The 72,089-nt window shown below is 35.7% G+C and overlaps 5 protein-coding genes across 5 annotated transcripts; 1 reads left to right on the top strand and 4 right to left on the bottom strand.

Annotated features, from left to right (window-relative positions):
• Positions 1-3: 3 nt before the first annotated feature.
• Positions 4-2,724, bottom strand: LOC144563915 (uncharacterized). Its single transcript, XM_078313377.1, has one exon. The coding sequence runs from the start codon at positions 2,722-2,724 to the stop codon at positions 4-6; it is 2,721 nt and encodes a 906-aa protein (XP_078169503.1).
• Positions 2,725-16,477: 13,753 nt separating this feature from the next.
• On the bottom strand, positions 16,478-19,144 carry LOC144563914 (uncharacterized). Its single transcript, XM_078313376.1, has one exon. The coding sequence runs from the start codon at positions 19,142-19,144 to the stop codon at positions 16,478-16,480; it is 2,667 nt and encodes an 888-aa protein (XP_078169502.1).
• A 9,628-nt stretch (positions 19,145-28,772) lies between these two features.
• On the bottom strand, positions 28,773-31,457 carry LOC144563912 (uncharacterized). The gene has a single exon (XM_078313375.1). The coding sequence runs from the start codon at positions 31,455-31,457 to the stop codon at positions 28,773-28,775; it is 2,685 nt and encodes an 894-aa protein (XP_078169501.1).
• A 19,987-nt stretch (positions 31,458-51,444) lies between these two features.
• LOC144564712 (uncharacterized) lies at positions 51,445-52,488 on the top strand. The gene is made up of 2 exons (XM_078314308.1): positions 51,445-51,709; positions 51,843-52,488. The coding sequence occupies exons 1-2, from the start codon at positions 51,623-51,625 to the stop codon at positions 52,401-52,403; spliced, it is 648 nt and encodes a 215-aa protein (XP_078170434.1). The 5' UTR covers positions 51,445-51,622; the 3' UTR covers positions 52,404-52,488.
• Positions 52,489-53,732: 1,244 nt separating this feature from the next.
• Positions 53,733-56,659, bottom strand: LOC144564291 (uncharacterized). Its single transcript, XM_078313880.1, has one exon. The coding sequence runs from the start codon at positions 56,637-56,639 to the stop codon at positions 53,886-53,888; it is 2,754 nt and encodes a 917-aa protein (XP_078170006.1). The 5' UTR covers positions 56,640-56,659; the 3' UTR covers positions 53,733-53,885.
• Between the last annotated feature and the right edge of the window lie 15,430 nt (positions 56,660-72,089).

The raw sequence follows: 72,089 nt of genomic DNA, 5'->3' as shown, positions 1-72,089 counted from the left end.
CTTCTAAATATTAGAAACATAAACAAGCTCATAGCCGGCACCTTGTTTGAATCTCTTTGGAAGAAAGCATCTACCCCCAAACCTCTGTTGAAGGTACACAATAAGTGCAAACAACAGTCCTCCGAAAGGGATAATTACATCCAAAATTTTAGAATAATAATCCTCATCAGGATTGGCGTAAATGTAGGAAGAATTGAAGTTCACTGGGTACCACCATGCTCTGTATGCATTGTAGACGTGCGGTGCAGCACGGACGCCAGTTACTCCAAAATAAAAGAATGGATTTAGTACCTTCTCTTTGGATTGTGAGAACACACTGAAGATAATTTGAGGGAGCAGAAAGTTGTCAACCAACAACCCGACATAGCGCGCCAGACCATCGAAGATTGTACGGCGATTATAGAAGCTTGAACCGCGAAGTTCGGCGAAATGTGAGTGAGCAAACCATGCAACTAAAGCCCCTGTAGTATACAAAGGCAAGCAAAACATCAATGATTTCTTCTCAGCACTCCGGGAGATAGCTACCGTGATTTCTTCTTTCGTTCTTGAGCCCCATGCTAATTGAAGAAGACGAAAATTAATGAGTAGTGCGACAATGGTGATAAGCCTCGCGATTGTATTGACTGTGTCGATCCACCCTCCACTTTCTAGAAAAAACCCCCGATGACGTCGGTTATGAGCAGGAACAAGCATAGCCTCAGTGTTTAAAATGAGGGAAACCATACAGCCTAGAGTTAATACCACAAGCATTGTAATCGACATTAGAGGACGGATGGTACTATTCTTTCTTGCATGACAGAGCTGCACATATAAACATGCACATAGGAGGGTCAGGGAGATTATAACCATGATTATTTCTGCATCCATCCTATCGATTTGCATCGAATGGACTCGGTGCATGAGAGAAATTGAGACCTTAAGTGGTTTAAAGAACAATGGATCTGAGTCAGCCCTTGTGCTCGTGATCATGCCTTTTCCTTGTTCAATATTTGAATCGAGTGGAGGCAGCTGAAATTGAATGAAGAATTCACAATCTAAATTTCTGTCATCTATTCTCGCACTGCTGTTTAGAATTTCATCATTTTGTGTCTGCCGGAAGCTCGGTTGCCTACATCCGACCAAACAGAGTGTGCCCATTGTAGAGTTGTATATGCCCTCAGCAGAGATTTGCACTGAGTCGGTATAGTTCCCATCCCAAATTGTGTAACTAATTGCATAGCCGACTTTCCAAATTGTACGATTTTGATCTGCCAAACTCGAGCTTGATGGAATTGTCGTGCCTCCGGTGGTGTACATGCTATCCCCATTATCGAGACCTCCATATTGTTTCCCATGGTAAGTTTTACCAGTTGAAATCTGCTGTGCGTTTCCCCATATCTGTCTACCCTTTGTGTCTCGCACAGAGAAGTAAAACCTCATATCCATGTATGATTGTGCGTCAGGGAATTTCCCAGTCATCTTGGAATCAAAATTCTTAATATTACAGTATTTCCTAGCCCGATCTAGTTCTGTGTACTCATACTTCAGACCTGGAACATCGGTACTTGAATATATATCTGTGCTATGCACAGAAACCATCTTATTGCCATCATTTTTACTATTATCGGTCGTGTTCCACATACGACCAACCATGGTACTGCGTTGCTTCAGAGAAAAGGTGGTTGGAAACCAGAAGGTAAGACCAAGAGAGCAATCTCCGACAACAGAGGAATTGTACTCTTTACCAATTACACCACAAGCTAAAAGGCAAAGCTTACTGTTATGGGAGTCCCAAACCCCCTCTGCCACTAGCGACTTCTCTGGTAGGAGGGGTTGACCAAACGATGAGAAAGTTGTTTTGTTTGAGAGTGCCATGGACAGTTGCACTTTTCCATTATCTGAGCACACAAATTGGCCAACTGACAAGAATCTAAATCCTAGAAAATCAATAAGATCACTAGAAGTAAATGACTCGTACCGCGTGATTTTTATGAGGATGGAACAGATAGAAGTACTATCCGATCCTACTGGTTCCTCCTGAGAAAGATGAGGGCAAGACTCCTCTGCTTTCTCTGCCATGGTGTACTGGTATTTCCTTTGAGCATAGGCAAGAAGGGAGATGGGCTCGAAATAGGCCAGTGTGTTGTCTGTGTCTAAGCTCTCGATGGAGCCTTTGATTATACTCGTTGTTATTGTTGATTCCTTAGGAAATTCAAGTTTTAATACAACAGCGAGCTGGGAGGCAACCTGGTCTTGTTGTGAAGGATCGATTTCTCCGGTACCAACCATGCAAAGTTTTCCCTTTGCTTCTGACCAGAAACCTGAGAGCTTAAAAACAACCCTTCTACGCTTGTCAAAGTCACGAGTCCAGACAGGATTTTTGCTCATGTTCCATGGAACTCGTTCTCCAACAAGCACAAGAGTTCCTTCGAGTTGTCGAGTGCCATCGTCATTTGTGAGGTGAACTTGACCGGGCTGGAAATGAAAGATGCCCCGAGATTGGGAGCCATGGGTGGTGTTGTCGTTGGTGGTTGTTGACAGGGCAAGATAATTGTTGATAGGGCTTCCGGCAGAGAAGAAGCCATTAGAAATGCGGAAGGGATTGGAAGCGCCAAAAAGTGGTTTAGTTGGGGAGGATTCAGGTGCGATGGAGCCGCAATGTTGTGCATATGAGGGGGGAATGACAGCCTTAGCTAAAGAAGCATCAGGAGAGGCAAAGAGGAAAATGAGAAAAATTGGCAACATTTTACAGAGGAAGGAAATTGCTGAGTTCATATTTTTGTTATACAGTGACTGAGAGTGTAACCTGAAGCTTTTATAAATAGAAAGAGCAAATCATGTTCTTTGGTTGCGGTCAACCGTCAAAGTCTTCTAATAGGTCAAGTATAAAGTATTTGCCAAAAGAATGCAGTAGTGGACTAGTGGTCACAGCTGGCCGAATTCATTAACATGGAAAATTGTTGGAAATAATATTGCAACTTCCATTGCAATAAGTGGTGATTGAAAAATCAACAAGTGACTTTCCCCTTCCCGGTCAAGTTGCTAGTGCTTGGTGCTTGATTTTAAACAATTAAAGATATTAATTGTTTCGATCACGGATTAGTGAACAATCTAGTGGTAGTTTAATTCCCATCTGTATGTTTAGAAAAATGTTTTGAATTGCAAAGTAACACAAACTGAATTTCTGTGGGCAACCATCAAGACGTATCACTTAAGTTAGTATTCTTCCTGCTCTGTTGCTACACAAATTAGAAATTGGATTGCACAATTTAATATCTTTGAATTTACAGGGGTCAATTTGACTGATTATATTCATGGTGTGTGGATTTATGTATACCGCTGAAGAATATAGGATTTTAGTTGAATTAATAAGGAGAGTTGCGTTATAAACAATTTAACTAGTATTCAATAAAATGTTTTTACTGATAATAAATTATATCAATTAGGTCCATAGGTGTATGTAAAAGGATCTTTTTTATTTTTTATTTTTTTTTACACAGGCAAGTTATTTTCAAGAGGATATGGTTGACAGGGTCACCACGAAAAAGAGATTGAATTGCAAAAATTGTTTTATTTTTTCAGAAAAGGAGATAGAGGAGCTCGTCCCTCCGTCTGGACTAGGGGTGGCAACGAACCGAATCGAACCGAACTTATCTTAGGTTTGAGTTTGGTTTGAATTAATTTCGAATCGAACCTGGTTTGATTCATTTCGAACCGAACCCATTTCGAATTGAATTAATTGTGAACTACACATTTTCCGAATCGAATTACAAACTAAATTTTTTTTTAGCAGTCCTAGTTATACCGGTAGTTTATACATTAATTTTTTCTCGCGAGACAATTCACATGGCTTCCTTTTACCGGTATGAACTATGAAATGAGTGTTTAAGTTGAAAAATTGTTCATGAAAAAATACACCAGAGACGGCTTTCATGGTATAAACTTTGAGAGACGACCGAAGAGAGAGGAGAGACAGTCATCTAGGCTGGAGAGAGGAGTGACAGCCGGAGAGACAGCCAGTCGCCGAGAGCGTCGGCTAGATTTTAGAGCTAGAGGGAGAGTGAGTTAGGGAGAGGTGGAGAGAGAACTAGGTTATTGAGATTTGAGAGCGAGAGAGTATCGGCTAAGTTAAATTATGATTCTTTATCTTGGATTTTAATTTCATCAGTTAAATGGGCGGCCGATGTTATTATGAGATTCGAACCATAAAAATGATCGAACCCATTTTGATCGAACCAGGCTAGGTTTGGGTTTGGTTTGAATTAATTCCGAACCGAACCTGGTTTGGTTCATTTCAATTCGAACCCATTTCGAATCAAATTAAACTCGAATCAAACCCGAATCAAACCCGAATCGAATCACGAAACTCGAATTTTTTGGCCAGCCCTAGTCTGGACCAAGGATCTAATTTGTTATGTTGATTCAGAATATTTATGTTTCTTTATTTTAGTTTTTTTTAAGGGGGCAATATGTTTTGATTGGTGTTAAATGAAATCGATGATATTTCTCTCATTTGACTAAAAGGTATTATAACCATGAAATATCATAATAACAACTTCATTGAAAATTGGAACTTTTTTGTGCTATGTGTCAATTGCGAACATGTTCACATAATAAAACACAAGTTTTTGTTTTGCTACGGAAACCTCAGTAAATATTTTTTCTTTTGTTAGATGTAATACAAAATTTAAATTTTTAGTGAACTTGACAAGACCACACTATTTTTTCTTGTCCAATTAAAAAATGTTTATTTGCACAAAATTTTCTAGTCCATATCGACAGAAAATACCTTCAAGTCTTCTAGAAGGAAAGGGACATATTCAGATCGACATCCATTCGGCTTGGATAACATAATTAGTGATCTAAATTTTTTTATGGTACTAATTCTAAGAGATTTGAGAAACTTCAATTCATTATTTTTACAAATAAAATTTACATTTTTTTAAGTAAAAATGAAGATTAAGTTGATTGAGTTTCAGAATTTTGTACTATAAAATTGTAATAAAAGTGCTCAAAACAGTTGAGCTTCAAGAAATAAAATTCAAAATTTATCAGAAAACATACAAAAAAATATTAAATATAACCTAACTACCAATCCGTATTTTTATTATCTCTAAAATGTGAAGTACAATTTTATTATCAACACGCCATTAATTAAACCCAAAAAATTAAATAGAAAATGGTAAGGTGTACTCTGATAGAGGAGAAGCTATTTTTTTTTTATATATATTTCTTAGGCATGATGCTGAAGGTGCACCATAGTGGACAGGACTTGAGAGTCAATTTTGGCAGTCCAAGTCGATAAAATTATAAAGCATTTGATTGAAGAATTGAAGTCCGGCACAAATACCTCAAGTCGTCTCTCGTGCTTTCGTCTGATTTAAATCAGATTTCCTTGTGGCGAACCTAAATACAACGCTTTGTGTGGCATTTATGCGATAATGAGCATAGTCACAAGATTTGCAAATTAAATCAGAATAATTCATTCTTTTGGTGATGCCGACCCGAACGTTGAATTATTCTGTTGATCGAACTTTGACCGAATTAAACCCGAATAATTCACAAATTTTTTCTGAATTTTTTTGAAAACATTTTTTTTGCTCTTTTGCAGGACTGAGATCTCTGATCTGAATAATTCCGAATCATTTCCGAATTAAACCCGAATTATTCCCGAATCATGAAATTTGACCTCATCGAATCAAATCCAAATAATTCATTTGTCACTATGAATGAGAATCACAAGAAGCAAAGTTGTACATCATTGATAATGATTAATGAAAAACAGAAAAAAAAAAATGATTACGAAGGGACCCTCTCTGTCAGTTATACATCACAAAGTATCGCATTAGTGAACTGCCGCAAAGAAAATTATAGCAACTGCCTCAAAATTTTGGAATACTTTTGGCTTTTGTTTGGATTCTACCTGTGGTAGTGGAGTTCTTTGAGATAAGGGAGACAAATCCGTTGACCGTTGCTTTCTTACATGCATGGTATTGTGAATTTTCTTTTGTTGATTAGTTGGTAGAGATCGAATGTCTGCCTCTCTGGGACAGGAAATTTCTGCGCTCAGAGTCATTGTTGGTGAATTTTATTTTAAAAAGTAACAGTGACCGGCTTGATCTCACCCGCAGTGACTGAGGGGGTAGAATTTTTCTGCATCCCAGAGGATAGGTGATATGTTTCCTTGTTGGTACCATAAAATATGTTGCATTTATCTTCTTTTTCGTAATGAAGCTTTCCCTTGAAGGATCCAAATCGTCTGCCTCCCTGGGGGCAAGAAATTCCTGCCCCCAGAGTCACTGCAGAGTGGGTCCCCATATAACTCTAAATCCAAACCACTTTAATCCTAAATCCTTTAACAGTAACTGGGTTCACCCCGCAGTGACTCTGGAGACAGAAATTTTCTGCACTCCAGTGGGCAGGAGATCTGTTTCTCCCTTGAAAGAGATAAGAAGGGAGACAAATCTGTTGACCGTTGCTTTCTTACATGCATGCTATTGTGATTTTTCTTTGATTTGTTGATACATAAAATATGTTGCTTTTATTCTCTTTTTCGCAATGAAACTTCCCCTTGAAAGAGAGCTACGACTTATTTGAGGACCCACTTGGAGTCAACCATAAACTAATTAATTAATTAGCTGCGTGGAGAAACAAGAGTCACGTGTTATTGTGTAAAAGAACAATAAATATTGCAAATTGTTTTTGTATCGAATTGTATGCACAAGTTTTCCAATACAAGTCAACAAAACATCATTGTTATGGCATTCAAAGGAGACAATGACATATATTTCGCCGAACGAGCCCTTTGGTTAGGTGTAGATTTTAATAGAGAAATTTTAACTCAAAGCAGCGAAGAGATGAGAGAAGTTTTAAAAAAATCGTGCTTTGAATTTTGTCATATTTCTCTCTTCTTCGACCACTTGCTATTCAATTTTCAAATCGAAGGTACTCAATATAATCATTTTATTTTCAACGATACGTAACAAATTAAGGTCAGTGTGGACGGGACTTTTATTTTTAAGCAAATTTAAACAATAAAAAAAATATATTCTATGATATTTTAAGCGGACATCTGATTTTTTCACTTTATTTATTTACATTTTTTTTTTCTTTTGTTTAATATATGGGTATTGATGAGTCAGTAATTTCATTCGAAAGGCAAAAAATTTGAATTACTCAATTTTAAGTGCGAAAATCATGTAGATCTGCTCCATGGTGTTAGAGCATTTTACTCGAATAAAGGAAATACATTATTTATTTGTGGTTCAAAGCTAAAAAAATACGTGGTTTTACAATGTAATAAAAGTGGTAAATATCGTGATGCTCGAGTTATGTCTTTCGATGAAAGAGAAAAGACAATAAGAGCACGTTGGATCAATTATTAAATTGATCTTCGAAATAAAAATTTAAAAAATATATAAATGAAAAACTCGTTTGATAGAACTGATTCTTGAGAGAATATATAGTTCCTGATTAAGTATAAGACATACAGTTTAAAAGTTATTTTTAAAATTAACTTATTTGCTTTATGGTATGCCTATCTTCAATAAATAACTAATTATGTAGTCCACAAACAATAACTAATTATGTAGTCCACAAAATCAAATTGAAAAAAAAGTAACAAAACAGTGTCTAGTTCGAAATTTTAAATTTTACAAAAATTAAAGAGTGAGTCTATGGTACTATGCATATCACGGGTTGGTTCATAATACAGATCAATATTTCCGTTTTTAAAATTCTAACTGTCGACCCAAAACGTTTAACATGATTACCATATGAATATATACTTGCAGACCAAATTTTATATTTATTAAAAAAATTTAATATTTTTAAAAATAGATAAAAAATCACTTGATATGAAAATTCTGAATCATCCAAAAACAATAATTTTCTACTTATCTTAAGAAATAGTAAAATTTTTCTAAAAAATATAAAATTTGGTCTACAGGTACATATTAAAATCATTTGAACAGTTTGGATCGATTGTTAAAATTTTAAAAATAAAAATATTGATCTGTATTACTGACCAAATCGTGATATGCATAGTATCATATCATAGACTCACTCAAAATAAAAATAGAACTTCTAGTTATATGATGTTTACAAACAACAATGACAGGAAAACAAGATAAACAAAATTAAACTCAATATTTAATATAAAATGAATGGATCATCATTTTTGCAAAAAATAATGTCTGAATTTTTAACATTAAAACAAAATTAATACAACATTTCAAATTTCATCTAGTATATCTTTAAATTTATTTGAAGAAAATATTTCCATCATAAAGATAATACTCCATTAATGCAGTGTTACTTTATTAATTTTCTTTTTGAATTGTGGACATAATGGTCCAAATTAAAAGTTTCTCTCACATCTTCGCTGCCTCAGTGCCTTGACCTTTGGTTTGAACTTTGAATACATGCATGTGCTTATGGGGAATGAAATCCGGTGTTATTCTTCTCATGCTTTTCTCTCTATTTCTCTCCTCTTACTCTCTCTCTCATGTGATTTTCTTTCTCTCTTCTCTTCTTTGAAGAGAGAGATAGAGAGAAAATGAATATCAGGATGCTGCTATTCTCATTATAATAGCAGCAGATTGGGATCCGTAATTATGGATCGATTTTTCTCCCTTCAAAAAAAGAAAAGAAAAAGGAAAAAAAAATACATGCATGTTTGGAGCTATGAGCAGCTACCTCACACACGCACAAAGCACCAAGGAACACTAACCTCCACCCATTGTCAAACTAAAGATTCATATCAATCTTTCTTTATATTATGGAGAAAGATAATATGCAGCAGGATCTTCAGCAATCAAATCAAAACCTGATAGCGGATACACTCATGAATAGAATGGGATCAATTGATCTCAAATTTGGTTTTTCTCAAAATTTAAACTAAAATGCAGTTTTTCTTTACTATTTTTTATTTCAAATTGTGTAGGGCCTTAAAATTAACCCCTACACTATTTATATAAGTTACTCATTATCACACTCCATTTTTTCTAAAATTAATAAATAAAAATTGAAATTATAATATACAATATATATTTTTTTTCTCCTTCCCTGAAGCAGCTCCTTATTCTAACGGACAAGATCTTCCACCAACATAAGGCTATTAATTAAAGGATCCTGATAACAATCCCCGCAGTCTCAACTCCGCAAAAAACCCCGCACTAACTGTCAAAAAAGTTATGGGGGGACCGCTCAATCATTAATACTCTGCAGAAACTGTTAGTATTTAACTTGAAATATCAAAGTATTTATCCTGAATTTGCAAAGTATTAATCCATATGCAATGATCTTTATTTATGACTGAACAAATCAATCCATCAATTGTCCCCGCACAACTGGGGACTATTAAATAAACAATCCCCTCATAAATACTTATCAGTTATCCCCGCACAAAATTTTTTTTTTTTTTTTTGGATTGTCCCTGCACAACTAGGGACCATTAAATAAAAAATCCCCTCGCCCAATGAAAAATATTTCTCAGACATAATGATAAATACTTTATGCTACATGGATAAATACTTTATGTTATATGGATAAAAACTTTTTAGACATAATTGCAACTTTCAGTAAAACATCAATAATAAATACTTTTCAGACATAATGATAAATATTTTATGTTACATAGATAAATACTTCTCAGACATAATTGCAACTTACAATAAAATACTTCTCAGGTATAATGATAAATACTTTATGTTACATGGATAAATACGTCTCAGACATAATTGCAACTTACAGTAAAACGTCTGTGACAATGACAAATACTTCTCAGAACAATGATAAATACTTTCTTGAACTTTGTTCTTGAACTTGTCAATAAGTATTATTTAATCAAATCAAAGTATTAATATATCAGGGACAATGATAAATACTTCTCAGATATAAGGATAAAATACTTGTCAGAACAATGATAAATACTTTCTTGAACATCAATAAATAGATAAATAATTATTAGCGGGGTTGTTATTAAAGGAAAGTATAATTAAAGCGTGGATTGTTATTAGATGACAGTATAATTAATGCGGGGATTGTTAATAAAAGGCCAGTATAATTAATGCGGGGATAAATGGAAATTCTTAGCGGAATTAATGGGGGGATAAAAGGCAGTTAAGGACGTTAATTTGGAGAGAGAGAGTGCGGGAATAAATGGGGAGACAGGGATGGAGGGATTAGTATAATTATTCTTAATTAAATTGAAGTCCATTATTTTTTTCCTCTTATACCTTATTTTTCCCTATCTCCATTCTATTATTAAGCACGTTGGGTGTCCGATCCGCCAACGGCTACGATTGAAAGATGAAACTTCAGATTTAATCTCATTGCTGCAATTACATAATTTGTCTTCTTTTGATTAAATGCATATGTTTTATTTATAGAAGTCTAAATTTAGTTAAAAACATACTCACCACATGTGCTGCCACACGATACGTTACAATTAAAATTGAACAAAATCTGAAATTTAGCTATATATTTATCCATTTTCTTATTTCTTTGTTTCCATATTTCTCCTCTTCAATTGAGAAGGCTCCACCTTCCATCTTCTTATTTCTTTGTTTCCTTTCTATATGGATCACAATGGAAATCAATTTATTTTTAGTTGCTTATTTCTCTTTCTTTGTTTCTATACATATTGTTGTGGGCAATTTAGAATATATTTCCAATATAGAATATATCAATGTGTGTGTGTGTGTGTGTGTGTGTGTATTCTAATTTGGAAACAAAAAAGAAGAAGACGATTATAAATTGGAAACAAAGAAGAATATAAATTGGAACATGTGTGTGAATATATATTTCTCTTATAATTAATGGGAGATGATATGAGTACCCGCACTCCCATACCCCCATTATCCCCCCAATTTTATTTGTTCAATCTCGTCAACATTTCTCATGATCTATAAGGAATTTTGCGAATCTAAAACCACGAACGTCTTCTACGCAATTTTATCTTTCAAATGAGATCCATGATGACATACTTTCGAGCTCGTTATTACACAAGTATTTATACCTCGTCATTTAAGTATTTATACCTAGTATTTTTCACATATGACACTGCTGACATTTAAAAGTATTAATATCAAGTATTACAAGTATTTATAGCTATGCACTGAAGTATTTATACCTATGTGGTCAACTATTTTTGTTAGAGAAAGGTTGACGCAGGGACGATTAGGTAAATGTGATGCGGAGATGCGGGGTCCACGATTGGGGATAAATACTTACAAGTATAAGTATAAATACTTGTACGATGCGGTATAAATATTTGCACAATGAGGTATAAATACTTGTATGACGATGAATCCGAAAGTACGTTATCATGGATCTCATTTGAAAGATAAAATTGCGTAGAATACATTCGTGGTTTTAGATTCGCAAAATTCCTCATAGAGCGTGAGAAATGTGGAAGATATTGAAAAAAAAAACCCACCTCTAAAAATATGTATAATTCTTCTCCCCATGTAATTTGAGTGGTTCCTCTATATAGTTATATCAAGTTAGACATGCAAGTATTAATATCTTAATTTGCAAGTATTAATTTATTATCTTCCAAGTATTTATACTAGTGTTTTGAATCAATTTAATTAAACTAGTTAGTTAAGTTAGTTTATGGGAAGTTAAAATCTGTTTAAGAGATGGGGGTACAATGGGGGTACTGGAGTGTGGGGATTGAAATAATTATTCATAATTAATATGTGTGTGTATATATATATCCTATACATACACATGATAACACTCTTTATTTATGTTTTTTGATATCATATTATATGTTGATATTGATTTGTTGTACGAATATTTGATATTAGATTCGAATCGAGCTATTATTTGATATCATTGGTACTTAAAAATAAAGAATCATTAAATCATCAAATTGTTATCAGAGATCACGATTAAAGTTAATTAAAGATACATAATCATATAAATTTTCTATTAACACGTGTCTTAATTTTTGGATAATTATTATTTTCATTGATATATTTTTTTTTCTTATAATATGTCCCTATTGTAACACACGGGTATGATACTAGTAAAAGGTTATAGAGCGTCTAAATCTGTTGAAATCCCTGCACCTATATCAGGACCTGAAATCTTTGAGGAGAGAGAAAGAAGAAAGAGGAGAGAGATAGGACGAGAGGAGGGATTTAACCTAAAATCTGAATTTGAGATTTCAGCTGATCTCAATTCAAATATATATGTGGTACATTTGTGCCGTGGACTGTGGATCATCATAAAATGGAAACTTAGACATAGCCGCCACAGGTATTCAACTTGCTTCTGAGTGGATTTTGTTAATTAGGGGGGATTTTGAGTTATCCATACTTAGGGGTGGCAACGAATCAAACCGAATCGAACTTACTTTAGTTTGAGTTTGAATAAGATTCGAATCAAACTGAGTTTGATTTGTTTCGAATCGAATTAATTACGAACTACACATTTTCGAATCGAAGTCAATTGAATTATGAACTACAAATTTTTTTGGCAACCCTAGTTATATCGGTAGTTTATACATTAGTTTTCTTCTCGTTGAACAAAATTCATATGGTTTCCTTTTACCTTTCACGAATTCACACTAATGGATTATGAGCCAGTTCAAGATTTTCTTACCTTTTACATTGCTGGATTGATTAAAATCATACCATGGATCTAGTAAAATAGAACTTATTTCATTGTTAATTTGTTACGCTGCTGAAACATTTTCCTACTATAAGTTACCATTATATTAACAATTTTGACCTGTGATATAAGTTTGGTTCCTGCATTATTAAATATTAATGGTTGAATCTATTAGTTGTATTATTTGAGATTCGAACCTAAATAGTTCCCGAATCAATTTCGAACGAATTATACCCAGTTTGAATTTGATTTGAATAAGATTCGAACCAAACATTGATTTGTTTTAGAACAAACTAATTTCGAATTGAACTAAACTCAAATCAAACTCGAATCGAATCACGAACTACGAATTTTTTTGCCACCCCTGGACCATGCTACTAGGGCTCCAGAGGTTAATTGGCACTTGTTTGGATAATTCGGCTAGTTAACAGTCCAGTAATTGAAGTACGAAACCCTTCAATTCATTTTTTATTTCATACACGGCCCGTGGGCCTTTTACATCTGTTCTCCAATTAAACATATTCGGAAGACTGAAAAACCAGCAAAGCTAGCCCGGTGTGTGTGGTGCGCTTATTTTGAGAGATTTGTGAGCATAATATTAAAAAGACTTTGGATTATCTTCAAATAACAAATTTATGTTAAAATCCATCATGTACACTTTTTTGAAAATTTCAAATTTATTTAATACATAATCAAGCAATAAAAAATAATGATGAAAAATGAATATATATAACTTATAAAAGATTTTTTTTTTACCGCTTGATTTTATACTAATTGAATTCAAAATATTTAAAATTTTGTATGTACATGTGTCACTCATGTAGGTAAATTTTATCAATTTAAATTTGTGATTTAAAACAAATTCAATAAATTTTTAGAATGTGTTCACCAATATCTTTTAATGAACACATTACAACTTAGCTTTGCTCCTGAAAATCTTTTTCTAACCCAACCGTTTAATTTTTCTCTAATTTACAAGTACGAGAGCCATTCTGATCCCTGGTTCTTCCCTGCTGCAGTAATTAAGCGCTGCACGCTTCCCTCTTGTCTGCCTTCGCATCTTCCAAACATTCCCCAATTCACCTTAGCATCAGCTTTGTAGCCTTCAAGAAATGATATAGGCTTAGGCTCTGCCTTTCTCGCACTAACTGCCTACAGATGTTTCTTCTAAACTGAAAATTGGGAGCTGAAGCACCTGTTCTGTGCCAGCCATATGTAAAACCTAGCCTGATTTGCCAGTCTGTGTGGAATTGCCATTGCCTTCTCCTCTCTACTGCAGTACCCATATTGTAGCACGCCCCTCACCTCCGTTTGTATAAACCATGCTTGCCAAATTTCTGCATAGGACCTCCAATCTTGGATACTTGGGAAATTAACCTGCATTTAGGGAGGCTATGGATTCCTGTGAGTCTGACAGAACCAATCAATTAACATCCAATTGTTTTCTTAGCAGCATTAAACCTACCAGAATTGCCCTTGCTTCAGCTTGAGATGTTGAGCAGTGCTGACTGCCTGAAACCCACTCAACCAAACTTTCACTGCTGGATAGAATTATTCCAATACCCGCATCCCACCAGGAGTCCCAATTAATTTGTCCATCGTATGCCATAACAAGAGGTCAATATGATATCAATCGTCATAAAAATAAAAATAAAGACAGCAAAAGATGACATTCACATTACTAAACAATGTTCAATTATACAATGAACCATATATATATTCAACACATAATTTTTTGTTCTTCCATATGCACATGATATTATTTCTTCAGAAAGCACATGTTTTTATTTGCTGACTTTCCAATCATGTAAACAACACATCACATGATTACACTTCACTGTTATGACATGCTGCAGTGAAGTAGAGATAGGCAAATTCATCTCAAAGTCTCAATAGCTAGGGTTGGCGGCTCCATCAGTGAGTTAAAGAGTGCTGTTCTTGGGCACATACCAGCAACTATGGTACAGGGGAGGAAACTTTTCACTAACTGATGAAGTGCACGTCATGTACAACACTTTATAAAGCACGGCAGACCACATGGTGCTTGTGCTTCGTTGATTTCTAGGTGACTGAGCATAATTGCGCCTGATCAGTAAAAAATGACGCAGTTGCATATCAATACCTTATCTAGAAAAGTAAGGACATTTGAGATATGGAATGATATAAGGGCTTCATTTAAACCAGTTAGCATATGGTTCCTGTTATAATAGCTTGCAACCAACTGATCTACATACTAGTCGGACAAAAACAGTGCACTTGCTAGAAATAAAAAAAATAAAATATATGGTACCAGAAAAGAAGAGAATCAAGAACACTTGACGATTAGACATAGTGCTATTTTTTCTCGTGAAACTGGTCTGGGACAAGTCCAACCAACTTATCTCTAGCAATTTCAACTACTTGGCTTTGAACTTTTACATGCATGAAACATTGTTTTTTATTATGTTGAGATTACGTATTTATATTTCAATTATCATGAATAAACCTTCCCTAGCTAAGAGATCTACTGCACAGTCAAGGCAACTAGCACATGCTTTACTGTTTATTGACTCCAGGAAGGAATGCATTATCATCTTCCCAAAACAAATATAATTAAATTAGTTTACCAGAAAAGATTTTTGCAAATGTAACCAGAAATCTAGATAAAAATCAAGAAGGAATGCATGAGATGAAACATGAGACATGGTGACTTCTAACTCAGCACAACGAATATCTGGAACATCACAATAAGAACCATCTAATCCATTAAAACTTTTTTCTAACCCCTAAAAGCTGAAGTCAAGATTTATTTTCGACCAATGTAACTATCACATGTTCACAAAGTGTGTTCCTGATCGATTCTTGCTGAGTGAGAAAATTTGGGCGAGTATAGTAACTAAAAGAAATTTATCATTTGCAAAGCTGGCTTTCTGGTAAAATCGTTCAGACAAAATTGGCTGTCTTTTCTTTATTTCTGTACCAAAAATAATAATCTAATGAAAGAAGAACAAACAAATGCATTAAGAGGTGAAAAGTATAGTGATACCTGTAAGATTATTTTTCCCGACTCAGATATAAGCACAATGAAAGGACTCAAGGAGTGTTTTCCTCTTGCAAAAAAACAGTAGAAGAGGAAACAACATACCATAAATCATCAAGGCTAGGATCCCTTAAAAAACAAGACCTATGACAGGATAATTCATCAGTTCAGAGGTTTTTAGTGTGCCTTCTCAGCTGGGAACTCATCCTCAAAATAATAAGCCAGTGCTCAACCGGGAACTCCGCACTCTCGGTTGATCTCTACCAGTACCAGACAGCTGATACAGTTGTAGTACTGACATTACGTACAGATTTTGTACCAATAAGACATAAAATAATTCCCTTTGAACTTTCAATTTGGTTTTGATCCAATTAATTTCTTTGAGCCACCACAGATCCATATAGTCTCCTTATAAAATAACAACAGGAGAAAGAAAAGAAAAGAGTAACTCAGGAAAGCCTCACAAAAGAAAAGAAAATCCACCATATAAGAGATTGATCTTACTTTTTGTAAACCAAAATCATACATTACGGTTAGAACATGGTGAAAATATAGCTTGACAAACTGACAATTTATACTAGTCAACATGAAACATGATATCAAAATTTCAGATGTAATCTATATGACAGACGTTATATTTCAATAAGAAATTAAATGGAACCATGCTCATGGTTGCTTGAATAAGGTGGCAGATAATTAAAATTCACAAAAGTTTAATACAAACGCACATAATTATAAATGCATTAACAATAAGTCCAAATGCAGATTTCCTTACATAGAAATATTGGATACCGTTCCAACAACAAATAAAATTTCAGTCTGTTATTACTGGTAAATGATTCAGCTTATAGAAATCTAAAGGTCTGATACACAAACAGGCTCATAACTGGCATCGTGTTTAAATCTCTTTGGTAGGAAGCATCTACCCCCAAATCTCTGTTGAAGGTACACAAGAAGCGCACACAGCAATCCTTCGAAAGGGATAATTACATCGAAAAATGTAGAATAGTAATCCTCATCATGATTGGTGTACATGTAGGAATAATTGAAAAAGTTTACAGGGTACCACCATGCTCTGTATGCATTGTAGACATGCGGTGTGGCATGGGCCACAGTTGCCCCAAAAGAAAAATATGGAGTTAATACCTTCTCTGTGGATTGTGAGAAAACACTGAAGATTATTTGAGGGAGCAGAAAGTTGTCAACCAACAACCCAACATAACGCGCCAGATCATCAAAGATTGTACGACGAAGTTTGGATAAATGTGAGTGCACAAACCAAGCAACTAGAACCCCTGAAATATATAAAGGCACACAAAACATCAGAGATTTCATTTCAGCACTCCGGGAGATAGCTCCCGTGCTTTCTTCCTTCGATCTCGAGCCCCATGCTAATTGAAGAAGATGGAAATTAATGAGGAGTGTGACCATGGTGATAAGCCTTGCGATAGTATTGGTTGTGTTGAGCCACCCTCCACTTTGCAAAAATCCCTGCCGGTCACGAGCTCGAACAAGCATAGCCTCAGTGTTTAAAATTAGGGAAACCATGCAGCCGAGAGTTAATACCACAAGCATTGTAACCGACATTAGTGGACGGATTGTATGATGCTTTCTTGCATGACGGAGCTGCAGATATGTACATGCACATAGGATGGTGAGGGAGATTATAACCATGATCATTTCTGTATCCATCCTATTGAATTCTTGCATCGATTGGACTCTGTAAAAGATCGAAACTGAGACCTCAAGTGGTTCAAAGTATAATGGATCCCAGTTAGCCCTCGTGCTCCTGATTGTGCCTTTGCCTATTTCATTACTTGGATTAAGTGGAGGGAGCTGCAATTGAATGAAGAATTCGCAATCCAAATTTTTCTCATCTATTCTCGCACTGCTATTTAGAACCTCACCATTTGGTGTTCCCCTGAAGTTCTGTTGCCTACAACCGACCAAGCAGAGTGTGCCCATTGTAGAGTTGTATATGCCCTCAGCAGAGATTTGCACTGAGTCTGAGTCGGTATAGTTCTCATCCCAAAATGTGTAACTAACTGTATAACTGACATTCCAAATTGTACGATTTTGATCAGCCAAACTCGGGCTTGATGGAATGGTCATGCCAGCGGTGGTGTACACGCTATCTCCATTATACAGACCTAATTCATATTGACTCCCATGGTAAGTTTCACCAGTTGAGATCTGCTGTGCATCTCCCCATGCCTTTCTACCCTTTGTGTCTCGCACAGAGAGTTGAAATCTCAAGTCCATGCATGATTGTGCATCCGGGAATCTCCCCGTCATCTTGGGATCAATATTCTTAATTTTACAGTACTTTCTTGCTTTGCCTAGTTCTGAGTACTCATACTTCAGACCAGGAATGTCAAAATTTTGATAACTAGTGCTGTACAGAGAAACTATCTTATTTCCATCATTGTTACTATTATGGGTTGTGTTCCACATACGGCCAACCATGGTACTGCGTTGCTTCAGAGAAAAGGATGCTGAAAACCCAAAGGTAAGACTGAGAGAGCAATCTCCGACAGCGGAGGAATTGTTCTCATTGTCAATTAGACCACAAGCTAAAAGGCAAAGCTTATGGTTATGGTGGTCCCAAACCCCTTCCGCCACTAGCAACTTCCTTGGTAGGAGTGGTTTACCATCCGATATAAAAGTTGTTTTATTTGAGAGTGTCATCGACAAACGCACTTTTCCATCCTCTGAGCACACTATTTGGCTAGTTGACAAGAACCTAAATCCTAGAAAATCAATAAGATCACTAGAGGTAAACAACTCGTACCGCATGATTTTTATGAGACTAGAACAGATAGAAGTACTATCCAATGCTACCCATTCCTCCTGAGGAAGAGGAATGCAGGACTCCACTGATTGCTCTGTCATGGTGTACTGGTACGTCCTTTGAGCATAGGCAAGAAGGGAGATGGCCTCAAAATGGGCCGGCCAGGTGTTCGTGTCTAAGCTCTCCATGGAACCTTCGATTATACTTGTTGTTAATTTTGACACCTTTGGGAATTCAAGCTTTAAGACAACAGAGAGTGTGGAGGCAACCCGGTCTTGTTGTGAAGGCGGAATTTCTCCGGTACCGACCATGCAAAGTTTTCCTTTTGCTTCGGACCAAAAACCCGATAGCTTGAAAACAACTCTTCTGCTGTCAAATTCATCACTCCAGCGTGCTCGGACAAGCAGAAGAGTTCCTTCGAGTTGTAGAGTGCCATCGTCATGTGTGAGATGAACTTGACCGGGCTGGAAATGAAAGATGCCCAGAGATTGGGAGTCATGGATGGAGTTGTTGGCGGTTGGTGACAGGGCAAGATGTTTGTTGATACGACTTCCAGCAGAGAAGAAGCCATTAGAAATGAAGAAGGAATTGGAAGTGCCGAAAAGTAGTTTAGTTGGCGTGGATTCAGGTGCGATGGAGCTGCAATGTTGTGCATATGAGGAGGCAATGGCAGGCTTAGCTAAAGAAGCATCAAGAGAGGCAAAGAGGAAAGTGAGAAAAATTGGCAACATTTGCCATAGGAAGGAAGATACTGAGTTCATATTTTTGTTATACAGTGACTGAGTGTGTATATTGAAGCTTTTTATACATGTATAAAGAGCAAATAATGTTCTTTGGTTGCGGTCAAAGTCCTCAAATTGGTAAAGTACTGGTCAAAAGAATGCAGTAGTGGTCTGGTGATGATCTGCTGAACGATCTATTATATGGAATTGTTTAATATGGGAATGTTGGAACTATTGCAACTTGCGTTGCAACTTGTGTTGGTCGAACAATCCGTGAACTTTCCCGTCATGCTCGATAATTATTGTAGACAATTAGATAATATTGTTCGAATCTAGAGTGCTAGTTTAAGTAGGAATGCAACTTTTCTTTTTTTTTTGAAGAAGTGGGGAAGTCCCCCCAGTTAATTCCATTGAAACTAATATAGTTTTTGCTCTTTCAATCTCCAAAATAGAGAATGATGAGACATACAAAATAACAATCTAGCAAACTAACATATAACATCCAAATCATCATAGTTCCAAAACTATTAGCAATGCAACATTTATTGTTTAATATGGAATTGTCATGGAACTATTGAAATATTAATTTGAAGTTTTGAGAATTCTATTTTTGAGTCGTCAATAGTCGGAATTTTTTTTTTTTTGAAGTTTGATTATTGACAAAGTATTAAGGATCATCAGAAATCTTGCTCGCCCATAAGCCATGTATTTACTCATTGGGGGCACTTCATCGACTCGTCAGATGTGTTAAATTTTAGGCCCAAAACAATTAGAGCAAATTAGCAACATAAAATGTCAATTATTTTTTATTTATATTTAAAAAGCCGAATATCTTAGTTACTAAAATTGAGAAAAAAAATGGTAAGTATAGTAAATGATTATATCTTTAGGAAGTATATATAGAATTACACTCTATTAAATGTTATCATTTCAACAATACTCTTTATAATGTTCAGCTATTTAATTATAGGTTACAAATTAATGTAAGAATTAGGATTGATAAATTAAGAAAAAGATTTTAATGATTTGGAGACGATTAAGGGTAACAGAGAAACTGTACCATTTTGGTTAGATAGATTACAGATAATTGTGCATTCTCTTGTTGATTTCCTAAATTATTGTCTATTGTTAATTTGCTACAGATCTTGCAACTTCAGTAGTAAAAGTTTAGGAGTAACTACTAACTAGTGGGAGATTATTTAAAAGAATGACAAGCTTTACAGAAATTTTTAGTTTTCTTGTACGAAGCACCCCCTTAAAAGAGAGCTATGCTTTAATTTTAATTTTACGAAGATTAAAAGAGGACCCGCTTCATGAGAAATGTATTCTAACGTCAGAGCTGGCTGCGTCACCCACCATGTTTGTTGATTATTGACACATTTAACTGGTTTCTCTGTCGAGGTTGCTTTAAAAGACCCACTTGCAGCCAATCAGAAACTGGTTAGGTGTTGCAGGAAAAAAAGAGTGCGTAGACATGTAATATATTTATTTTCCCTATATTTAATCACAAAATGTGTAGTGATATCAAAATTAAACCCCCTCTTGAATCTGTTCCCTATCTGTCCCCCTATGTGATATCAAAATTAAGAGTAAAGATGTATGTGATATCAAAATTAAGAGTAAAAATGTTGTCCCCCTTGAATCTGTCCCCTATCTGTCCCCCTAATAACCTTCCTTTTTTTGTTCCCCCACGTGGTCAAAATCCACCATCTTCAATCTTCTCTTAAAAAAAAAAAAATTCAACACAACTCAAAACCCACTCTGTTCTTCTCCTCTACTGCTCGCCACCAGCTACCCATGCTAATGGTTGTGATGGCGGTCGAGATCTGACGAGGGGAGCGTGGTGCACCGTCGAGATCCGGCGAGTAGAGCGTGGTGCACCGTCGAGATCCGGCGAGGAGAGCGTGGTGCACCGTCGAGATTCGACGAGGAGAGCATGGTGCACTGTCGAGATCCGGCGAGGACAGAGTGGTGCACCGTCGAGATTCGGCGGGGAGAGCGTGGTGCACCATTTGAGGGGATCCATGCTAGCCTAGCGAAGGTTGCCACAGTGGAACATATGAATATTTTATTAGTTAGATACGAATACTTTATTTGTTAGATATGCATACTTCATGTTAGATATGAATACTTCTTGGAAGAGGTGGGTTGAGAGAGATGAATCTGACTTTTGAATGTTGAATTGTATAAATTATTTCGAACATGTATGAATACTTCGTAATCGTCAGTATGAATAATTCTTTAGTTAGATATGAATACTTCATTGTTTTAGATATGCATACTAGTCTGTTGAGAATATTTCTTGGTCCCAATCTGGGCAGGTGTGAATATTATTAGTGTCAGATGTGAATATTGTTAGTGTCATGTGTGAATACTTTACAAGTGATGGATGAATTGATTTCACACCTGCCGTTGATGGATGAGAATTGATTTCATTGAATCAATGCTATTCAATAGAAATGATTTCCAATTGAATTTTGTTGATCGGAATAAAAATAAAAAAGAATTAAATTCATTTCTAATTTTTAATTGAATAGTCTATATAATAGAAGAAAATAATTCCAGACACTTTTATCCTAATTACACTTTTGTTGCATCTCCAATAATATAACAAATTACAACAAACACAAACTACAATATAAAAAAAAAAAATACATGTATTACAAACACAAATACAAATCGCGTCAAAAGAAATATTTTCCTGTCGCTGTGACCATTCCGATCAGAGAATTTTGAAATACATCAATTCTTTTTCTCATTTAATGAGAAAGTGCTGGTTCCGACCAGAGGGTAGCTCTTGATTATGAAGTGTTGAGATTTATGTATCTTTATCGCATTATAGAAGTTATAGGGTTATATCGGTAAGAAACGAATTATAGAAGTTATAGGGTTGCAAATGCAAATTGTAATGCCTATATAAACTGAGGGATCAATGGAATCAATTTAAGTTTTTTTGAACCACAATTCTTTTTGGTATCAGAGCACTTTCTGATTTTCCGGCTACTGTAGCAAACCCGCGGTACTGTAGCACATACCTCCTCCTTCACCTCCGCCAGGGCCGCCTGAACGTCGCCGGAGCTCCGCCTGGTCCGCCTACCTCCGCCTAGGTCAGCCCTGGTCCGCACAGGAGCTCCCATGCTCTGGTCCGATCTGACCTAGATCTGATCAGATCGGCTCTACCTCAACCTAGGCCGATCTGCTCGGTTCCGCCACCTAGGTCGCCGGACGGACCTCCTTTCCCTCCTCCCTCTCTTGGGCGAGCACTGTAGCTCCGCCCAAAGACCAACAGCCACCTTGTAACTCCAGTTACAGCAGCTCCAATTACAGCAGCCCCAGTTACAGCAGCCTCAGTTACAGCAGCCCCAGTTACAGCAGCCCCAGTTACAGCAGCCCCAGTTACAGCAAGTCGGTTCTTCTTCTTCTAAGCCGAACCAGAGGTAAGGGAGTTCGGTTTCTTGCTTGCTTTGGCCGGCGTGGGAGGCCTAAATCCCGCGATACCCGAGAAGCGGGTTTAGATTGAGTTTGGGCTCGAATCTTGATGAGATAGATCAAGATCGGGTCAAGAAAGAGAAGAAGAAAGGGGGAGATGGTTTAGATCTGTCTTGAGGAGCAAGATCGGGTCTTTACGAGAGATACGAGTGATCGGATCGAGAAAGGGAAGGAAGTCAAGGTGATCTATGCGATCGAAGACTTGGATCCTTTGAGAGAAGATGTCCAGCGAGGGTGACAAAGGGAAAGGGGTTTTAGAGTGCCTGTCGGGTGTTGATCCGGAGGTTCTAAAGGTGTTGGTTGGTCTTATCTAGGGAGCCAGTGTTCAGACCAATACCTTGGCACGTGATCCACCACAGGTGAAGTTTGATCTCCAAACTGTGGAGCTTAAGCTTGATGGACCGTCCTCATATCTGAGTTGGTCGCGTCGGATTGAGACTGCTCTGAAGGGGAGGAAGCTCAAGAGGTATCTGACAGAGGATGAGCCAGCTAGTGCTACTGCTCAGGCTGAGGAGTGGAAGACCACACATGCTTTGATCTACACCTGGTTGCTCAACTCGATGAAACAATCGATTGCCTCTTCAGTCGATGGCATCCGACTTGTGAAGGACATTTGGGCAAAGCTGAAGAGGACCTATGGTGGGACTGAGAACCACATGAGGGTGTTCCAGATTGAGCAAGAGGTATTGGCTGTGGTGCAGGGTGATAGATCGATTCAGGATTACTCCTTGAATCTAGAAAAGCTATGGGCAGAGCTTGATCACTTATCACAGGGGTTGAACTGTAGTGATCCAAGCTGCAAGAGGAAGGAGCGCTTTCAACAGACAAGGACTATGCAGTTCTTGGCTAAGCTAAACTCGGCTTTTGATCAGAGGAGATCAGTTCTCCTAGCCCAGACGAAGATTCCTTCATTGGATGAGGCCATTGCAGTGATGATGCAAGAGGAGAGTCGCATGGTGATACATGCTGAGCCGAGTGGACCCCCAGGTGCACGATCAGCTTTGGCTGCCTCGAGCTCAGGTATGACAGGTGCCAAGGGGGAGACTCGCAGGTGTTACAACTGCGGGGAAACAGGTCATCTGATCAAGGCTTGTCCTAGGCCACCAAGAGAGAGAGATGCAGGTGGTAGAGGGCAGTTTGCGAACCGTGGACGCAGCCGTGGGGGCAGAAGAGGTGGAAGAGGAGGCAACCGGGCAAATCTGATGGTTGCAGAGGAAGAAGAGGAAGCTATTGTGGGATTATCTGAGGAGGATCTGATCAGGGAGATAGTCAGGAGGAGGCAGAGAGGAGCAAGTGAGGAAAAGAGTGCAATTGATGATGCATCCATCACGGGTAACGTTGCTTCTGTTGCTTACTCAGCCACAGGTACTTGTGATACTCTTGCTATCCCCTCTATATCCACCACTAGATCATCAGATTGGATAGTCGATTCTGGTGCATCTCGCCATGTGACTGGTGCTGCTAGGGAGTTCTCTTCCTATACTCACCTAGCAGTTCCAGAGAGCATCCGGATAGCCGATGGTACGGCTCAGCCGGTGGTCGGTAAGGGTACAGTGAAATGTACCAACACTTTGACTTTGTCTAATGTTTTGCATGCTCCTTCTTTTCCTGTGAATCTTCTATCTATAAGTGCCATTGTCTCACAACTAAATTGTGTTGTTTTGTTTGATAATCACAAGGTGATCTTCCGAGAGAAGGAGATGGGCAAGGAACTTGGGACTGGCACACTACATAAGGGCCTGTGGTACATGGATAAAGAGGGTATGGACTCGGTCCTCTCATCCATTGTTGAGAGAAGTGTAGAAGACATGCTGTTGCTCCATCATAGGCGATTGGGTCATTCTTCATTTCCAGTTTTGAGTAGGTTGTATCCGCCTTTGTTTGAAAAGGCAAATAAGGAAAAATTGGTGTGTGATGCGTGTGAGTTAGGCAAGCATACCAGAAGCTCTTATGTTAGCTCTGGTAGTAGGAGGTCTTGTAGTTTTGATTTGATTCATTCGGATGTATGGGGACCTTGTCCTACAACTACTTTGAATGGATTTAGATACTTTGTGTCGTTTATTGATTGTTTTTCTCGTTCAACTTGGCTTTACTTGATGAAAAATAAGAGTGATGTGCTTGCTTGCTTTAAAAATTTCCACAAGATGGTTCAGACTCAATACGGTGCGGTTGTGAAAGTATTGAGATCTGACAACGGGACAGAGTACACTAATAAGGCGTTTGGGGAATACTTGTCATCTCAGAGGATACAGCATCAGACCACGTGTCCGTACACACCAGAGCAGAATGGGGTATCGGAACGGAAGAACAGGCATCTCCTTGAGGTAACTCGGAGTATGATGATTTCGATGAAAGTCCCAAAGTACTTGTGGGGGCAAGTAGTTCTGACAGCAGCATATTTGATCAACAGGATGCCCTCACGGGTATTGGATTGGAGGTCTCCAATTGAGATGCTGACAGGTCAGAATGGAGACATTCTTCCTCTCAAAACTTTTGGGTGTGTGTGCTTTGTACATGACAACAGACCAAATGTGGGGAAACTTGATCCACGGGCGGTGAGATGTATCTTTGTGGGGTACTCAGCCACTCAGAAGGGGTATGCGTGCTGGAGCCCAGTTGAGTGGCGGATGTTTGTGAGTATGGATGTTACCTTTCACGAGCTCGAACCATACTACTCCTCAGAAGCAACATCACCATTTGAAGACTCGCTCGATACAAGAGGTATAAGGCGAGAGGGGGAGAGTAGTGGTGATGGTGAGAGGAGGACGGTGAGTGTGGTGGGTGGTATTAGTTGCCCAATTCTTGAGAAATCGGCTGTGGTTGAGCCGAAAAAGGAGAAGGAAAAGGAGAATTCGGTTAGCATTGAGACAGAAGTTGAGAGGATTGAGCCCGAGGGTGGTAGAACTCAGGCTCAGGGGGAGTTGCGATATGGTGAGGTGTATGTAAGGAGAACGAAACAGAATGAGGGAACCGTGCCTACAGTGCCACTTGTGCCAAGTCCCTTGTCCCTGCCTACTCCGACTCTCGAGACACCTTCACCATCCACCTCAGACCCAGAATACACAGGTGATATGATTCCTCTCTCTACTCCTCCCACTCCTTTATCGGTAAGGAGGACTTCTCGCGAGAATGCAGGCATTCCTCCTGACCGATATGGTTTCCCACATGACATTGCCAGATTTGTCTCTTACTCACACATATCACCTGTACATGGAGCATTCATTGCATCATTAGACATTGTCTCTATCCCTAAGTGTTGGCAGGTTGCTAAAGAAGATCCGAAGTGGAGAGCAGCCATGCTAGAAGAGCTTAGTGCCCTTTGCAAGAACAAAACGTGGGAACTTGTGTCACTACCACCAAGCAAGAAGGCTGTTGGATGCAAGTGGGTCTTCACAGTAAAGCAGAATCCAGAGGGTCTGATTGAGCGCTACAAGGCTCGGTTGGTAGCGAAGGGGTACAGCCAGACCTATGGCATTGACTATGACGAGACCTTTGCACTAGTGGCGAAGATGAGCACAGTGAGGACACTGATTTCCATGGCAGTGAATGGTGGATGGCAGTTACACCAACTCGATGTGAAGAATGCCTTTCTTCATGGTGATTTGTTGGAGGAGGTGTACATGGAGGTTCCACCAGGGTTTGGCACAAACCAGACAATGGGTAAGGTATGCAGACTAAAGAAGTCACTCTATGGGTTGAAGCAGTCCCCTCGGGCATGGTTTGATAGGTTCAGGAGAGCTATGGTAGGCATGGGCTATCAGCAAACCAATGCTGATCACACGGTGTTTACCCGACAACATGATGGTCACATTACTATGCTAGCTGTGTATGTCGATGATATGATCATTACTGGGGATGATGCGGGGGAGATTGCACAGTTGAAGGCAAGATTGGGGAAGGAATTCGAGGTGAAGGATCTGGGACAGCTTAGGTACTTTCTTGGGATTGAGGTGGCTCATGAAGCAGGGGGAATTGTTCTATCTCAGAGAAAGTATGTCCTAGACTTGCTCACTGAGACAGGCATGTTGGGGTGCAAGCCTGCAGTATCTCCAATTGATGTAAAGGCCAAGATGAGTGCAGAGGCAGGAGAACAGGTTGATCGTGAGAGGTACCAGAGACTAGTAGGCAGGTTGATCTATCTGGGTCACACTCGTCCCGATATCTCATTTGCAGTGAGCGTGGTGAGCCGTTACATGCATGATCCTAGAAAGGATCATATGGACGCAGTGTACCACATTCTGAGGTACCTGAAGAGTGCACCAGGAAAGGGCCTATTTTTCAGGAAAAATTGGCACATGAACATTGAGGGTTATTGTGACTCTGACTGGGCTAGTTGCCAAGATGACAGGAGATCCACATCTGGCTACTGTATGTTTGTAGGGGGCAACTTGGTCTCATGGAAGAGCAAGAATCAGCCAGTTGTCTCGAGATCGACGGCAGAAGCCGAGTACAGGGCCATGGCATTAGGAGTTGCCGAGATGCTGTGGTTGAAGAGGTTACTGGAAGATCTCAAGGTGAAGCACGAAGGGAAGATGAAATTGTGGTGCGATAGCAAATCAGCAATTAGCATTGCCAACAATCCGGTGCAGCATGACAGAACCAAGCATGTGGAGATCGATAGGTTCTTCATTAAGGAAAAACTGGAAATTGGGCTATTGGAGCTGAGTCACGTAGCTACTAGAGACCAAGTAACTGACTGCCTCACTAAAGGACTTAGCTTAATGGATCTAGTTAGGTTATGTGACAAGATGGGCTTGATGGATATCTTTTGCCCATCTTGAGAGGGAGTGTTGAGATTTATGTATCTTTATCGCATTATAAAAGTTATAGGGTTATATCGGTAAGAAAGGAATTATAGAAGTTATAGGGTTGCAAATGCAAATTGTAATGCCTATATAAACTGAGGGATCAATGGAATCAATTTAAGTTTTTTTGAACCACAATTCTTTTTGAAGTTAATCTTTTTTTTTTAAAAAGTTCAATGGCAGTTACTGCCAGATTAATACATTGATTATGAAGTTAATCAATGTTGGTGTGGTAGCTTCTAGCCTTCTACCAACATTGTAAAAAAAATAAAAAAATAAAAGTTAATCAATGTTGACCTTGCCGTTGGAAAGCTAAAAGAAGTACCAGAACGGATCAATACAGTATTGTACAGATTAAGTTCAATTTTAAGTGTGAATGTGCAGGACATTCATAAGAATACTATTGGTCAGAACATGAATCTCCAATTAATATCTGTAAAAATAAAAAAAATAAAAAAAAATCGAATGAAAGAAGAATGAAAAATGCATTAAGAGATGAAAAATATAGTGAGATTATATTTCCTGACTCAGATATAAGCTCATTGAAAGGTGTGTTTTCCGCTTTAAAAAGCCAGTAGATAAGGAAACAACATACATAAATCATCAAGGCTAGGTTTTCCTTCAAAAACAATACCTAAGACAGGATAATTTATCAGTTCATACTTGCAAGATGTTTTTAGTTTTTACTGTGCCTTCTCAACTGGGAACTCAGCCTCAATAGGACTCTGTTGGAAGGTAAGTTATATGATATTTTCTTACGTTCTATACTTTTCAACCAAGGGATAGCAATCTCAGTTGGTCTTTACCAGTAGCAGACACATCTGGTACAGTGGTCATTACTGACAGTACAGATTTTGTACCAATAAGAAAATCAAAAGGACAAAGATAAGAAAAGAGTAAACAAGGAAGGCCTTACTAAAGAAAAGATAACACACCATATAAGATATTGCTCTCATTTTGTAAACCTAAATCACACTTTACGGTCACAACATGTTAACAATATAGCTTGACAATACTGACAATTTATACATGATATCAAAATTTCAGATGTGAACTATATACGACACACGTGATGACTATGAGAAATGATATGGAATCATGCATGTTCATGGTTAAAACAAATCAATCAAAATATAATAAGGAAACATGCTTAAGCTAGGTTGCTTGAATATGTCACAGATAATTGAAGTTTACACAAGTTTGATACAAACGCACATAGTTAAAAATGCATTAACAAGAAGTGCAAATTCAGATATCCTATCTTGGAAATATCTGAATCTTTACAATAACAAATTATAATATTTCGGTTTCTTATTACTGGTAACTGATTCAAATTAAGAAATCTACATATCAGAAACATAAACAGGCTCATAACTGGCACCGTTTTTAAATCTCTTCGGTAGGAAGCATCTACCCCCAAACCTCTGTTGAAGGTACACAAGAAGCGCAAACAGCAGTCCTTCGAAAGGGATAATTATATCCATAATTTTAGAATAGTATACCTCACCATGATTGGCATAAATGTAGGAAGAATTGAAAAAATTAACTGGGTACCACCATGCTCTGTATGCATTGTAGACATGCGGTACTGCACGGACTGCAGTTGCTCCAAAATAAAAGAATGGATTTAGAACCTTTCCTTTGGATTGTGAGAAAACACCGAAGATGATTTGAGGGAGAAGAAAGTTGTCAACCAACAATCCGACATAGCGCGCCAGATCCTCAAAGATTGAACGGCGAAGTTTGAAAAAATGTGAGTGAACAAACCAAACAACTAGAGCCCCTGTAAGATATAAAGGCACACAAAATATCAGAGATTTCTTTTCCGCACTCTGGGAGATAGCTTCAGTGATTTCTTCCTTTGATCTTGAGCCCCATGCTAATTGAAGAAGACGGAAATTAATGAGGAGTGTGACCATGGTGATAAGCCTCATGATAGTATTGTTCGTGTCGAGCCAACCTCCACTTTGTAGAAATACCTGCCGGTTACGAGCAGGAACAAACATAGCCTTGGTGTTCAAAATAAGGGTAACCATACAACCTAGAGTTAATACCACAAGCATTGTAACCGACATTAGGGGACGGATTGTATGATTATTTCTCGCATGACGGAGCTGCAGATATGTGCATGCACATAGGAGGCTGAGGGAGGCTATAACCATGATTATTTCGCCATCCATCCTATCGGATTCTTGCTTCGATTGGTGCAAGTACATGAGAGAAACTGTGACCTCAAGTGGTTCAATGTACAATGGATCCGAGTTGGCCCTTGTGCTCGTGATTGTGCCTTTGCCTTGTTCATTTCTTGAATCGAGTGAAGGGAGCTGCAATTGAATGAAGAATTCACAATCCAAATTTCTATCATCTATTCTCGCACTACTATTTAGAATTTCGCCATTTCGTCCCCAGAATAATGGTACCCTACAGCCAACCAAACAGAGTGTGCCCATTGTAGAGTTGTATATGCCCTCAGCAGAGATTTTTACCTTGTCGATAAAGTTCTCATCCCAAAATGTGTAAGTAATTGTATAACCGACATTCCAAATTGTACGATTTTGATCTGCCAAACCCGGGCTTGATGGAACTGTCGTGCCTTTGGTGGTGTACATGTCATCCCCTTTATCGATACCTCTCACATGGTAAGTTTCACCAGTTGAGATATGTTGTGCATTTCCCCGTGCCAATCTACCATTTTTGGCTCTCACAAAAAGATCAAAACTCAGGTGACTGTATGATTGTGGTTCCGGGTACCTCCCCGTCAACTTGGGACCATAATTTTTAATTTTACAGTTTTTTTTAACCCTTTCTAATTCTGTGTACTCATACTTCTGACCCTGAATATCCAAATGTGGATACCTCATAGTGCTATATAGAGAAACTATCTTATTGTCATCATTGATACTATTATCGGTCATGTTCCACATACGGCCAACCATGGAACTGCGTTGCTTCAGAGAAAAGGATGCAGGAAACCAAAAGGTAAGACCGAGAGAGCAATCTCCGACAGCGGAGGAATTATTCTCTTTACCATTTAGACCACAAGCTACAAGGCAAAGTTTACTATTATGGTGGTCCCAAACGCCCTCCGCCACTAACGACTTCCCTGGTAAGAGTGGTTTACGATCCAATATGCTATTAGTTTTATTTGAGAGTGTCAATAAAAGACGCACTTTTCCATCCTCTGAACACACTAATCGACTAGTTGACAAGAACCTAAATCCTAGAAAATCAATAAGACCACTAGAGGTAAACGAATCATCCTGCATGAATTGTATGAGATTGAAACAGATAGAAGTACTCTCTGATGCTATGCGTTCCTCCTGAGGAATAAGAGTGCAGGACTCCTCTGCTTGCTCTGTCATGCTGAACTGGTACCTCCTTTGAGCATAGGCAAGAAGGGAGATGGGCTCAATATGGGCCGGCCAAGTGTCTGTGTCTGTGTCTATGCTCTCGATGGAGCCTTTGATTATACTTGTCGTTATCTTTGACATCTTTGGAAATTCGAGTTTAAGGACAACAGAGAGCGCAGAGGCAGCCTGATCTTGTTGTGAAGGCTGGAATTCTCCGGTACCGACCATGCAAAGTTTTCCCTTTGCTTCGGACCAGAAACCCGAGAGTTTGAAAACAACTCTTCTACTGTCGTCATAACCAATGACATATCGTGCTCGGACAAGCACAAGAGTACCTTCGAGTTGGAGAATGCCATCGTCACGTGTGAGGTGAACTTGACCGGGCTGGAAATGAAAGACGCCAGGATATTCGGAGTCATGGATGGAGTTGTTGGTGCTTGGTGACAGAACAAGATGATTGTTGATACGAGTTTCGGCAGAGAAGAAGCCATTAGAAATGAGGAAGGAATTGGAAGCGCCGAAAAGTAGTTTAGTTGGCGAGGATTCGGGTGTGATGGAACCGCAATGTTGTGCATATGAGGCAGTAATAGGCTTAGCTAAAGAAGCATCAAGAGAGGCACAGAGGAAAGTGAAAAAAATTGACAAGATTTGCCACTGTAAGGTAGATACTGAGTTCATGATATTTTGGTTATAACAGTGACCGAGTGTTATGAAGCTTTTTATACATGTATAAAGAGCAAATCATGTTCTTTGGTTGCGGTCAAAGTATAAAGCGCTAGTCAAAAGAATGTAGCAGTGGTCACTGCTGGACGATCTATATGAAATTATTTAATATGGATAATTTTGAAAGGATTGCAACTTGTGCTGGTCGAACAATCCGTGAACTTTCCCGTCATGCTCGATAATTGTAGACAATTAGATAATATTGTTCGAATCTAGTGGTAGTTTAATTAACATTACAACATTATTTTATGTGGAATTGTTGTAATTATTAAGATACTAATTATATTCTTTTAGGCGTCAATAGTCATGAATTAATCATGGACCCTGATTTCGTAGAATTTTCAATAAGAATTTCTTCTGATCTTCTTTCTAATATAAAAATGGCTAATAATTTCGGTGCCAATAAGAAAACCTAGAAGCCGCCATCCCCCCCCCCCCCCCCCCCCCCCCCCCCCCACACACACACACCCCCACCTCTCTCTTCCCTCCGCCATCATTTCTCAATCTGTATGGACTTCGTCGGTTAACCACCAACTTTGCTTCATAATCTCTCCGCCTGCCATTTCTCTCTTCTTTTTCGTAAGTAAGAGAGGATCGTCGATTTCGTGTCGGCCACCACCAGTCTTCCTTCATTCTTTTCTACCACTAAAGTGTAGATCTGAAAGAGAAAGCGAGAGAGAAGAGGCGTAGCCCCTCCGTCTCTTCCCTCCGCTTCCTCCAACCACCACTTTTTTTAACCGTCAATCTAACCTTGTTCTTTATCTCTAAAACCTCTACACCGAAATCCTAGTGAGGGGTGGGGGAGGTCGCAGCCAGTGCCGGCCTCCCCCACCTGCCACCTGACCCTCCTTAAAAAAAAAAAATTTAGATGCCTCTACCTTGGTGTTGTTAGCCCGCTGGTGCAGCGGAAAGAAAGAAGGTGAGAGAGGAGATTAACGATAGCTTGAAGCCGATTCGTTAGATGTTATGTTGTTAGTGGTTGTGTTGTATTTTTTATATTTGTTTTGTTATTTGGATGATATTGTGATGATGTTGTGATGTTGTAGTATTGCGGTGATTGATGTAATTTTACTTTTATTTAATAAAAAATTCTACTTGGCAGCCGCTGCCAAAGTTTCAAAAAAAAAATTCATGAATTAATCATTTTTTTTAGTTTGATTATTGACAAAACACTATAAAAATATATTTTATCCACATAAAAATAGTGCTTAATAATACCTCTACTCTCGCATATTTCTATCGATAATAACAATATTTTAGAAAATAATATCGACTTATTCTCGATAATAATTACTTCAATTGTTTATTTTTTTATATAAATATCTAAGAATGATAATCATGCAGACCCTCGATAATAATTACTTAACTGTTTATTTTTTTTTATATAAATATCTAAGAATGACAATCATGCCGGATTTTTTTTTAAATATAACTTTTTTTTAACATTTTTAACGGAACAAGCACGGTGCGCGGGATTGTTATAAAAATAGCCTCCACCGATCGGTGGAGCAAGAAAATCATTTTCTCCACCGATCTTTAGAATCGGTGGAGCCATTTTTATAATAAACTCCACATTTATCTCTAAAAACGGGTGCAAAAATAGCTCCACTGATCTCTAGGATCGGTGAAAAAAAAATTGTTTTCTTACTACACTAATCCTACAGATCGATGAAAGTTATTTTTATAAAAATCCCGCATTAGATGTTTGTTATGTTAAAAGGATTAAAAAGAGTTATATTTAAAAAAAAAAATCATCATGCCGACCCTGAACAAATCATATGCTTTGGTTGCGGTTAAAGCCCTCAAATTGGTAAAGTAATGGTCAAAAGAATGCAGCAGTGGTCTGGTGATGCTGATCGAATGATCTATTATATGGAATTGTTTAATATGGGAATGTTGGAACTATTGCAACTTGCGTTGCAACTTGTGTTGGTCGAACAATCCGTGAACTTTCCCGTCATGCTCGATAATCTAGTGGTAGTTTAATTAACATTACAACATTATTTTATGTGGAATTGTTGTAATTATTAAGATACTAATTTGAAGTTCTACGAATTATATTTTTTTTAGGCGTCAATAGTCATGAATTAATCATTTTTTTTTAGTAAATAATATCAACTTATTTTCAATAATAATTACTTCAACTGTTTATTTTATTTTATATAAATATTTAAAAATGACAAACATGCCGACCCTGAACATGATAAGTATTAGTTATATATTAAACCAATTTTCAAATTGTATAATATAATGTATGAACTGTATATTAAATTCGATCTAAATGAAATGGTTGAAACCTTTACACGGAAACATAATGTGAATGTTGACATGACAGAGGTATTGAAATTTTCTATGACAATAATATCATATGGAGAAATTAGAATTTAAAGCACGAATTAGGAGTGTCAACGGATACGGATACGGTAAAAGTCAGGTGGAAGTATTTTCATATTTGTACTCATTATAAATTATTCTTAATCATATTTTATTTTTACTTGTTACAACTTTTCTTATTTGTATCTTACTTTTATCCGTTATAGTTGTTGGATAACGAAATGTTAACAGATAAATAATGGATAACACTAACATAATAATTATTTTTATTATTTATTAAATAAAATGTTAAAACATATATTCATTTCACACATATATAGTACTTTATTGAAAAAAATTCTGATCAAACTAAGCGCAAGTAAATCAATTAAAATACTCTTTTCAGTGCTTATTAATATATATAATATATATAATTTTTTTGATAATTACCTGATTAGACAACCAAATAGGCTTTTACCTGTACCCTTACCTATTTAGATATCGAAAAAAAAAATTATCCGTATCTGTAACCAATAAGTTTACGAAAAACAAATCTTACATGTACTTGTCTTATCATATATAGTACATATTAGATAAATATATAAAAGGATGTCATTGACACCCTAGCAGATGAAATAATAGACCTGTAGAGTCCATAGTACATGTGTTATTCCTTTGCTCCTATGCCCGTGATTGCTGGATGGAAGTAACCAGAATTTTAGGAAAATATCTTATTCAATGGGCTACTACTGTAGATGAAATAATAGACATATCATGGCAGATGGTTAAAAGACAAAATAAATTGTCTAAAGGAGAGTGGTTGAGCAGATTCATTTGTGTGGCATGGGAAATTTGGAAGCAAAGAATGCGGTCATTTTTAGGGACCAAAAATTGCCACCAAAGATTGTTGCCAATCGATGCCTCCCGGAGATGAATATGTGGCTGAAGTGGTGCTAGATATATGAAAACATATTTTACAATTTGTAATTTAAATATTCTGATTTTTTTTTTAGGTTACTTTTTTGTATGAGGAATATGGGTTTAGTTCTGACTACGTGAACTGCACCATGTAGGGTACTGTGGGAGTGGTAAACTATGAGTATATCATCTCTAGATTAGATGTGGCTGAGTAATGGGCCACATGATGTAATCGCTTCTTCTATATATAAACAACTAACTTGTCAGCCGCTGACAAGCTTTCAAAAAAAAAAGACACCCCTAGCAGGAACATAATTTCGTAATAATTATTATTAATTGAATTAACAAAGAATCTTGCACAATTTAATAACTTTAAATTTATAGGGGTCAGTTTTAACTGATTTATGGTGTGTTGATTCATGTATACCACTAAAATATATAGGCTAGCTATTAATTGAATTAACAAAGGATTGTGTTATGAACAATTTACTAGAAAGAAATAAAATGATAATAAATGTAGATCAGTTAGATCCCTAGATATGCTAATACTTATTTTAGCTAGCTTTTTGGTGTAAAGCCATAAAAGATAAATTTTATTTAAGATAATTAACGGAGTGCTATTACAGACAATGTTGTAAATAATAATATATGTTTATTGGACGAGTACCATCAATCGATTAATAAGAAATAATCGGTTGATTAGTTAAAAAAAAATTGTAATAATTTGAGTCACCGTCAATAATTAATCGAGCAATTAATCAGTTTAAACATAATTTTTTTTTACAACAGATAACAGAATGTGGAAGGGCTGGTTTCCTATGGTGCTATGCAGGTATGTCATATCACGAGGAAAAGCTGGACAGTGAAGGCCTCCTGAGTATATATAGAAGAGAGATTGAATTGTAAAATTTGTTTTTTTAAGAAGATATGTGTTTTTTTTGGTGGACAATATAATTTGTTTGGTTTTAGTGCACATCTGTATTTTTGATTTAGACAATTTATTGTAGGATTGTGAGGTTAGCTAGATTGTATTATTTAGTTAGAATATTTTAAGAATCTTGTAATAAATATGATGAGTTGGCTGGTACCGAATATTATATATTTTTTTTCTTCAATGAAAACAGATGAGATTTCTCTCGCTTTATTAAAATGTAATATAACTATGAAATATACAATAACAATTGGTCAATTGCATTGAAAATCTGAACTTTTTGTGCGATGTGTCAATATTGCGAACAAGTCCAGATGATAATTAAGTAGCGGGTTTCTCTATTATTTCACTAATAAAACATAAGTATGTCCTTTTTGAATAAAATAATTAATGATCTGAGAATCTTTTATAACACAAATTCTAAGATATTTGAGATAGTTCTAATTAATTATTTTTACAGAATAAATTTACATTTTTGTATTCATTTACATACTAGTCATCAATCACGATGTGTGGATAATTTAATCCTAAAATATCTATATTTAAGTTGGGAAGTGATATTTTAACGACTAATATTTTTAATAAAATAAGGCCAAATTTCATTGAAATTTAAATCTAATTACGAAGTCAATCTTGTCATTAAAATGGACTGCGTATTAAATTTAGTACATTTTTTAAAATTATTTGATTATCGATTAAATATGTAAAAAAAATTGTTTATTTTAAATCGCTCGAGAAATGATAGTTTGTTTCCAAAATAGATCACGTTTGAAACCTAATATACGAAATCCAGGAGATCATAATTGTAAGAGGGATCACTTGACACAAGTGTATGCCAAAAATACAACAGGTATATGCATAACAAACAGAGAAATAAAATATTTGTCCCCACAAGTCAGTTAAATAGAAGACTTAACAATAATTCCAAATATTTTTTACTTAGCACCTCAGACAATCAGAATTAAACATTTATTACCCTAATCAACATATTTCGAAACATATCATGCATCTATGTTAACTCAGCCCGCGCACTAAATTGGATTGGTACATCGACTTAGTTGGTGCACCACTTTTCTTTCTTTTTTTTTTCTGAGAGTTTTTCTTCAGCTTTCAAATCAATCAACGTGAGAAAATGACAAATCCATTCTATTATAAAAATATGTATTGAAATTGGTGCGCCATCTTATCTTTTAAAAATGTTTCCTTGCACTTTGTTAGAAATTTTTTTGGTGCGCCACACGGAATTTACTTTACACAAAAATTTTAAAGCAACAATTTGATGCCCCAGTATGCTCATCAAATTAGTGCACATCCCCAGTTTGCGTATCATTCCAATTTGGTATGCGGACTGAATTGGTGTGAGTGGTATGTTTTGAAATATATTAATTAGGATGGTAATTGCTTAATTCCGATAGATTTATTAGAGTGCTAATTAAAAAATTGCAGACAATAATCTTACGGAGGCTATATATTTTTAATTATTTTAATAAAAGGTGATAAGAAACTTCATAAATCAATTAGATATATTTATGAGTTGTGAAATTTATATAGATGAAACTGACATTATAAAGTTTACAATAAAATATACTAGTTTTAAATTTCTAAAGATATAAATGAAATTCTCTATATTGCTTTATCCTCTTCTTTAATACAAAGCATTTTCTTAATTATACAAAGATTCGGGCCTATTGATAATTACCTATGGAGCGACAAAACAAGGCGACTTTTGGAGCCAGAAGGGCGAACTACAGGGCGACAAGGTGGATGTCAACCAATCAATGCAATGCAGCGGCCGGTGCAGACCACAAGCTACCTGAATTATATCCGAATAATTTTTTTCTAGGATGATGTTGAACTGAACGCTGAATTATTTGGTTGACTAAACTTTGACCGAATTAAACCCGAATAATTCGCAAATTTTACGGACTTTTCCCAAATTTTACGAATTATTCACAAATTTTTTCTAAATTTTTCCAACAACAATTATTTTTTATTTTTTACTCCCTTGCAGGACTGAGATTTCTAATCCGGATAATTCCAAATCATTCCCGAATTATATCCGAATTTATCTTGAATCACGAATTTTTAGTCTCACCAAACTGAACCCGAATAATTTATTTGTCACTATGGTGCAGAAAATTGCTAATCTGATGGTTCAGAAAATTTTACTGTTTTTTTTACTATTCGCAACAAAATAGAAAATTTGAAAAATGCTTAATAAATAATAAAAAAATTTCAAAAAATATAAAATTTGGTCTCCAAGCACATTTCAATATGGAGATCACATCTAACCGTTCGGATCAGTCGTTTGGATTTTCAAAATAAAAATATGGCGGCGTTGAACACCAACTCATTTTACTCCATGGAGTAGCGTAGCCCATCCCATTAATAATTATTATTAGTATATAATTATATAATTAATATCCTTTTATTAATAATTATTATCAATAAATAATTATATAATTATTATGTTATATTGTTAATATATTAAATAATTATTATATAATATTATAATATATTATAGTTATTATTAATATATTAATATTGTGTAATTAGTATCTTATTAATAAAATATAACTATATAATTAGTATGTTATTGTTGTACCTTAAAAAGTTGCCAATTAAATAAATGGAGAATTGGTAACTGTCTTAAACACTCGAAGGATGCTAAATGTGCATGAAATCTTCCCAAGATGAAAAGAAATGGCATATTAGAATTCATGACAATATTCTATATGCAAAACCATGAATTTTGATATTTTGTACAGATTATAACTCAAAATGATTAAGGAGTTATGAATTTTCAAAGTTTTTGATGACATGGCAGCCTTTGATTGGTGCCACATGGTTCTGGGTACCCCTAGCAATTACGCTGACCTCTCTGGGTGCAAATTGGGACACCTAAGCCTAAACCTGGTGTCTGGGGCCCATTCTCAGCCTCTCAAGGTTTAATTTCTCTGGGTTGTATATATGGATGGACCCAGAGCAAATAAAATGAACTTCATGCACCGAGATGTCAGTACTTTGGCTCACCGTGATCCAAGCTCAATCAAATCTGAGCTTGATTAAAACCCAGCGCTTTAGCGCGTTTTGACCCCTTCGGGTTGCATGCACTCGGTGCTTTATGCACCGTGCACAAGCCCCTGCATGGTCCACCCTTCGCCAAGCTCAAGTGAGAGAAGGAGAACTGACACATGGGCTCCACTAGTCAGTCTCTGCCTCTCTCTTCTTCTCCGACGATGGAGAACGCCGATTCCGGCGGAGCAAGGCTCAAACCATGAAATTGAAAGCACAGAGAAGCTTTTTACCTCAAGGCGATGCTATTTGAACGGTTAATTTGAAGAGAATAGCTCTGAATAGCTTGAACCCGAGATACCCAAATTGTAATGTCTCGTGAAATTAGAAATAATGAAATGGGTTCAGAACTCTCTGAGTGCTTAATAATGATCGTTGGGGTTTAAATGAAGACCTTTAATGCTCAATTTAAAGAATGTATACCTGAATTGGCTACTGACACATTAATGCCTACAAAAGCAAGGCACAGTAGATCGATAAGAGGAAATCAGCCGTTGGGGATGGCTCTGACGCTCAATTAACCCCATATACAGGTGCACAACATGACAAATTAAAGGAATCTTCCCTCCAGCACCTGAGGAAAGGCATGACCCTCATGTACTCCATCTCAGCCTTTAAATTCAAATCAAATCAAAGGCTCTGATCATTGCACCCCTGGATTGCCAACATGGCTCAATATGATTGGTTTACACCCTTGCAAATGACACTATTGAAGGCCAGGGCTGAATCTCAAGCATTGAAATCAAATTGAATGAATTGGAGAGCTCAGATGGTGCCAGCATAGGCCAACCCCTAACCCTAAGCTCTCCTGCCTTCAAGGCTATATATACATGATCAAATGAAAAGAATAGGAAGAGATTGATACACCTGAGGAGCCAGATACAAGCTATAGCCACCATATACACACATACTGGTACACATACACACCAGCAAGCTTGAAAGCTAAAAATCCCTCTTCCTCTCTACTGAGACTAGGTAATCAGAGAGTTATAGATACAATGTAAGGCTCTGGAAAGCCAATCCATGTACTTGATCTTGATTTGATGAATAAAATGCTTCTTCCTTTGATGTTTTGATCTTTATTTGCTTTGCTTTTTGATTCTGACTTGTCTGATTTATTTCTATCTTTTTGAAATCATCTAAATATGCATAATGTGTATATAAACACCTAAAGTACAAAGATCCACTGCCTTGATACAATACTTTTATAAAAATCACATTTTCATATGATTTTCTTGCTTTTCATGCATCTTTTTCCTTTTTGCCTTTCCTTGATCATTTCTATAAATTAATTATAGGCTAAGATGAGTGTAGTGAGCCAGATGGCATCCTTGCTCATCAGATCCTTATAATTTCTTTATAAAAATGACCAAAATAGGGAATAAAGTGACTTTAAATAAAAGATAAACACACAAGGGCTATTCAAAGTGAGCCAGCATGGCATCCTTTATAGTTCTCAACCTAATGATCACTTGAGAGGGCCTATTTGCAAATAAAATTAGAGATATAGTGAAGCTATGCTGCCAAAATAGCTAATTTCACTATTTTGAAGGGTTTATTTGCAAATAGTGAGAAACTGAGGTCCAAAGTGTAAAAAGACAGCAATTATACTGCTACATGTCATTTACACCTTTGAACTAATGAAGTTTTGATGATAATGCCTTGAAATCAAGTGTAAAGGTGCCAAAACATGATTTTCAAACATTCATGGGCCTTCCTGCATAATCTAAAATCCTTGACATGTTTTAAATATTCTAAAATGATGATTTGATGAACTCTTGAGTTTTGATCTTCTTTTTATCTGATACTGGTACCAAAACAATGGCTTGAAAGCCCTTGAAATATGTTGTAAAGCCAAACCAAACCTTAAAGTGACTTGTACCAGTTCCTGGTACCATACTAAGCATAGCCTTAGCACTCAATTTCTTTAAAAGTACCACTGGTACAATGGAATTCATTAAAATGTGTATATATGACCCCTGTCTGCAAATATGGCAATTCAGATCAGTAGAAGGACAAAAATGAAAAATGGACTTCACAGTCAGATAAAGCACATCAAAACACACAAAATTGATATAAAGTTCATATCATTTGGACAATCCTACAGAAAGTTATGGATCTTCAAAGTTCAGCTTTAAAAAATGAAAATCCTGTAATTAAATTGACAAAATTACCATGAATACCCTTGACCTTGTTCAACCCTTTTGACTGAGCAAATGGACTCAGAAAATTCTGAAATTTGGAACAAAAATACTTAACATATACATTTGAGTTTGTGAAATAAAATGTGCACATCATACACATAAATTATGAGAAAATGAATCAAAAGAAACTGAAATAACAAGTTCAAATGTGTTCTTCATAGACAGAACCTATTTCAGTCCAAACCAATGCCCTTTGCTATGCTCAGATAACTTTTAAATGGTCTAAATGATCTCTCTAAATGTCCAATTAAGCTTTGAACCCTCTGTACCAACCTTTGGTACCAACTTAGTATTGAAACCGAAGTTATAAAACTCAAATCATGCCCAAAACCTTATTAAATGTAAAATTGATACTCCCAATGTCTTCTATAGTCTCACACGATCCCAAATAACCAATTAATTGAAATAAATCACGAAGGAATCAATCAAAACCAATCTGGAACTCAATCAGCACCGACAGGTACTGTAGATGACCATTCCGCCACCTCTGATGGTCGCCGGCGACCGAAAATGGTACCAATGAACTCCTGGAAACCTCACGATCACAACCATGCCTTTGGCCAGCGCCGCCGTGGCCTAGATTCACCGGACTCAGTTCATCGGGGATGAAACCTAAGCCGATAACCCTTGAGCACGATTCTCAAAGCAATAAACGCAGATCTTAAAGCAACCTGTTTAATCCAATGAACCAAATTCAAAATCAAATCCAACAGCTCTCTGACAGCATGGGACCCACTTGTCAATTTGAATAAACTCCCTTACACTAATCTCAAAGCCCAAATGATTGGTATATGTGCCTTGTGCATTAATTGATAGCCCAGTGCACATCTCAAAGGCCAAAAAGCCCAAATCTTAAAGCCCATTTAATTAAATCATCCCTGCACTAATCTCAAAGCCCAATGATCTCAATCCAATGGCTTGTGCACATCTCAAAGGCCAAAAAGCCCAAATCTCACAGCTCTGCACTAATCTTGAAGTCCACATGTGACCAAAAGATCCCTTTTTGCACATAAACCCCTCTGTTTATTTAAAATATGCAGAGAAGCCCCTATAAATTTACAAGCCATTGGATAAGCCCCTTTTTCCACATGTCAGTATAAAATTTTCTCAAACAAGCCCTTAAATGCCCATTTTATAATCCAGACCCTATAAAAAGCCCAAATCACAGCCTCAGGTCCTCTAGAAATTACAAACAAGTCCCTGGAAACATAAAATCTTCACAAACAAGTCCCTTCAAGTCCTTTTCGGCCATAACTTTTTCATACTAAGTCCAAATCAACTCAAATCAGTCCCAAATGAACCCAAATTCAATCCTCTATAATTCCAAACAACATTTGAACATATCCATGTCTCAGCCATAATTTTAAATGACCAAAATACCCCTCTCCTGACATATTTTTATAAATAAAAACATATAAATGATATTTGAATGCTCCTTCCAAATTAAAAACATATAAATGACATTCCTCACGTATATTCTCATATTTTAAATGTGAGATCCATATTTTCATGTATACATCATGGTAACTGACCAAAAAGAAATCCAAAGTTAAATGAGAACCAACCGCATGACCAAAGCAAATCATACATGAGCCCCTTTTAGCCCCATTATTCGGTTCAACCCAAATAGGCACAAATCCTGGAATGCATGAGGTATTCAGTCTGACCCGAAAGGTCTTTCTAATGTAATTAACGGCGGGGGCTTGCGCCCGTCGGGAGTTTAAACGTTCTCACAATCGAAAATAATAAAACCTCCGACAACTAATCATGAACGTAGGTTGTCACAAGGGGTGAACCAAAAGGAATGCAGAAAGAAATTCCCAGTGGATGCCTTCCCCGAGTTCGGTAACCTGCTCATGCTCACCTCAAAAAGCCAGAGCATTGAACCCAACTGGGAGCATCTCCACCCACTCACACCCAGAGTGAAAAATCCGCACTGTTAGCTAAGCTGACGCCGTGCAACTTTCTGCGCCCTACAGTTATATTGTTAATATATTAAATAATTATTATAATTATTAGTATCTTATTATTAATATATAATTATATAATTAATTATTAATATTATTAATATACCAAATCATTATTATAATAATATTATAATATATTATAGTAGTTATTGATATATTAATATTATATAATTAGTATCTTATTGTTAATAATTATTATTAATATATAATTATATAATTAATAATTAATATTGTTAATATAGCAAATTATTATTATAATAATATTATAATATATTATAGTTGTTATTGATATATTAATATTATATAATTAGTATCTTATTATTAATAATAATTATTATTAATATATAATTTTATAATTAATATTTTATATTATTAATATATTAAATAATTATTTTAATAAGATTATATAATTAGTATCTTTTTATTAATAATTATTATTAATTTATAATTATATAATTAGTATTTTATAATTAAGAATTATTATTAATATATTAATATTATATAATTGGTATCTTATAATAAATAATTAACCAACTTAGGCTTTCAAAACTTTAGTCCTCCACCAACTCTAACCAAACAAGGAATAGTTTAAGCTATGATTTAATTTTAGGTCTCAACCAAACATGAATAATTTAGACCGGCCTAAGTTGGAATAACCAATTTAGGCCTCCTTAGCTTTAGACCACAACCAAACATGGGGTATAAGATATTTTCTTTTCTTAGAATTTGCTAGTTTTATTTCGGTGGATACTTTTATGTTGGTTCTTGTGTTGGGAATCGAATTCTCTATCCCTAGGGGCAGGAATTTTTTGCTCTCAGAGTCACTGTGTGTGGGTCCAAGGTGGGCCCTCCAGTTAAAAAATTAAAAATGACTGGCCTCTTTAACAGTAACCAATCCCACATGCAGTAACTGAGGGGGTAGGAAATTCCTGCACCCAGGGGGCAGAGGATTCGGAGTCCTTGTGCTGCAAGTCCAATGTTGTTCTTTATTTCTTTAAAAAAAGTTGTCCCCATGTTTGGTTGTGGCCTAAAGCTAAGGAGGCCTAAATTGGTTATTCCAACTTATGCCGGTCTAAATTATTCATGTTTGGTTGAGGCCTAAAGTTAAATCGTAGCTTAAACTATTCCTTGTTTGGTTAGAGTTGGTGGAGGACTAAAGTTTTTAAAGCCTAAATTGGTTAATTATTTATAATAAGATACTAATTATATAATATTAATATATTAATAATAACTGTAATATATTATATATTATTAAAAAATTTATTTAATATATTAACAATATAAAAATTAATTATATATTAATAATAAGAGGAGGGTTCAAATGCCTCCATGTTTTTGTGCCTCCATCATGCCTCCATCTCTCTCTATCATTTTCAAAGTTCAAACAGTCGATCTGAACCGCTCAACCTAACCTCCATACTAAAATATGTTTGGAGACCAAATTTTATATTTTTAGGAATTTTTTTACTATTTTTTTAGATAGGTACAAAATCAATAAATCTGAACCATCTAAAAACAGTATTTTTGTACCTATCTAAAAATAGTAAAAAAATTCCTAAAAATATAAAATTTGGTCTCCAAACATATTTTAGTATGGAGGTTAAGTTAAACGTTTCGGATCGACTGTTTGAACTTTGAAAATAATGGAGAGAGATGGAAGCATAATGGAGGCACAAAAACATGGAGGCACAAAAACATGGAGGCATTTGAACCCTCCTCTAATAATAATTATTAATAATAAAATATTAATTATACAATTATAAATTAATAATAATTACTAATTATATACTCTTATTAAAATAATAATTTCATATATTAACAATATAAAATATTAATTATATAATTATATATTAATAATAATTATTAATAATAAGATACTAATTGTAGAATATTAATATATCAATAACAGCTATAATATATTATAATATTATTATAATAATGATTTACTATATTAAGAATATTAATTATTAAATATATAATTACATATTAATAATAATTATGAATAAGAAAATATTAATTATATAATATTATAATATTATAATATTATTATAATAATATATTAATAATAATTATTAATAATAAGATACTAATTATATAATATTAATATATTAATAATAACTATAAAATATTATTATATTATTATAATAATTATTTAATATATTAACAATATAACATATTAATTTTATAGTTATATATCTTTAATAAGATACTAATTACACAATATTAATATATTAACAACATAACATAATAATTATATAATTATTAATAAAAGGATATTAATTATATAATATTATTATAATTATTATTTAATATATTAACAATATAAGATATTAATTATATAATTATATACTAATAATAATTATTAACAATAATATACTAATTATATACAAATAAAATATTATTATAATCATTCAAGTTACACCACGAGGTGGAATAAAAATTAAACCACCATGTGAGGTGGTTTAATTTAGGCCGGTCTAAAAATCGGCTTATGCCATCTTAGTCCGGTTCAATTAAAGCACGTTTGGTGGAATAATGAGGCCTAGACTCCTTATTCCACCATTTAGGCCACAACCAAACATGGACGTTGAGCCCAAATATTTTAAAGTGTTCTAACTCCGTTTGATTTTGATAAAAATAAACTATATAATTCGTGTTTAATGTTTCTTCTATATCAAATTGGAAGTCTAATATACAGAACAAATAGAATCTGAAATAGAAATGTTTCATATGATATTCGCAGTTTTACAATTCTTCAGATTTGGAATTAATAAAAAAAAAATTCATGCTTGTTTGTGGAATTTTCAAATAAAATATGACCAATACTGTTATTTTCTACTTCCATGCATAGACTTTGCAATCCTTATTTTGTAAACATTAAAGTCTATTAGGCTCTAAAATTTAAGAGGGCAATTATTTTACTCAAATTTGTTATTTTCTATTGATATCCACCCTGCAGCATATTCAGATCCAGTCAGCTGTGAATTGGTAGAATAAGATACTTTAAACTGGCACGAATCTCAAAATTCATGTACATTTAAGGCTGGATTGATAATATGTGCTCGAATGAAACTGACGAAACTTAATTCAGCCAACATCTATATATTTTAAATAATATTTTAAATAATATTTTTTATATAAAAAACAAAGAGTAAAGCTAGGGTGTAATGTGCTCATCAAGAGAGTATTGGTGAGTACAACTCCAATAATTCATCGGATCGACTTCAAACGCTGCATTCAAACCGTTGAAATCCATGTGCTTCATGAGTGATGTATGTACATGCAAAATTTTGAAAGTTTCGATTTCATTTGCCACACGGTCAAGCGGTCAAATAAATGAACATTTTATTAAGTTAATTTATAAGTTGCTTTATATAGTCAATTTTTATTATTTCTTTGACTGTATAGCAAATAAATTCAAAATTTTCAAAATTTTGCATGCACATGCATCACTCATGAAGCACATGGATTTCAGCGGTTTGGATTTGACGTTTGAAGTCAATCTGATAAATTTTTAGAGTTGTGCTCACCAAATTATCTTGGTGAACACATCACACCCTAGCTTTACTCAAAAGCAAATATAAATTTTAAAAGGGAAGTGCTATTTTAAGATCAATAATTACAAAATTGAGGGCCGAGAGAAGATTTTATGTCTAAATGTCTACTCTACCCTTTTACCTCTTATCTGTTTCAAACTCTCAATTAATACTCCCCATTAAGGAAGGTCCTTTTAATATAAAAAAATCTATTCTAAATCCATATCTCTTTCTCCTCCTGTATCTTCATTATTTATTTCCCATTAATCACTTCAACTTCAAGCTGTACGCATAGAAAAAATGGAATTAAATTGAATCTTAGATGCAATCGGAAAGAAACTCGCTGTGAAATCAAATTATGCGATTCTCATCTACGTTGAAATTCTCAACACAAACAAGTTTAAAAATTCATCAGAGACGAGCTCTATCGCTACCTACAAATTCTTGACCAAAAGCTCAGAGGAAGGTATGTTATCCATCTTATCTTCTTAATTCAGCACATATGTTAATTTTTATCTTTCATAAATTAAAATAATTAGATTGTATGTTGTTTCCTAGCATTTGAATTGGTTAAATTAAGGTTCTTCATGTACTAGTCAGATATTGAATTGGTTTAATTAAGAGGAAATTTTTTGCTGCAATTGGTTAAATTTAAACTTCGTTTTTTTTTAAGATCAATGACACTCACAATTTCATTAATTGTATACCAACACACAATTTGCTTAGCTAAACCATAATTTTAGTTGAATGATACATACCTCTGAGCCACTAGATGCAAAGGAAGACATCCTCATCTCTCTCGAGTGGCCTACACATACTTTTGAAAATTACTTTTCATACACTGTAACTATGAGAAGTCCCCTTATTTACCAGTAATAGAAAGCTACATACAACACCTCTATTTAGCAGTAATATAGTCAAATATTCTTAGCACAACAAGTGTATGCTAAATTACAAGAATAGAACGGAACTTCAATTTATACTGAACCAATTATAACAGGTAATGAAATATGTGATACTCTATTTGCTTAGATCAACAGGGCCGCACCAATTAATTTTGCATAAATTTTTGGCATGAAGTACCAATATTTTTGTTATTTACTTGCATATGAAAATCATTTTTGGTTCATCTTAGATCAATTTTAGTTTGCATGATAAATGTCGAAGCTTGATCATAGCATTGGTGCTAGATCAGTAACAGGTGTCAAGAGGTTCAAATTTTATCAAGTTTTGCAATATGGTTTTCATTTTATCTAATTCTGAATTACTATGCACTTTGTTAACAGATGAATCTTAATGAGCCAATCAATAATGATGACATGGAGAATGAAAAGCTTGAGTTAATCAGATTAAGCTTCGAGGCTTCTGATGAGTTGATCAAGGGAACGCGCGCTTTTTTTTCCGAAAGAGGCTATGGTTTATCCATTCGTAGCTCAAGGAAAGATAAGTATGTAGTTTTGGGATGTGATAGAGGTGGTGGTTACCGAGACCCGCGCAATGTTTCGATAGAACAAATAAAAAGAACAACCACAAGTCGTTTAACAAATTGTCCATTTAATATTAAGGGAAAACGACAAGATAATGGGTTATGGACTATTGAAATAAAGAGCTACGAGCACAATCATGAAGCTTCGGTTGATGTAACCGGGCATTCTATATGTCGTAGGCTATCGCAAGAAGAAATCAAAGGCGTTGACCATATGAGCAAATCTGGAATACCGCCAAGGCAAATTCTTTCTTCTCTCCGGCAAAATAACCCCAACCTTACTGCAATCTCAAAAACCATTTACAATGCAAAAGCAAAAATTCGCAAAGATAATCTAGTGGGTCGTTCGGTCATGCAAGCTCTCTTGGAAGAGCTTGCCCAAGGCGGTTTCATGCATGACATGTTAAGTGAAGGAGGTCATATCACTCATCTATTATCGGTAAATCTAACCCAAAACTTTCCCGATATCTTTATCATGGATTGTACCTACAAAACCAATAGATACAAAATGTCATTATTAGATATCATAGGAATTTAAAGTTTCAACACTTCTTTTTATTCGGGTTTTGCTTTTTTGAAAGGAGAGAGGGAGGAGGATTATGTATGGGCATTAAAAATGTTTGGTAAAATTCTTGGTGAAAAAAAACCTCATGTCATAATAACTGACATGGAGTACGCATTAATAAATGCCATTAATATTGTCTTTCCAGAGTGCACTCATTTTGTCACACCCCGCGGCCACGGGTCGTAACAGTCCCCCGCCGTAAGCATACAACGCCGTGTATGCTTACAAGGCTACTCACAATTCAAACCAAACAATTCAATATAAAACAAGTTTCTAATAGATAATCAGAGTACACAGTCTGGTCAGAATATAATACAACAAAAGTATCTCATCCGGATACCAACCACGAGGCCTACCCCAAATCTATACAACAAAACATATCTAGGGTCATACACTGGTAAGCTACTAAGGCCTACTACTCTCGTGCCTCTCCGGAATCAGTCGCACCGATACCTGTAATAAAATCCGAAGGTGGGGGTGAAAATAAATTCTCAGTGCGAATTTGCCACATATGAATTATTGGACTTGCAATCAAACTCCATATTCAGAAATGAAACCCCAAGCAATAACAATGCAAACAGATATATAAGAAAACATAAATAACAGAATGCCACTACTCGACAATAATTTATCAACCTGAAACACAGTTTACGGAATTTCCAAGATGAATTTCAAACACAACATATATTTTGGCTTAACTCGATTCATAACTCAGTTCATTAGGGCTTGTAGCAATTACAGATGTTCTTTCGAGCTGAACCTTTATCAAACCCACATCTGTAGGGTTACTGACACCTACAGATGGCCAACCAAGCTGGACCCTTTATCTGACACCCATCTGCAATCGCTTGGCTTAACAGTTTATTAAGGTCTGGTTTGAATCATATAAAGAAAATCCTCTCTGGAATCATTCCAATAGTCGTAATATTCAATTGACCTTTCAAATGCATTAACACGTAGGAGAATGCCACCGAGCCATAGACGTTACACATGTCACCCACGATTTCCAATCACATCTCATAACATAATCACCCTCCCTCGTCCCAACCGGTACTGGGAACATCGAGGGCCGTTCACCTAAGGCCATTTAGGATCCTGGGAATCCAAGTCAGCATACAGCCCGACTTGGCAAATTCATTGGATCCAAGTGCTTAACTTCGTAAATCCATTCACATACATATCCAAATCAAATCGTGGTGACTTTCAATCAAATCAGATCATAATAGATCGACACAACCTACAACCATACCAGCATGCAAATCACTCAAGTCATATCAATTCGAGTTTAATTTGATTGGGCTATGCAAATGCTTTACACAATTCAATGATGCAATCAATAAGATTCAACATGACAAACGAATAACAGTTTAATTCCTGAAAATAAAGTATCAAACAAGTCCAAGAATCCCGCACCTTAGTATGACGAGCGTACCGCTTAATTTAAGGATCGGACGTCTCGTATTGTCTCGCAAGTTCTTGCTCGACCGAGCCTACACCTATATTATACGTATACTTGGTTTAATTCGGGTTCAGTGGTCTATACGTTTACTTAGGGTTGGTACAGTCTCAAATCAATTCTTTTCGATTCCTTCTTTCTTATTAAAAATCTCATATAACGGTGCACAAATGCATCTAGGCCCTCTAGCCATATACCATTTCACTTTGGTAACAATCAATCACCGTTTTATTACTTTGGTTCTCGGATCAAATCAATTTACCGATTGGTTAACCCTAATTTGGTCAAAACCTCAAATTAACCGTTAAACGTTCTAAAAATTCACGATCAGGAGGCTACCCTACCGATTACAAGTCTAATTGGTCGGGTTAAACAAATCAAATCACGATTATGCCCACTTTCAATTTTGGCACGAAACCCTAGAAATCAGATTTCACAAATCGGAAGAAATCGGGAAAAAGATTGACAAACAAACTAGTAAGGAGTGTAGAGGAACTAGTCCTCGAGCAATTCGAACACAAATCTCGGGTTTAAAACGAGAATCTGAGAAATCGAGAAAATTCGAGGTTTCGAAAGAAATAGAGAGAGAAAGAAATACCAAATAGGAGGTTTCGGAGAGATCCTCGGCTGCTTTCTCGGTTCCAAACTCGATTTCTCGCAACAATCGGGAGTCTGAAAGAAACGGAAAGTTCTCACACTCTTTTTCTTCTATTTGGGCGAAAATCTCATGAAAATGGGGAAATGGTGAAGAGAGAGAGAGAGAGAAGCTTTGATTTGGATTTTAGGGTTAAAATTACCCTGAATGCGGATGCACCCATCCGCACTGCGGGTGGCTTGACCCGCACTCGAGACTTAGAAAGTTTTCAAACCAAATTCAAGAAAATCCGAGCCTAGTGCGGATGAACTCCACCCGCACTGCGGGTCAACCTCATCCGCACCCAGTACTTAGCCGATTTCAGGAAGTTTAACACAGAAATTCATGAGTGCGGCTGCACCCATCCGCACTGCGGATCCCTCACCCGCACTCACTACTTAGTCAATTTTCAGGAAAATTCAGTGCAATACAGAAATTCATGAGTGCGGCTGGACCCATCCGCACTGCGGGTCACTCACCCGCACTCAGTACTTAGTCAATTTTGGACCAACACAGAATTGCATGAGTGCGGATGCTCCCACCCGCACTGCGGGTCAATCCCATCCGCACTCAGCCTATAAAGTTTCAAAATCTCAAAATTTCGACGCGGTTTCGATTCACACTTAACCTACTTATTTAGGGGAACCTTAATTAAGGTTTAAACTTCCATTTTGTGAACATGATTTATCGATTCTTTCTTTTAAATCATTTGAAATTAATTATAAAAATTTCGTAACGTAACACATTTACTTTGTGTGTGGCATATAGAGAAAAATATATTGGCAAAGTGTAAAAACTATTTTGAATTCGAAGATATTTGGGTAAAAAGATAGTATATTCTTCGACTGAGGTTGAATATAATGAACATTGGAAAGAATTTGAATCGAGCTACATGGAGAAAAAGAAAGTATTGGAGTATATTGAAAATGTGTGGTTATCGTTGAAAGAAAATTTGTTAGTGCATGGACCGATGAATATTTGCACTTCGGCAATCGTGCCTCTTCACGAGCAGAATCGGCACATGCCAAACTTAAGATGTACCTGCAAGTTTCAACCGGGGATCTTCATGAAGTGCGGAGCAAAATATGTCTTGCAATTGAAAATGAATTCAATGAAATTAAGGTACTATTGACATATCTTTATATTCTTTAATTTGTTTTACCATTCTCATAGAAAATCTTTTCAACTATTTGTACTGAAGTTTTGTAGTTGTCGAAATTACTTAGTTTTGTTGTTGTCGAAATTTTTCTCATAGGTGACACTTTCAAGAGAAAAGATGTGCCTCCTTCACAATTACAATAGTTCATTTTTTAAAAATGTTGTTTTTCATGTGTTTCTTTATGCTCTAAAAGAACTGCACAAACAACTTATGAAAGCAAAGTTGGAAACTATGAGTGTGGTTTGTAGTGGACACTTTACAAAAACTATGGGTCTTCCTTGTGCTCACAAAATGAATAATTGGAGAAATGAGCCATTGATCCTTGACTTCATACACCCACAATGGCGGATTGATGGGAGGATCTTGAGTGCTTATGCGGTTACACACAACGATGACCATGATGATGGCTTTGGTGTCATGCTCGATGAACTTTGCACTAAGTATCAAGAATGGCCGGGTTTTAAAAAAGATATTGCTCGTGAAAAGATAAGTGAACTCCTAAATCAATTTGATATCCTCTTCGAACCTAATGCTCGACCTCCTAAAGGCCGTCCACCAAAGTTGAATAATAAAAGAAAGGCAATAAGTTCTACGCGACGAGATCCTTCTAGTTTTGAGTTTGTCGAAGCTTCCCATCATTGTAGTTCGAGCAAATGAGTTTAAATAAAATTTTATATATTTTGTACCAGAGTTTATATTTCTTTAATTCAATATGTGTTTTTTTTCGTTTGGCTATCTTATGATTCTCGATTCTCTTTAATTGGCTGTTTTTTAATTCACTATGGATTATTACAATATATATATTTTTTTATATAGTTAGATAAGCGTTGGATTTAAATTGATGGTCTACATTATTAATTAGGAGTTTGACTCAAATGTTGCTTTATTTTTAAAGTTGTTTTTATTTGCTAATATGTGTAATATGTGCTATAAGATACTGATGTACAATTTTGTTTGTTTCAATTATGAGTCTTTCTTCTAAAAAACTTATGAAGCAAAGAAGAGTAAGCGATCATATGAGCATAATTATCAAGTATGCAATGAGTTAAATAGTTTTACTGCAAATTAGAGAAATAAAAATACAAATATTTTGTTCTAAATATTGTGCATGAAATATTAATTTCATCTAGTTTGGTCAATTAGCAGAAATCGGTAGAATTTGGAACAGTAACTTTAGCAATAACCTTCCATTATTTGAGTTACTGTTAGAAATGCAAATATATTGTTTCCTTCATTAAATTTCTTTATTAACTTTTGTATTAATTGATTGAGAGAGATAAGAGAGAGAGTACAAGGATAAAATAGACATTTAGACATAAAATTTTCTCTTAGCCCTTAATTTAGTAATTATTGATCTTAAAATAGCACTCTCCATTTTAAAAAGCTTTAAATTTATTGTCATTTGTGCTAATCTGACCCTTCAAAGACACAACAACCTGAATTCGCGAAAAGAGGGCATGAAACCTTTGTTGACTAACCCTAACAAAAAGGCTCTAAAAATTTATCGTCATTTTCTACTCTCTTTGGGCTTCGCATGTTTATCACAAGTTACATTTTGAACTCCAATACAACATTGATAAGACCAACTTACAGAGGCTTATATATGCAAGGTCACCACATTTGGGCCTTCCAATCTCATTCAAGCATCTATACTTTAGCTTTGTTGTTGCTAAATTAATGCTAACATTTGACAAATTCCTAATATCATTTCATCGGAATTCTAACAAATGATGAATGAAAAAAGAAAAGAAAAAAATAGGGGGTCAAATGAATCAAAGAGACCAGTTATTCTAAATCCACCCCTTCATCTAGTTAAAATTGTTAAAACATGTCTGCTATAGATTATTATGAACACTATATCTGCTAAAGCTTCAAGCAAAACAGTTAAAATAACAAATAATCATGCTCATGGTTGCTTGCATTAGGTGGCAGATAAAGTTCACACAAGTTTAATACAAACGCACATATATTACAAATGCATTAACAAGATAAAGTTCACACAAGTTTAATACAAACGCACATATATTACAAATGCATTAACAAGAACTTCAACTGCAAATATCCTATGTTGGAAATATCTGATACTGTTACAACAGAAAATAGTATTTCGGCCTCTTATTACTGGTAACCATTCACCTTCTAAATATTAGAAACATAAACAAGCTCATAGCCGGCACCTTGTTTGAATCTCTTGGGAAGAAAGCATCTACCCCCAAACCTCTGTTGAAGGTACACAATAAGTGCAAACAACAGTCCTCCGAAAGGGATAATTACATCCAAAATTTTAGAATAATAATCCTCATCAGGATTGGCGTAAATGTAGGAAGAATTGAAGTTCACTGGGTACCACCATCCTCTGTATGCATTGTAGACGTGCGGTGCGGCACGGACAACAGTTGCTCCAAAATAAAAGAATGGATTTAGTACCTTCTCTTTGGATTGTGAGAACACACTGAAGATGATTTGAGGGAGCAGAAAGTTGTCAACCAACAACCCGACATAGCGTGCCAGATCATCGAAGATTGTACGGCGATTATAGAAGCTTGAACCGCGAAGTTTGGCGAAATGTGAGTGAACAAACCATGCAACTAAAGCCCCTGTAGTATACAAAGGCAAGCAAAACATCAATGATTTCTTCTCAGCACTCCGGGAGATAGCTCCCGTGATTTCTTCTTTCGTTCTCGAGCCCCATGCTAATTGAAGAAGACGAAAATAAATGAGGAGTGCAACCATGGTGATAAGCCTCGCGATTGTATTGACTGTGTCGATCCACCCTCCACTTCCTAGAAAAAACTGCCAATCACGTCGGTTACGAGCAGGAACAAGCATAGCCTCGGTGTTTAAAATAAGGGAAACCATACAGCCTAGAGTTAATACCCCAAGCATTGTAATCGACATTAGGGGACGGATGGTACTATTCTTTCTCACATGACGGAGCTGCACATATAAACATGCACATAGGAGGGTCAGGGAGATTATAACCATGATTATTTCTGCATCCATCCTATCGAATTCTTGCACCGAGTGGACTTGGTACATGAGAGAAATTGAGACCTTAAGTGGTTTAAAGAACAATGGATCTGAGTCAACCCTTTTGCTCATGATCATGCCTTTTCCTTGTTCAATTTTTGAATCGAGTGGAGGCAGCTGAAATTGAATGAATAATTCACAATCCAAATTTCTATCATCTATTCTTGCACTGCTATTTAGAATTTCATGATTTTGTGTTTGCCTGAAGCTCGGTTGCCTACATCCGACCAAGCAGAGTGTGCCCATTGTAGAGTTGTATATGCCCTCAGCAGAGATTTGCACTGAGTCGGTATAGTTCCCATCCCAAATTGTGTAACTAATTGTATAACCGACTTCCCAAATTGTACGATTTTGATCTGCCAAACTCGAGCTTGATGGAATTGTCGTGCCTCTGGTGGTGTACATGCTATCCCCATTATCAAGACCTCCATATTGGTTCCCATGGTAAGTTTCACCAGTTGAAATCTGGTTTGCATTTCCCCATATCTCTCTACCCTTTGTGCCTCGCACAGAGAATTGAAACCTCATATCCATGTATGATTGTGCGTCAGGGAATCTCCCTGTCATCTTGGAATCAAAATTCGTATTATTACAGTATTTCCTAGCCCGATCTAATTCTGTGTAGTTGTACTTCAGACCTGGAACATCGGTACTTGAATATATATCTGTGCTATGCACAGAAACCATCTTATTGCCATCATTTTTACTATTATCGGTCGTGTTCCACATACGACCAACCATGGTACTGCGTTGCTTCAGAGAAAAGGTGGTTGGAAACCAAAAGGTAAGACCAAGAGAGCAATCTCCGACAACAGAGGAATTGTACTCTTTACCAATTACACCACAAGCTAAAAGGCAAAGCTTACTGTTATGGGAGTCCCAAACCCCCTCTGCCACTAGCGACTTCTCTGGTAGGAGGGGTTGACCAAACGATGAGAAAGTTGTTTTGTTTGAGAGTGCCATGGACAGTTGCACTTTTCCATTATCTGAGCACACAAATTGGCCAACTGACAAGAATCTAAATCCTAGAAAATCAATAAGATCACTAGAAGTAAATGACTCGTACCGCGTGATTTTTATGAGGATGGAACAGATAGAAGTACTATCCGATCCTACTGGTTCCTCCTGAGAAAGATGAGGGCAGGACTCCTCTGCTTTCTCTGCCATGGTGTACTGGTATTTCCTTTGAGCATAGGCAAGAAGGGAGATGGGCTCGAAATAGGTCAGTCTGTTGTCTGTGTCTAAGCTCTCGATGGAGCCTTTGATTATACTCGTTGTTATTGTTGATTCCTTTGGAAATTCAAGTTTTAATACAACAGCGAGCTGGGAGGCAACCTGGTCTTGTTGTGAAGGATCGATTTCTCCGGTACCAACCATGCAAAGTTTTCCCTTTGCTTCTGACCAGAAACCTGAGAACTTAAAAACAACCCTTCTACGCTTGTCAAAGTCACGAGTCCAGACAGGAGTTTTGCTCATGTTCCATGGAACTCGTTCTCCAACAAGCACAAGAGTTCCTTCGAGTTGTCGAGTGCCATCGTCATTTGTGAGGTGAACTTGACCGGGCTGGAAATGAAAGATGCCCCGAGATTGGGAGCCATGGGTGGTGTTGTCGTTGGTGGTTGTTGACAGGGCAAGATAATTGTTGATAGGGCTTCCGGCAGAGAAGAAGCCATTAGAAATGCGGAAGGGATTGGAAGCGCCAAAAAGTGGTTTAGTTGGGGAGTATTCAGGTGCGATGGAGCCGCAATGTTGTGCATATGAGGGGGGAATGACAGCCTTAGCTAAAGAAGCATCAGGAGAGGCAAAGAGGAAAATGAGAAAAATTGGTAACATTTTACAGAGGAAGGAAATAACTGAGTTCATATTTTTGTTATACAGTGACTGAGAGTGTAACTTGAAGCTTTTATAAATAGAAAGAGCAAATCATGTTCTTTGGTTGCGGTCAACCGTCAAAGTCTTCTAATAGGTCAAGTATTAGCCAAAAAGAATACAGTAGTGGACTAGTGGTCAGAGCTGGCCGAATTCATGGTGTGGATTTATGTATACCACTGAAGAATATAGGATTTTAGTTGAATTAATAAGGAGAGTTGCGTTATAAACAATTTAACTAGTATTCAATAAAATGATTTTACTGATAATAAATTATATCAATTAGGTCCATAGGTATGTAAAAGGATCTTTTTTTTAAAAAAAAATTTTTTACACAGGCAAGTTATTTTCAAGAGGATATGGTTGACAGGGCCACCACGAAAAAGAGATTGAATTGCCAAAAAAAAATAATGTTGTAATGTTAATTAAACTACCACTAGATTCGAACAATATTATCTAATTGTCTACAATTATCGAGCATGACGGGAAAGTTCACGGATTGTTCGACCAGCACAAGTTGCAATCCTTTCAAAATTATCCATATTAAATAATTTCATATAGATCGTCCAGCAGTGACCACTGCTACATTCTTTTGACTAGCGTTTTATACTTTGACCGCAACCAAAGAACATGATTTGCTCTTTATACATGTATAAAAAGCTTCATAACACTCGGTCACTGTATAACCAAAATATCATGAACTCAGTATCTACCTTACAGTGGCAAACCTTGTCAATTCTTTAGCTAAGCCTATTAACTGTTTATTTTTTTTATATAAATATCTAAGAATGACAATCATGCCGGATATTTTTTTTAAATATAACTTTTTTTAACATTTTTAACGGAACAAGCACGGTGCGCGGGATTGTTATAAAAATAGCCTCCACCGATCGGTGGAGCAAGAAAATCATTTTCTCCACCGATCTTTAGAATCGGTGGAGCCATTTTTATAATAAACTCCACATTTATCTCTAAAAACGGGTGCAAAAATAGCTCCACCGATCTCTAAGATCGGTGAAAAAAAAATTTGTTTTCTTACTACACTAATCCTACAGATCGATGAAAACTATTTTTATAAAAATCCCGCATTAGATGTTTGTTATGTTAAAAGGATTAAAAAGAGTTATATTTAAAAAAAAAAAAAATCATCATGCCGACCCTGAACAAATCATATGCTTTGGTTGCGGTTAAAGTCCTCAAATTGGTAAAGTAATGGTCAAAAGAATGCAGCAGTGGTCTGGTGATGCTGATCGAATGATCTATTATATGGAATTGTTTAATATGGGAATGTTGGAACTATTGCAACTTGCGTTGCAACATGTGTTTGTCGAACAATCCGTGAACTTTCCTGTCATGCTCGATAATTATTGTAGACAATTAGATAATATTTGTTCGAATCTAGTGGTAGTTTAATTAACATTACAACATTATTTTATGTGGAATTGTTGTAATTATTAAGATACTAATTTGAAGTTCTACGAATTATATTTTTTTTAGGCGTCAATAGTCATGAATTAATCATTTTTTTAAGTTTGATTATTGACAAAACACTATACATAAAAATATATTTTATTCACATAAAAAGGTGCTTAATATAGTATCTCTACACTCGCATACTGAACAGTAACAACAATATTTTAGTAAATAATATCAACTTATTTTCAATAATAATTACTTCAACTGTTTATTTTATTTTATATAAATATTTAAAAATGACAAACATGCCGACCCTGAACATGATAAGTATTAGTTATATATTAAACCATTTTCAAATTGTATAATATAATGTATGAACTGTATATTAAATTCGATCTAAATGAAATGGTTGAAACCTTTACACGGAAACATAATGTGAATGTTGACATGACAGAGGTATTGAAATTTTCTACGACAATAATATCATATGGAGAAATTAGAATTTAAAGCACGAATTAGGAGTGTCAACGGATACGGTAAAAGTCAGGTGGAAGTATTTTCATATTTGTACTCATTATAAATTATTCTTAATCATATTTTATTTTTACTTGTTACAACTTTTCTTATTTGTATCTTACTTTTATCCGTTATAGTTGTTGGATAACGAAATGTTAACAGATAAATAATGGATAACACTAACATAATAATTATTTTCATTATTTATTAAATAAAATGTTAAAACATATATTCATTTCACACATATATAGTACTTTATTGAAAAAAATTCTGATCAAACTAAGCGCAAGTAAATCAATTAAAGTACTCTTTTCAGTGCTTATTAATATATATAATATATATATTTTTTTTGATAATTACCCGATTAGGCAACCAAATAGGCTTTTATCTATACCCTTACCTATTTAGATATCGAAAAAAAAAATTATCCGTATCTGTAACTAATAAGTTTACGAAAAACAGATTTTACCTGTACTTGTCTTATCATATATAGTACAGATCAGATAAATATATAAAAGGATGTCATTGACACCCCTAGCAGATGAAATAATAGACCTGTAGAGTCCATAGTACATGTGTTATTCCTTTGCTCCTATGCCCGTGATTGCTGGATGGAAGTAACCAGAATTTTAGGAAAAGATCTTATTTAATGGGCTACTACTGTAGATGAAATAATAGACAGATCATGGCCCGTGATTTTTATTGATAGGAAAATGGAAAAATAAAATATTAAAAACAAGAATGATTTTATAGAAATTTTAAAAATAGGAAGGGGTACACGGCCCATGGCGTCCCTGAGGGACGCCATGCCAAATTCAAGTTTGTAAAAAAAAAAAAAAAAAAAAAAAATTGAAAAATATGGAACGCCATGCCATATGTATTCCCCATATGGATGCATAATAGTTAATAGACATGAAGAAATGAACTTCCCTCGACTCAATATAAAACCAGTTTGTTATTTATACTTGAAAATTGGTCTTCATCGTGTGAGCTACAGCACTAAATCTCATGGGCCTTGGGCCCAACATTTACTCAAATTAATTTTAAAAGGTGCTTAAGCATCATATTTTATGGCGTCCCATGGGAAATACGTATGGCATGGCGTTCCATGTTTTTCAATTTTTTTTTTTTTCTCCAGACTTGAATTTGGCATGGAGTCCCTCAAGGACGCCATGAGCCGCGTACCCCTTCCTGTTTTTAAAATTTCTACGGACCCATTCTTATTTTTAATATTTTGTTTTTTCATTTTCCTATCAATAAAAATCACGGGATCATGGCAGATGGTTAAAAGACAAAATAAATTGTCTGAAGGAGAGTGGTTGAGCAGATTCATTTGTGTGGCATGGGAAATTTGGAAGCATAGGAATGCGGTCATTTTTAGGGACCAAAAATTGCCACCAAAGATTGTTGCCAATCGATGCCTCCCGGAGATGAATATGTGGCTGAAGTGGTGCTAGATGAAAACATATTTTACAATTTGTAATTTAAATATTCTGATGTTTTTTTTAGGTTACTTTTTTGTATGAGGAATATGGGTTTAGTTCTGACTACGTGAACTGCACCATGTAGGGTACTGAAACTTTTGATAAAAGGAATTTCTCTGATTTTATTGATTATATGTTCTTAAATTACAAGGTACAAAGCTAAGCTACTTATACACATTTAGGCAATTAGCCGTTGGAACAAATAAAGAAACAAGAATCAAAATTAATTAGGGACATATTATACAGCTGGTATTATTTACTGTAGACAGCTGGTCTTGTTAAAGAAGAGAAGCAAATATCGCCAGAGAAGGTGAGTGCATATTTGGATATAATCCCTTGATCCAATAATTAATATGAGGATCTCCAAGATGTATATACTAATTATTTTCAACACTCCTCCTCAAGTTAGGATCGTATAGGTCTATAGAACCCAACTTGTGTAAAATAGTTTGAAAACTCGATGTATCTAACGCCTTTGTGAAAATATATGCTAATTGATTTTTAGAGCTAATGTAAGGCGTTTCAATCTCCTTTGATTGCACCTTTTCTCGTATGAAATGACAATCAACTTCGATGTGCTTCGTTCGTTCATGAAACACCGGATTGGAAGCAATATGCCTAGCCGAGTTGTTATCACAATGCATCTTCATAGGTTGTTCATTTTTAACTCCCATGTCGTATAGCAATTGTTTTAGCCAAACTAGCTTGCTTGCGGTTGCTGCCATTGCTCGATATTCTGCTTCGGCACTCGACCTTGCCACCACACTTTTTTTCTTGCTTTTCCATGTTGTAAGGTTGCCTCCAACAAATGTACAATAGCCGGTGGTTGATCGTCGATCGTAACTTCTCGCCCAATCAGCATCAGAGAAACCTACAATGGTCAAATCATTATTTTTCTTAAACCAAATACCTCGATCGGGTGAACCCTTAAATATCTAAGTATCCTTTCAACGGCATCCATATGACTTGTGCGAGGAGCATGCATGAATTGACTTACTGCACTAACCGCGAAAGCAATGTCGGGTCTAGTGACAGTTAGATAAATTAATTTACCTACAAGTCTTTGGAATTGACCAATATTCTTTAAGGGTTCACCATCCTCGAGATTTATTTTTTTGTTAATTTCCATTGGAGTGTTGAATGGTTTAACACCTAATTTTCCCGTTTCTTTTAATAAGTCTAATGTATATTTTCTTTGTGAAATGAACAAACCTTTATTTGAATAAGCTAATTCAATTCCTAAAAAATATCTAAGTTGACCTAGGTCTTTAATTTCAAATTTAGTTTTCAAGTGATGTTTAATTAATTCAATATCATATTTATTATTTCCGGTAACAATTAAATCATCTACATATACTAAAACAATTGTAGTTGAGTTTTTGTTTATTTTAATGAACATGGATGAATCGGTAGAGCTTTTGGTAAAACCGAATTCTAAAAGAGCATAGCTAAGCTTGGCATACCATGCACGTGGTGATTGTTCGAGACCATATATAGACTTATGTAATTTGCATACCAAATGTTTGTCATTTTCTATGTGGCCCGGTGGTAGGTCCATATATACTTCCTCATCTAATGTTCCTTGCAAAAAAACATTCTTAACATCCATTTGGTATAATTGCCAACCTTGATTTACTGCAACTGAGAGCAATACTCTTACCGTACTCATTTTTGCAACAGGTGCAAATGTTTCTTTATAGTCTATGTCATATGTTTGTGTAAACCCTTTTGCTACTAACCTAGCTTTATACCTTTCAATTGAGCCATCACTATTATATTTTACTTTATAAACCCATTTGCATCCTACATATTTTTTATTTTGAGGCAATGTAACAATGGTCCAAGTTCTATTTTTTTCAAGGGCATGCAATTCCTCTTCCATTGCCTTTCTCCATAATGGGTTTTCATTTGCTTCTTGATATGTAGTGGGCTCATATTGATTTGATACAGAGCTTAAGTAAGCACAAAAAATTGTGTGAAATATTTTCATATGACATATAATCTTGAATTGGATATGTAGTTGTATGGTATGTTACAAAGTCATTTAGCCTTTGAGGGGGTCTAGTGGAACGAACTGACATTCGTAGCATGTTTGAATTTGTAGTGTCACCTTGAGCTTGTGAGTTGTTACCTTGATCTTCATTTTCTTCAAGTTGAATTTCTTCGGTACCTATCTCATGATTTATACCTTGCTCAAAAATGGTTAGTTGTGGTCTAGGTTGTTCAAAATGATTTAAATCCTTCCTTTGATCATTTTCTTCTTGTTGAAAAAATGGTTCAAATTCAACAAAAGAAACATCACTTGATATGTGTAATTTTTTATTGATGGGATCATAACATTTATATCTCTTTTTTTCTGACGAGTATCCTAAAAATATACACTTTGAAGCATGCTTGTCCAATTTATCTCTATGTTTATTTTGAATGTGTACAAAGCAAGTGCATCCAAATATACGTAAATGATCTAGTTTTATGAATTTATTATTCAAAGTTTCTAAAGGTGATTTATCTTTTAAAATAATGCTCGGTGTTCTATTAATTAAATATGTCGCTGTAAGAACGGCATCGGACCAAAAGATTTTTGGAACATTATTTTGAAATAGTAATGATCTAGTTACTTCAAGGAAATGTCTATTTTTTCTTTCTGCAACTCCATTTTGTTGTGGAGTTCCAACACATGTTTTTTGATGCACAATGCCAAGATTTTTTGTAAAATTTGAAAATTCCTTGTTTACATATTCTGTTCCATTATCGGTACGTAATATTTTAATGCAAGTATTATATTGGTTTGATATCAAATTTACAAATTCTTTAAAAGTAGAAAATACTTCTGATTTCGCTTTTAATAAATAAATCCAAGTAGTGCGAGAAAAATCATCAATAAATGTAATAAAATATTTAAAACCATTATATGAATCAATTGGAGCCGGACCCCAAACATCTGAATGTACAAGTTCAAATGATGCATTTGTTTTATTTTGAGAAAGTGGAAAAGATGATCTTGTTTGTTTTGCAAAGCGACAAACATCACAACAAGCATTATTTAAATTTGGTAGCACAAAAAGTTTTTCTAATACTTTATCAGAAGGATGACCTATTCTATAATGCCATAGTTTATCTTTGCTATAACAAGAATTTGCAATATGAAAATAATTAAATGAATCTAAAATATATAGTCCATCTTGTAATGTTTCCTCACCAATCGTCATCCCTGTAACTATATCCTGAAATATTACATTGTTGGGTGAGAAAATTAAATTACAATTTAATTCTTTTGTGATCTTGCCCACAGATAATAAATTTGAAGTCAAAGATGGTATGTACATAATATTTGAAACTGATTTTGTGAAAAAATTGGTTTGGCCTAGACCATCTATTGGGACCTTAGTGTCATTTGACACTGTTACAAATGACTTGTCATCATTATTTTTTATAAAATTTTGTAACAATGCTAAATTTCCAGTCATGTGATCTGTGGCACCTGAGTCGATTAACCAATAATTTTTATGCACGGCAGATAATGCCACAGAGTCTTTGGAAAAATTGGCAGAAAGGTTTAATGCAGGTTTTGATGTTGTTGTTCTATTAACTAAAAACTTCAGGGGTTTACCTGCAAAATTACCTTCTCTAGGAGGTGCTTGATTGTGCTCTTGCGATTCAGGAAGGGTTTTCTTCAGCGTCTGACCCAGTTGAGTACACATCACCTGACTGAGTTGGCCATTTTGTCCGAGTTTTTCAATTAAGTCGGACAAAACAGATGCCACCGCCTCTCCGCTCGTGGAGGTTTCTGCCAGGTTTGATTTCGCGCCCCCACTCGGATCGCCTCCATTCCAGTTCGCCCGATCGCCTCCAGTCCACTTCTTTTCCTTGTTTGGCCGGAGATGCGGGTACAAAAATCAGCAACCAGCACGCTCGTGACCGTTTCTGTTGCAGTGGTCGCACTTCAAATTGCGCTTTGAACCTCCTTTGCCTCTTCCCCTACCGTTGTCACCTCCTGTGGTGTAGTGACTTCCACCATTTATTGTGGTTAGAGTACTTCTCTCGGGTTCGCTTTCAATTTGATTGTTCCCTTGATTCATGAGTTTCCTGCGACTTTCTTCTCTTTGTACAAGGCTGATAGCACTAGCAAAAGAAGGTAATTCGGGAGAGAGGAGAATTTGGCTTCTTACATGCTCAAAAGAGGAATCAAGAGATGATAAGAACAAATAAACATTTTCTTGATCTGCTCTTTTCTGTAATTCACCCAAATCAATTGTTGGGGGCTAGTAAATGGCAAGTTCTTCTAATTTTGATTTCAAAGATCCAACATGTTCGGTAGTTGATTGATTTGGTTTTTTCTTTATTTGAAGTAAATCTTGTTTCAATTGGAAGATATGAGCATAATTATTCTGTTGGCCGTACATTTGTTTGATTCTTTCTCACATATCTTTTGAGGTATTAAATGAAAGAATTAACAAATTTGATATGCTTGGTTCCATTGAATTCAATAACCAAGTCATAATCAGATTGTCAATTGAGCGCCATTCTTCCAATTTATTTTCACTATTTGGATCATTGCTATCATATTTAGGAAGATCAACTTTACCATTTATCCAGCCAATTAACCTTTTTCCGTGAAGCGCCATTGTCACTGAACGCGACCAAGTTAGATAGTTATCGCCATTGAGCAGCATGATGGAGAGGTGCAACGATGAATCAACATTTGAGTGTTTGTAGTTGTTTGTATTTTCAGAAGGCGCAGCTGTCTTCTGAGGTGCGTTCGCCATCAATGAATTAGATTGTATGTGAAAGTCAGACTCAATTGGTCTGTTATATTTTCTGCTCTGATACCATGAAACTTTTGATAAAAGGAATTTCTCTGATTTTATTGATTATATGTTCTTAAATTACAAGGTACAAAGCTAAGCTACTTGTACACATTTAGGCAATTAGCCGTTGGAACAAATAAAGGAACAAGAATCAAAATTAATTAGGGACATATTATACAGCTGGTATTTTTTACTGTAGACAGCTGGTCTTGTTAAAGAAGAGAAGCAAATATCGCCAGAGAAGGTGAGTGCATATTTGGATATAATCCCTTGATCCAATAATTAATATGAGGATCTCCAAGATATATATACTAATTATTTTCAACAGGTACTGTGGGAGTGGTAAACTATGAGTATACCATCTCTAGATTAGATGTGGCTGAGTAATGGGCCACATGATGTAATCGCTTCTTCTATATATAAACAACTAACTTGTCAGCCGCTGACAAGCTTTCAAAAAAAAAGACACCCCTAGCAGGAACATAATTTCTTAATTATTATTATTAATTGAATTAACAAAGAATCTTGCACAATTTAATAACTTTAAATTTATAGGGGTCAGGTTTGACTGATTTATGGTGTGTTGATTCATGTATACCACTAAAATATATAGGCTATTAATTGAATTAACAAAGGATTGTGTTATGAACAATTTACTAGAAAGAAATAAAATATATTTCTCTGATAATAAATGTAGATCAGTTAGATCCCTAGATATGCTAATACTTATTTTAGCTAGCTTTTTGGTGTAAAGCCATAAAAGATAAATTTTATTTAAGATAATTAACGGAGTGCTATTACAGACAATGTTGTAAATAATAATATATGTTTATTGGACGAGTACCATCAATCGATTAATAAGAAATAATCGGTTGATTAGTTAAAAAAATTGTAATAATTTGAGTCACCGTCAATAATTAATCGACCAATTAATCAGTTTAAACATAATTTTTTTTACAACAGATAACAGAATGTGGAAGGGCCGGTTTCCTATGCTGCTATGCAGGTATGTCATATCACGAGGAAAAGCTGGACAGTGAAGGCCTCCTGAGTATATATAGAAGAGAGATTGAATTGTAAAATTTGTTTTTTTAAGAAGATATGTGTATTTTTTGGTGGACAATATAATTTGTTTGGTTTTAGTGCTCATCTGTATTTTTGGTTTAGACAATTTATTGTAGGATTGTGAGGTTAGATTGCATTATTTAGTTAGAATATTTTAAGAATCTTGTAATAAATATGAGTTGGCTGGTACCGAATATTTTTTTTTTCTTCAATGAAAACAGATGAGATTTCTCTCGCTTTATTAAAATGTAATATAACTATGAAATATACAATAACAATTGGTCAATTGCATTGAAAATCTGAACTTTTTGTGCGATGTGTCAATATTGCGAACAAGTCCAGATGATAATTAAGTAGCGGGTTTCTCTATTATTTCACTAATAAAACATAAGTATGTCCTTTTTGAATAAAATAATTAATGATCTGAGAATCTTTTATAACACAAATTCTAAGATATTTGAGATAGTTCTAATTAATTATTTTTATAAAATAAATTTACATTTTTGTATTCATTTACATACTAGTCATCAATCACGATGTGTGGATAATTTAATCCTAAAATATCTATATTTAAGTTGGGAAGTGATATTTTAACGACTAATATTTTTAATAAAATAAGGCCAAATTTCATTGAAATTTAAATCTAATTACGAAGTCAATCTTGTCATTAAAATGGACTGCGTATTAAATTTAGTACATTTTTTAAAATTATTTGATTATCGATTAAATATGTAAAAAAAATTGTTTATTTTAAATCGCTCGAGAAATGATAGTTTGTTTCCAAAATAGATCACGTTTGAAACCTAATATACTAAATCCAGGAGATCATAATTGTAAGAGGGATCACTTGACACAAGTGTATGCCAAAAATACAACAGGTATATGCATAACAAACAGAGAAATAAAATATTTGTCCCCACAAGTCAGTTAAATAGAAGACTTAACAATAATTCCAAATATTTTTTACTTAGCACCTCAGACAATCAGAATTAAACATTTATTACCCTAATCAATATATTTCAAAACATATCATGCATCCATGTTAACTCAGCCCGCGCACTAAATTGGATTGGTACATCGACTTAGTTGGTGCACCACTTTTTTTTTTTTTTTTCTGAGAGTTTTTCTTCAGCTTTCAAATCAATCAACGTGAGAAAATGACAAATCCATTCTATTATAAAAATATGTATTGAAATTGGTGCGCCATCTTATCTTTTAAAAATGTCTCATTGCACTTTGTTAGAAATTTTTTTGGTGCACCACACGGAATTTAATTACTTTACACAAAAATTTTAAAGCAACAATTTGATGGGCCAACTCAGTATGCGTATCAAATTAGTGCACATCCCCAGTCTACGTATCATTTCAATTTTGTGCGCGGACTGAATTGATGTGAGTGATATGTTTTGAAATATATTAATTAGAATGGTAATTGTTTAATTCCGATAGATTTATTAGAGTGCCAATTAAAAAAATTCGGACAATAATCTTACGTAGGCTACATATTTTTTAGTTATTTTATTAAAAGGTGATAAGAAACTTCATAAATAAATTAGATATATTTATGAGTTGTAAAATTTAAATAGATGAAACTGATATTATAAACTTTACAATAAAATATACTAGTTTTAAATTTTTCTAAAGATATAAATGAAATTCCCTATATTGTTTTATCTCCTTCTTTAATACAAAGCATTTTCTTAATTATACAAAGATTCGGGCCTATTGATAGTTACCTGTGGACCGAAATTTTTAAATATATCATAACCTCAAAAAAAGATACACCAAACCATCACGTTTTTTGAAAATTTTGAACTTTGATACGGCCACCTTTTTTTTTTTTTTGTTCTTCTCGTGCGACAGTTCAATCTGAACGAAAAAAAAGAAGTGGCCGCATCTAGGGGATGCGACCCGAAAAAAGGTGGCCGCACCTACGGGATGCGGCCGTGTCAAAATTCGAATTTTTAAGAAATTATGGTTGTTTGATTTATTTTTTTTGGGAGTATGACATATTTAAAAATTTTGGACCTATGGAGCGACAAAACAAGGCGATTTTTGGAGCAAGAAGGACGAACTACAGGGCGTTAAGGTGGACAACATGTCAACCAATCAACGCAAGGCAACGGCCGATGCATACCACCAATACCAACGCAAGAATAACTAAATCGACGAATGACAACACGGGAGCAAAAATAAGAGGTAATAAAGATACAACGCAGAGCATTAATGGAGCTGCAGTGCATAGCAATAATGGAGCTGCAGTACAGAGCATTAATGGCGAGCAACCCTGGCAAGAAGTCAAACGCAAGAAAAATAGGACAAACTGGGTAGAAATGAGCTATCTGTTGGTTCCAAAGACACTCAGAGGGGGAGGGAGGTGAATAGAATTTTTTTTTAATTTTTAATATAAATTAAATTATCTAGCGTGTCTTATAATTATTCTTGATGAAAACTAGAATAAATTTGTCATAAACTAAAATATAAAATAAATAAAGTAAATAATAGAGTTTAGAGACACTTGACACGAGAATTGTTTACGGAGTTCGGCAATAACGCATACGTCTCCGGGGTCCAAGACCTTTGAGATGGCGTCTCTTTCTTTACCCAATGAGAAATGATTACAAGGTGGAACCGGTGAGCCCTTACAATTTTCTGGGAAGTCACATGATCCAAACACGAGCACTAAAGGCCCAAAGAAAACAATCCGATTGCGAGGATTCAAGGATTGCAAGGTAAGCGCAAGACTCAAGGTAGTAATTGATTGAATAAGCTTGAGATTGATTGTGAGTATTGAAGTTTAAGTGCACAAGCAACAACGACTTTCTCTAGATCTGAAAATACGAATTATTGAAGTTAGGGGCAGCTAGAAGTGAATTCCAAACCTTAGTATATCTTCTATTTATAGAGAGCTAAGAAAAATGAATTAAGTGGTGCTGACCGTTACAACGGTAATGGAGAGAAGTCGTAGCAATGCAAAGATTAGAACTCAACTACCGAATGGATCCAATTGTACTTTAAAGTAAATAGAAGCAGTACCTCAGCAGCAAGAGACTAAGAAGTACGAGAAATAGAAAGAGGAGAGACAGATGGGGGAGAAGAAGAAGGCCAGCGACTAAGGATATGAATCTTACAGATTGGGATGGTTGCCTTAGTGATTTGGGGGGAAATGAAATTTTTGCCTTTCGCCTGAGGGCGCCACACTAGCCATCCAGCCCTGCACCTAGGCTAAGCGCACCTTGTCAGCGCTGCCTCTCTTGCCTAGCCCCACACGTTCGCATCTCGCTTCACCTGACCACACCGGGGAACACCGCACCTGACCAGCGGCCACATGAGCCGCCTCCTGACTCGCACGAGGGATCAAGAGAGAAATAGAGAGTGAAATGGAGGGAGAGACACCGATGAGGATGAAGACGGAGTGGAGAGAGAGAGAGAGAACCAAAGAGACGGAGAGAGAGCCAAAGAGAGGGAGCGACGGGATTTATGCGCGAAATGTTTTGATAAACCCTAAATATGCGCCTTTGAAATGAACGAAAGTTTTAGTATCGATTGTTTATAGATAGCTGACACTAGTAACAAACAATTAGTGTCGGGTTTTTATAAATAGCCGACACTAAGTATTAGTATCGTTTAATATTAAAAACCCGACACTAAGTATTAGTGTCGTTTGTTTTAAATATCCAACACTAGGTATTAGTGTCGGCTGTTTACAAATAGCCGACACTAACTGTTATTTATTAGTGTCGGATATTTATAAAAAGTCGACACTAAAGTATTAGTGTCGGCTATTTCTAAAAAGCCGACACTAATTATTAGTTATTAGTGTCAGCTATTTATAAACAGTCGACACTAATACAATTAGTGTCAGCTTTTTGTTATCAACCGATACTAAAGTATTAGTGTCGGCTTTTTGAGGCGACACTAATTGTACGTTCTCCACTAGTGAACAAACCTCTGGGCAAATATGCAACATTGTTGAATATTAACTTTGATAGTAGAAGAGAGGAGTATATAAGCTAATTTCTTTTACTTAATGGAGAGTACAAAAGTTAACAAAACTTTGATATATTTCTCACACTTATTCACATCTCACACTTTCACTCTCAGACACAAACTTGCTATTGCCTCTATTTATACAAGTCAGTTTGGAATTTTTTGGATTTTAACTACCAACTTTGGCTTAATGTAGTACATAATTGAAATTCTATAAAATACAATAATGTAATTAGGGGTGTCAATGGGTACGATACGAGTAGGGTGGAAGCATTTTCATATCCATACCCACTAAGAATGATCTTACCCATACCCTACCCTTACCCATTAAGGTTTGACCTTACTCTACCCTACTCTTACCCGTTAAAATTATCGAGTAACAAAACGGTAGCGGGTGAATAACGAATAATACGACTATAATAATTAGTTTTATTATATTTTACAAATAGAACATCAAAACTCATTTATTTCGCACATATATAATGATATTACTAATAAAAATAATTGTACAATCAATTTCAACTAAATTATATTTTTTTTATAAAACAAGAAAATTCTCCTCATCCTCAGGCTCATTTGCCTCTTCGATGTCCTTTACGTCGGTCAGTGACTGCATCGCAACAGCCGCCACTACATCTCACTATTCTTCACTTGGGACCTCCTCTGGTGCCTAATCCTTCGTAGTCACCACGAAGCTTCATTCAATTTCTTGAGATGGCACTCTTTCACGTAGTGCCTTCGTCGTCCGCAATTGTAACACTCAACTCTTCTACTCCAGTATTCATTGCCTTCAGCTCATTTACCTTCCCGATCCCTAGGAGCTCCCCCTGAACACGAACACCTCTTGCATTGTTCATGACAAGTGTTCTTGGTCTCAAGTTGTCATCGATACTGGTCCCTGCTAGACTCTCCACGTCGACCACTATACAGGGCCTTCTCCTCTTCGTGCTTCACCATCAAACCTGCCAGCTACTTGGCAAGAGCTTCTTGACTGACCAACAAATTATCCAGTTCCAGCAGGATTGGTTGCGTTGCACATCCTTGAATTGCTGTGATGAAGGCGTTGTACTCTAGCCTCATACCATTCATAATTATTCGTTGCATTCTATCTTCACCAATTTTTACATTGGCGTTTAGCTGCTCAATCTCCCTACACAAATTCTTTACTTTGAGAAAATACTCACTTACAGTCTTGTCACCTTGGGAGATATTCATCAGCTCCCTCTCGAGCCACGACGAAAACATCACATGCCTCTTTTGGTGTCTCTACATCTTCAATGTGAGATAGTAGGCTCTTGTCCACCGTAGCCTTTAGCATGAATAATGCTTGGCCCGTCTTCACCTTCCATTTATTATAAGCTCGGATCGAATTCGGTGGCGGTTCGATCTCATCACCACTCACAATCTCCCACAAATTTTGACCCTGCAGATATGACTTAATACACGTACGCTAGTCTCTATAATTATAATTATTCAACTTCTCAATCAAACTACTCATGCCACTCAAGTCTGAGATTTCGACACCACGACGGACTAAGGGGTTAGAAACCTCCTAATCAGCAAGACCTTCGACACAACAACAGACTCACGTGTTACCCAAACTTTCTAGCCAACATGACCTAACCCGTTTTGATACCACTTGTTGAATATATAAATTGAATAGTAGAAGATAGGAGTATATAGGCTAATAGATCTCTTTAATTACTTAATGGAGAATACATACAATACTTGATGTATTTCTCACACTCATTCACGTCTCACACTTTCACTCTCATACACAAACTTGCTATTGCCTCTATTTATACCCTACTAAGCTGGTTTGGAATTTTTCTGGATTTTAACTACTGACTTTGGCTTTCTAGAGTAAAAACTCTATAAAATACATTGTATTCTAGTACATTCTCACCGACATGTCAAGTTGATTGGATATCTGTTGAACATTCTAGAATGGATTAATGGGCTTGGACCTTTAGTTACGTGTTGAATTTCAACAAACATATGCAACCACTATTTGCAATTTCAGTAACATATATACAAGTTGGGACAAGGGGAAAATATCAAATTTTGGCATGATGCATGGCTGCAAGGACCCATAACATATAGATATCCTGATCTATATGAATACACATGGGCTAAAGATATGTCGGTATGGGAAGCCAGGGAGG

This window comes from Carex rostrata, chromosome 13 (genome assembly GCF_964058835.1).
Source record: "Carex rostrata chromosome 13, lpCarRost1.2, whole genome shotgun sequence".
Taxonomy (NCBI): domain Eukaryota; kingdom Viridiplantae; phylum Streptophyta; class Magnoliopsida; order Poales; family Cyperaceae; genus Carex; species Carex rostrata.
Note: the sequence above shows the minus strand (reverse complement) of the source record. Positions and strands in the feature narration are given on the sequence as shown.

What these genes read in the sequence shown, in the direction of transcription:
- LOC144563912 (XM_078313375.1), bottom strand. Translation starts at nt 31,457, where the DNA reads ATGAACTCAGTATCTACCTTACAGTGGCAAATCTTGTCAATTTTTTTC.
- LOC144563915 (XM_078313377.1), bottom strand. Translation starts at nt 2,724, where the DNA reads ATGTTGCCAATTTTTCTCATTTTCCTCTTTGCCTCTCCTGATGCTTCT.
- LOC144563914 (XM_078313376.1), bottom strand. Translation starts at nt 19,144, where the DNA reads ATGTTGCCAATTTTTCTCACTTTCCTCTTTGCCTCTCTTGATGCTTCT.
- LOC144564291 (XM_078313880.1), bottom strand. Translation starts at nt 56,639, where the DNA reads ATGAACTCAGTTATTTCCTTCCTCTGTAAAATGTTACCAATTTTTCTC.
- LOC144564712 (XM_078314308.1), top strand. Translation starts at nt 51,623, where the DNA reads ATGTACCTGCAAGTTTCAACCGGGGATCTTCATGAAGTGCGGAGCAAA. An exon ending in ATGAATTCAATGAAATTAAG is followed by an intron (nt 51,710 to 51,842) that starts GTACTATTGACA and finishes TTTTTCTCATAG; the next exon opens with GTGACACTTTCAAGAGAAAA.